The sequence below is a fragment of the Epargyreus clarus genome, unplaced genomic scaffold (genome assembly GCF_041222505.1).
Source record: "Epargyreus clarus isolate Ecla_fem2 unplaced genomic scaffold, WU_Ecla_fem_2.2 ptg000027l, whole genome shotgun sequence".
Lineage (NCBI taxonomy): Eukaryota > Metazoa > Arthropoda > Insecta > Lepidoptera > Hesperiidae > Epargyreus > Epargyreus clarus.
Window position 1 is genome coordinate 8,136,590 of NW_027332234.1, and position 72,089 is coordinate 8,208,678.

At 36.5% G+C, this 72,089-nt stretch overlaps 1 protein-coding gene across 3 annotated transcripts; it reads left to right on the forward strand.

The window, feature by feature from the left end:
• Window positions 1-6,217: 6,217 nt before the first annotated feature.
• Window positions 6,218-48,293, forward strand: LOC140754018 (monocarboxylate transporter 3). 3 transcript variants are annotated; one of them, XM_073088916.1, is made up of 11 exons: window positions 6,218-6,337; window positions 16,566-16,729; window positions 20,328-20,478; window positions 26,353-26,471; window positions 37,687-37,854; window positions 39,723-39,882; window positions 43,760-43,901; window positions 44,288-44,419; window positions 44,832-45,006; window positions 45,476-45,628; window positions 45,988-48,293. In XM_073088916.1, exons 2-11 carry the CDS (start codon window positions 16,612-16,614, stop codon window positions 46,512-46,514), a joined length of 1,845 nt encoding a protein of 614 aa, XP_072945017.1. In that variant the 5' UTR covers window positions 6,218-6,337; window positions 16,566-16,611; the 3' UTR covers window positions 46,515-48,293. The 3 variants fall into 3 exon arrangements, with proteins under 3 accessions (XP_072945017.1, XP_072945016.1, XP_072945018.1); XM_073088915.1 differs by lacking the exon at window positions 6,218-6,337 and adding an exon at window positions 6,393-6,512; XM_073088917.1 differs by lacking the exon at window positions 6,218-6,337 and having other exon boundaries at window positions 16,479-16,729.
• Window positions 48,294-72,089: the final 23,796 nt, after the last annotated feature.

Consider the following 72,089-nt stretch of genomic DNA (forward strand, 5'->3'; position numbering starts at 1 on the left):
ATTCAATTAATTTCATTACAATTGGTCCTCGAGCGATTCAGTTGAGGACTAAATTGAGAAGGCTTAAGGTGTTACAAGGCAGAAATAGATAAAGTGGTGCTTTCAGAGTCGCACCACAAAGGGTTCTGCCACATTTATGCCTACCTGTATATCTTATCTATCTATCTATCAATCAATCTATTTATCTATCTACCTATATATCTATCTACACTTCTATCTATCTACGCAGTAAGTAATACGTCCACGTCCAGATACGTGTACCGTGAAATAGCTCTATGGCTCCCTTTGAGTAATGGCCGCAATAAATTAGCGAGTGTCCAGATGTCTTGGACCGAGACCTGAAGGCTCCAAACCAATTAATTATCTCACTGTATACTCGCTAATTCCTTCCAGAGATTAGCGGGGGCTAATATTTCTTCGCCCCGACTGACCTAAGCCTGAGATAATCATTTTACACACTCGCATTGTTGAACAACTAAATTACGTTCAACGTGACACAATAATTCTATTTGTAAATTAATTTTCGTGTTACAGCGAAGCGGACAGCGGGTATATTTACAACACACCGTTTTAACAGTCTTTAAATTTTGACATAACACGTTTTACATATTTTACCTACTACCATTTTTTTAGTATATATCATATACCTATTACGTTATCGACGTACTTGTACATACGGTAACTGTGTATACGCTGGCTGTGTATTAATGACATTTCACAGGAGGTAATTGGTATTAGTACCGGTCGACTCACTTAAGTTTTGTCAATCAATTCATGATCATCTTGACATTCTACTCATACAATAAATGCAGTAAAACATACGGATGTATTATAAAAATGGCACAAAGCGAAACCCAATAAAAGTCAAGGCTTAACATCTCGATGCGTCAGCGATAGAGGTGCAACGATATATTGAAATATTGGAATGAAGATGTCGTTAATTATATCGATATACTTAAAAACAACCGGTACGATAAAATAGTCTTATTTTTAACGAGCTTTTGCCCGCGGCTTCGCTCGCGTTACGAAGTAATATTTTCATCCACTATTTTATCCCCTTGAGGGTAGAATTGATCAAAATACTCTCTTAGCGGATGCCTACGTCATGACATCTACCTGCATGCCAAATTTCAGCCCGATCCGTCCAGTGGTTTGGGCTGTACGTTGATAGATCACTACGTCAGTCAGTCACCTTTGAGTTATATATATTTAGATCGTCTTTGATTACCTATATAGCCTTATTTTTAAATGCCTTTTTAATGGGTTGAGAAGCCGAGTACAATATCCACTACATGAATAAAGCATTGATAATATTTTCAGTAAAAGAGTATGGTTACATCAAAAGATAAACATTAATTTAATATAATTATATTCAGCGGAACGTGTGAGTATTCAGCTCCGTGCCTTATCATTCAACATATTTCGTTCCTCACGACATTACTAAAGGATGTATACGAAAGCACGAGATAAAAGACAGATGGGGAGTGTATGTGTGTGAATGTAGTAAGAATTTTAATAAAACAAAAAATCATAGAATGCATCAGGGCTTTTCGACTTTTTTAATGGCGCCGCCCCTTTTAACCTGTATTTTATATTTTTTATGAAATCCGTACATTTTATTTAATTACAAAATCAGGTAATAAATAACATTGAGGATTTCTTTTTTATTTGTTTATTTTTACCGGGGCTTCACGATCCCCTGCGACCTACTTATATAAGCTTTATGACCCCCCAGGGGCGCACACTGAAATTTACAGACAAAGTCTCACGTGTCGCAACGTTTTTGCATCGTGCAACGTATGCTGCATTGAATATACAAATGTTGATAATAATATACAAACATAACGAGATTCGCATTTGAACTAGGTTCATTTCTTTTTCAGATTACAATACACAAACTTTTTTTTTATAATATAAGAGTAGCAGACAAGCATGCAGTCCACCTAATGGTAAGTGGCTACTGCCGCCCATGGACATCTGTAATCAACCCCAGATAGGATTAGATATTCCTACCTGAGGTCGGCCACAGATGCGCCGCTACCCCTGAGGACTAAGCTGGAACGCCGCGGAAGTCTGTCTCCCTTACCACACCCTTCAAACCGGAACACAACAGCGCCTAACACTGCTGTTATTAGGTAGAAATAGGTGTGGCGGTGGTGCCGCCGGAGTCGAACCACAAAGGGTTCTACCACCTTCAAAATAATAATTAATATAATATAGCGGAATAAACAAGATAAAACAGAATAAAGTAAAGGTATTTTCATGGAAAAAAGACAAACTACCTTATATTGAATAATAGGTAGCACCACACATAGACCAACATGCAAAAATCCCTAACCTGACATGTATTGTACATACACACAATTATAAAGTTCCAAATTAACTAATGCATCATTGAACGTCGTGTAATTACCGCAAATTCAGCTAGATAGAAGTGTGAATGTTGGATTGAGAGAGCAATCGAGGCAACAATGCCTGATTCAATGCATTTATCTCAACATGCTATTTGCACTTATGTGTGACTTTAGTTCCATCGTAGTCGAAGCACGATGAACTTAACCACAAATGTACGTTGCTTTGTTCATCTTTATATAAATACAAGTGTGTATTTTTAATATCAAAAAATAGTTTTTACTACATTTACTGCTTTTGCTAAATGCATGTGAAAGTAAACACGGTACTTATACCAAAAAATCAATTAATGTTTGTGTGTCTGTTTGTTCCGGCTAATCTCGAAAACGGCTATACAGATTTTGACGGAACTTTCGTTGGTAGTTAGCTGATTTTATAAGTAGTAAGTTGGCTACTTCTATGTTAGGACAAAAATTAGGGTTACGATTAAAAAACATGTAATCTAGAAAGTACATATTTACACTAGAGACGAAACCGCAAGTCACACAATTTCTAACATACAGATGCAACAGAGTATATATAAAGAGGATAACACGAGTTATATTGTAACCTGTCTTCTCCCAAATAACATCTTTACGCAATGGAACAAAGACAAATGTTAATTGCACGTTTATTTTACTGTGCGCCTATTAAACCGGCCCCCGTCAAGAACAGGTGTTTCGCGCAATATCCCGGCAATGTATTGCCATTAAGGCTTATTTCACGCTAAAAGCTTGTACCGACGGCTTTATACGACATTATGGTACATTGATATGTATACAAATTAATGTATGTCTGTCTGTCTGTTTGTACCTAATTAATTAGTACAATTCCATATTATGTTAGTGTTGCTGTCTACACTCCGGCGAAGGCTTCTAACATTGTATTTGTATCTCATGGGTGGACATAGCTTATTAAGGTCCAACAGTGCGAAATGGCAAACCTCAGCGAATGATAAGAACCGAACTTTGTCGAAAAAAAATCCAAGATTCTCCTTTTTGAAGAAGTGGTGTCTCCACTTTTCTCTTTATGCCCCCTTATCTTATAATATGTCCATGATCCTACAAAAGGTGATTCGCACATACGCACACAAATTATAATTAAATTCAAAATAAAAAAAAAATACAAATTATTTCACTTTAGTTCACATAACTCGTGTAGTTACTTTTAAAGCCGATAGGTAGCGCTGTTCTTGAACTTTACATTCTTGGCCGAAAATGGCCGAGTCCACTTAAAAATAAAACGCTTCCTTTATATAATTATTCGGTAATAATTTCACGGACTTTGCCGATTATTAAAAAGTTTTCACGGGTGCTGACGTCTTTTCAACTTAGTTATCTTAGGCGATGACTTTTACGGAGAATTACTTGAAAGATGGAGTAATTTGAGTTTGCGTCAAAAGTACGGAGTTTTACGCTCTTTATTTGTCCCACAAAAATCTCTACGTGTAAAAATTGGTTCGCTTCACGACTTCAAAGTATTTATTTAGAGGTTTTCTTTTCAAAGGAATAAATTTTACTTCTAACTTTGATATGAGATTCAAAAGCTCAGAAGCTTTTACGCAAACAAGTGACTTTTAATGTGTTTTGTTATCATTAATTTGGTTTTTGGAACTATTATGATAAAAGTCGAATTTAAATATTTATGGCCGGGGCAAAAACTCAATAAACGTTTAATAAAGTATTTATAAACATTTAATCTTCATACTAAATCAAACATATTTCTAGTTTATAAATACGTTTTGAAGGTATACTCTTTGTGGTTCGACTCCGGCGGCACCACCGCCACACCTTTTAATGCCTCATAACAGCAGTGTTAAATGCTGCTGTGTTCTGGTTTGAAGGGTGTGGTAAGGAAAACATACTTTACCGAGCCGTTCCAGCTAAGTCCTCAAAGCTGGCGGCGCGTCCTTGACCGACCTCAGGTAGGAATATCTAATCCTATCCCGGGTTGATTACAGATGTCGGTCGGATGGTCGGCAGTAGCCACTTACCATCAGGTGGACTGCATGCTCGTCTGCTACTTCAAAACGTCCCCTTTTAATTTTAAATGTACATATGTACATAATACATTCTAATTTAGTCTAGAATGCAACGCATAGATCGTCCTATAATCATTCTTCTATTACATTTAGGTAATCTACTTCATTAGCCAATAAATAACAGGACCACATGCTCATTTTCTTGTAACACATAAAAACGATATTATTCCCGACCCACTAACCCTGTCTCCTTAATTCACTTTGTGGCACGTTGCATTGAATGCAAATTACACTTCAGCTGACATCCAACACTTGACTAGAGCACGTACGTGGAGAGCGACTGTGAACATTGAATTTTAATCTCTAACCTGACAAGCTTTCTACTAAAGATTTTACTAAATGGAACATGTGGTGTTAATAAATCATTCAGATTAGCTACCCACAACTCTATTTCATTTACGATTGTTATCTAAGTAATTAATGTTTTGTACGTAATTACAAAAAGGTTTTACTTATAAAGTGAGTTATATGTTCGATATCTTGGTATGTATGTAAATCATACGCCACCGCCCAGTTTCAATGCCAAATGGTGTAAAAAAGTAATTTAGCAGGCAACCCGTGTCAAATGTTTTTAAATCGCCCATAGAGCCCAACAAGGTTAAACTTCTGCTATCTAATAACAAACGCCGTTAACGTTGTATTACCGTAAAGCACGAAAATGCACATGCAATTTAGTCAAAATTAGCCTTTAAGTAATTATTAACTATTAAATTACAAGATACAATACAAAATAAGTATTCCTTAAAAGAAGACCATAACCGTCTACTGATAGACCTATTAAAAAATCAAGACGTAATTAAAATAACCAATTATTTCCTTCTTTCCAGATAAAGGAACAAAATGAAAGTCAGGTTCCTACAACTAAGTGTTCAATAGCGAGCGCTGTAACGGAGGATGCGGTGAGGTGCGTCGTGGAGAGAGAATGCGGAGACGGCGCGCCTGACGCCGCCGCCCCGCCGCCAGGGAACCGGATGCGTCGCGGCAGCGTGTACAGCGTGAGCGAAGGCGTGGAGCGGTGCGCCTGTGCTAGGTAACACATCTGTGTACTAGTACTATAACCACTAGCGCAGCATGCAGTGAGGTGACGTGGAGAGAGAATGCGGAGACGGCGCGCCTGACGCAGCCGCCCCGCCGCCAGGGAACCGGATGCGTCGCGGCAGCGTGTACAGCGTGAGCGAAGGCGTGGAGCGGTACGCCTGTGCTAGGTAACACAACGGTGTACTAGTACTATAATCACTAGACTAGCATGCAGTGAGGTGACGTGGAGAGAGAATGCGGAGACGGCGCGCCTGACGCCGCCGCCCCGCCGCCTGGGAACCGGATGCGTCGCGGCAGCGTGTACAGCGTGAGCGAAGGCGTGGAGCGGTGCGCCTGTGCTAGGTAACACAACGGTGTACTAGTACTATAATCACTAGACTAGCATGCAGTGAGGTGACGTGGAGAGAGAATGCGGAGACGGCGCGCCTGACGCCGCCGCCCCGCCGCCTGGGAACCGGATGCGTCGCGGCAGCGTGTACAGCGTGAGCGAAGGCGTGGAGCGGTGCGCCTGTGCTAGGTAACACAACGGTGTACTAGTACTATAATCACTAGACTAGCATGCAGTGAGGTGACGTGGAGAGAGAATGCGGAGACGGCGCGCCTGACGCCGCCGCCCCGCCGCCTGGGAACCGGATGCGTCGCGGCAGCGTGTACAGCGTGAGCGAAGGCGTGGAGCGGTGCGCCTGTGCTAGGTAACACAACGGTGTACTAGTACTATAATCACTAGACTAGCATGCAGTGAGGTGACGTGGAGAGAGAATGCGGAGACGGCGCGCCTGACGCCGCCGCCCCGCCGCCTGGGAACCGGATGCGTCGCGGCAGCGTGTACAGCGTGAGCGAAGGCGTGGAGCGGTGCGCCTGTGCTAGGTAACACAACGGTGTACTAGTACTATAATCACTAGACTAGCATGCAGTGAGGTGACGTGGAGAGAGAATGCGGAGACGGCGCGCCTGACGCCGCCGCCCCGCCGCCAGGGAACCGGATTTTTCGCGGCAGCGTGTACAGCGTGAGCGAAGGCGTGGAGCGGTGCGCCTGTGCTAGGTGACATATCTGTGTACGGGTACTATTCTTATTAATCTAGAGTACAGTAAGGTGTATCATAGAGGGAATGCAAAGCCGGCATGCCTAACGCCGCCGCCCCTGTTGCATTGTTCGTATTGTAGATAAGTACTATAACAACTTGTTAGAAGTTTGACAAAAAATAACAGAAACTATGTGACAAGCGCCACCAGCGCGTCGGTGTATTCACCTCGTATACATTGCAATAATATGTCTAGTATGATGAAGAACGTGAACAGTGCGCCCATTTCAAAGAAAGGAAAGAGGCTGCACGGCTCTACCTCGCTGGCTGGTAGTCGCTATAACGACGTTGTTTTATTATTATTTTACTTAATAAAAAATCTGATGTTAAAAATATCTTCAGTTACTCGAAATACTACATTATCTATAGTACCTACATTCTCCAAACGAGCGTCCTTATCGCCCACTTGTACTCACTTCGTCAACTTCGATCAATTCAGATTGCTTCTAAAATTAGAGATGAATGGAAAATACGGCCTACCTAAATAATTCCTTTGTATTATTACATAAGCACATGACAACAGTGTAGCTATTCCTGGATCAAGTGGAATAATCCATGTCCAAATAATTTTGCTATCACTGATTATGGCCTGTTATTAATGGTAATAATATAATCAATATATGATGTACTTTTTTCAAATATCGTACACAAATACATTTGACAAATTTCTATCTTTATTAGCCTAAAATCAGATAGATTCATTTTTAATAACAAGGGCACGTCTCTAGATGAAAACTGACGAATTATCCAAGATTGTCATTATAAATCAGAAAAAAATTGAAGACAAAAATACTAGTACTCTTATATAAACTTTTGTAGAAAAATTTCGAGCGAAAAACTTATCGGTCGGCCATTTTTCTGTCCAACTGAAGTGGGTCCTCGACTCAAGAAGGATTAGGACGATTAAATTTTACAAGTCCGTACATTTTTATCCGTAAGTCATTGCAAATGATCGTGTTTAGATTTTCCATCTGTGTAATGGTGTACGCAATCGCTTCTTGATTTATATGGGAGTTTATTTAGTACACTGACCGTCTTCCTATTGGTACAGAGACAGATTCGTTAACGATTCCCGGGTTTGGACCACGTAAGTTCATTTTTAAATTAGAAATTCAGAGCCTTTACAATATAAATTACTACATATTTTTTATCGGTCTATTTTCCTAGATATATAATTAGAACTTATCCTAGTGCGTGTATATTTTTAATTCTTTAACCTAACGATTAAGCAAACGTGGTCTTGATGGAAAGTAGTCAACGCCGCCTATGGACATTTGCAACACCAGAGAAGTCGCCAATGCATCGCATCGCATTGCTTTTTGCGCCTTTTTTGGAGAGCCCCTCGAATACCTCAAGAGGAAGCTCATTCCATATCTTAGGAGTGGAGGACCGCCACGAGTACAGCTGATGTGGATGGAACTTCATCCTTCGGCGAGTGGTGCAATGGAGGAACGGTGACGTAGGCACCAGGTCAAACAGTTGCTCAGAACACTCACCATTGTAAAGCCGGTATAGTGATATTAGAGCCTTATATCGTGCAAGCGGGAAGCAAATTGATCACACATGTTGGGGAACGCGTGCAAACGTAGACCCGTGTGACAAGAAGACGTAACGCTGTTTGTCCACTGCAACCGTCACCGAGCCAATACCGATAATTAATGACGGCGCCGAAGTAGCGTACATACATTTACTATAGCAGTTTGTCCACCGCACGTCCGGAACCCGAGCACCGTCATCCCGGCCGCCGATATTTCGAGTAAATCAGCGTGACCGATAGATCGGCACCGAGACTTTTTCGGGCCAATGTGCCGGCAATATAAAACACGTTGAAACTTTTCCATACACTGTCGTCACACGCCGATATCGATCGAACAAAATAAACCGCCGATTTCGGTCGCAGTGGACTCGCCGTCACGGCATAATTAAAATCGGCCCGAAATAATCTCGTTCTCGGTATCGGCTCAGTAACGGTGCAGTGGACAAACAGCCTAAAGTCCACGACAGACATCAGCTATAAAGGAATTTATGAATGACGAACACTATTTAAAATACCTTAACATAACATACTAAAAAACATAAACACAATAAATTCCTTTTCGCGATTAATAAGTAATCCATATTTAAAAAATCTCCCGTGACAGTCTCTCACAAACACCTCGCAAGACTTATTCGGAGTTCGTTATTATGGTGAAAGAAAATGTTCTTATAAAAGTTATTGTATATCCGTGCCAAATAAACTTCCACTAACGGACGCCATGCCTTTCTTTGTCTAGTGAGATTAAGAGGATTATGTTTTACGAGGAATGCGCAAATAAAGTTTTCTTATACCGAATGAGAACCTTCTCGTAAAGAAAGGTTCTTGACCTTGAATTGGGTTATCTCATGTACAGTCGGCTTCAAAAATAGATGAACATATTAAGGTTTCAATAATCTTAATATATATAACTCAAAGGTGACCGACTGACATAATGATCTATCAACGCACAGCCCTAACCACTGGACCGATCGGGATGAAATTTGGCATGCTGGTAGATGTCATGACGTAGGCATCCGCTAAGGGGATAAAATAGGGGATGAAAATATTACTTCGTAACGCGAGCGAAGCCGCGGACTAAAGCTTGTACCTACATATATACGTTCATAAGTAAACACACTTAGCACCATAATTAGATGAACGTCGTAAAATTTCAAAAGTAGATAAACTAGAGTGTTAAAAGAAACTGAACAATGACACATTTTCTTTTAAAAATCCTTTTCCTTTAATTTGTCACATAACATTACTTCCCAGAATTTGATCCTTATAAGCGACACTATCAGATAGTGGAAAAATATAGAGGGTGTATTTTTTTTCCAAAATGAACTCGTTCGATTCTCGGCTAAGGATAATAAATACTTCTTATATTGAAAAAACGAATGATTCAGTTTTAGTTTTCATCAAAATCGGCCTCGTAACTACTTTCAGCATTTTTCGCTAATCCTTATAGTTTCGGATTTGGCCCTGAAGGCATATTTGAAAAATTCACCCTGTATATGTATTTTTGAAATGTTCATCTGCTTATCCACTTCTAGAGTTAACTGTACAAAATAAAAATAAAACCGGTATTTTAGTTGAGGACTCTGAATATAAATACTTCTTATAATAATAGTGATAAACGTTGCTACCGAATCGGGTTTAAGGGGTGATTTTGTAAAGAAATTTATCGAAAGCATTCAGTCCTCAGTGATAGCAACGCTTCACTTGACTTTGAGTAAAGTTGTCAATATAACCAGTGGACATATCTTTCTATCAACTGTAACGAGAACCGAAGTTTTGTTTAACGAACTGAGAGTAAAATAAAATATCTAGTTTACCGTTTTTATATTAAAGAAATAGCAATCGAGAATGTAGTATCTCATGAACATCTAAAATCAACCCCAATTAGAACTGAAGTCCTACCTGAGGTCGAGTGCAGGTGCTCGTGAGGACAGGAATGCCTCATATGAGCATATCTCCCTTACTATTGCACATACATAAACACTCTTTATATTCCTACTACACATATAGTACATAAGTATATCATATACCTATAGCTCATATTGGTCACGCTGTTTACGCCGTTATCCACCGAAATATATGGAGCGCCGAAATCAGAAATATGTACTAAATCAAAATTTATTTCAATTATTTTTTACTTTGTAGTGACATAGAAGTCGATTGTATTTTATTTTATTTTGAGGTTATTATCGCATACTTGCTTTACGTCATTAGAATTATTTAAATATGTCTTACCACATCATCAAAACACTACAACTTTAAAGCAAAAATAGTGAGTGAAGTGAACGAAGACTTCTCCGTCTCGAATAACTTATTCATACACATCCATTCACACTTTCATATAATATTATAATACGATGTCACGTTATTTCACGGATACGACACAAACGCGAACAAATTGCAGCTTCTTTAAATTTGTTCCGGGGAATAAAACGTGAGATACTGCGGACTATCTCTTTAGATTTAACGGATAAGACTTGACTTAAACTGTAGATTTATAAACTGCATTTCGGATTAAGACTCTTCAGTTTTAAACCTATCTTTGAGTGTCATTTTGCATTGAATAGTGTAACAATTTCTTCGTAATATGAATATGAAGCAATAAATAGTTTTTTTTAGTAAAAATAGCAAACAAATGCAGTCCGCCTGATAGTAAATGTTTGTAGGTGATAAAACCGTTTGTGGTTCGACTCCGGGCGGCACCAACACCTAATTCTGCCTATTACCAGCAGTGTTAAGTGCAGCTGTATTCTGGTTTTAATAATCAGCCCCAGATAGGACAAGAGTCCTACCTGAAGTCGACCACAGATGCGTTGCTATTCTTCATCATTAAGTTGAAACGTAGCATATGAGTAAGTGTTTCTTACCTCACTTCAAACCAGAACTTAACACGGCTATTATAAGACACAAATAGATACAGCAATGCTACCCCCGAAGTCACCCCACAAAGAACTATCTTCAAAACTTTCAAATGAAAAAATAAAAGTTATCCGATCATAATCATTATGAGGTAAATTAAATACATAATTAGAAGCTCATATACGTAAACTTCATCAAACGTTGCTAGGGTTGTAGCACTAATTACCCCGTGCCACCCCCGAAGTTACCCCACAAAGAGCTACCTTTAAAACTATCAAATGAAAAAATAAAAGTTATCCGATCATAAACATAATGAGGTAAATTAAATACGTAATTAGAAGCTCATATACGTAAACTTCATCAAACGTTGCTAGGGTTGTAGCACTAATTACCCCGTGCTACCCCCGAAGTTACCCCACAAAGAGCTACCTTTAAAACTATCAAATGAAAAAATAAAAGTTATCCGATCATAAACATAATGAGGTAAATTAAATACGTAATTAGAAGCTCATATACGTAAACTTCATCAAACGTTGCTAGGGTTGTAGCACTAATTACCCCGTGCTACCCCCGAAGTTACCCCACAAAGAGCTACCTTTAAAACTATCAAATGAAAAAATAAAAGTTATCCGATCATAAACATAATGAGGTAAATTAAATACGTAATTAGAAGCTCATATACGCAAACTTCATCAAACGTTGGGTTGTAGCACTAATTACCCCGTTTGTGCGTGTTAGGCAATTACCAGGCGTTTATGAACGCTACGCGAGTTAATTAAGTACACTCATAACAATTGTATTGCTACATCTATGTCAAAGTTAGGGTATTGTAACATCGTAAGCGAATGAGAAACGATTTAGCGAAAATATTTATTTGTTTGTTCGAATTGTCAGTTTTACTAAGTCACTCGTATGTTGAAATTCAAAATTTGACTAATTTGAATTTGTTGCGCACACGTCATCCAGAGACGTAAGTAAATACATAAGATCAATAACCTGCGTTATGTATTTCGGATTAAAACGAAAATGGCAACACGCCTGATTCAAATGCAATTTCGAGAGTGTATTTGCAGTCCTTCTAACTTTATAGATATGAAGTATTAGATAATAAAAAGTGCTAAGTCTATTATAATGCCATCCCCATACCAGAAATCAGCTTCGTAGATAAAATAGATTCATGCAAATGATTCCACATCTCGAATAGAATTCTTATATAATGTGAAATGTACCCAGAGTAGAAATTTTATCATTTTTCATTCTTTCACGGTCAGGTACAAAATTTATGTTAGTTTATTTCAGCAAAGTTGACTTAGAAATATAGCTTCAATTAATTGTTAATATGGAACATGGTCCTATCTGTTGTAAATGTCGCCTGAAATGTATTAATAATTAGCAACTGCAACAGTGAATGCACTGCATTCAATTAAACTGAGTTACGTATTACCATTATAATAGATATTATAGTACTACTGCTATTATAATACACAGTGAGTATATTATATTCTCGTGTGAATTCGCCCACATAATTTGACATTTACAACTTAGGGTGCGTGTGCATGGGACGGGCATCTGTTCAGTACGACTTTTACGTTTTTACAAAAATTACTGTGTTTGTATTTGTTTACGTATTTCCCATACATATCCAATCAGTTCTGATACAGTCCGATAAGGGCGCTGATTGGAAATGTATGTAATAATGTAATGATTGGAAGGGTACAGTACGGTCTGAGACGCGCCGGGACGTCCGTCGCGTGCAACACGCTGTAATCGGTATGTATTTTTTTTTACGAGGGGGAAACCTTCATAAGGTACCCGACGTTATGGGAGTGACGCCGGGTTATGTGGGACTTTTACCGCACTAAAAGCCCCTCGGTGGCCGTCCTCAGCGCTGCGTAGAGGACTCCGGGATCTCCAAAGGAACGCAACCGGAGTCCTCTTAGCGCATTGCCCCGTCGGGCTCCGCCCAGGTGAGCTTATCGCTCACCGCACCGTCTGGTGCGTACGACGGCATGCGACCACACATACCGCCGTCCTTCCCGGGGCCGTTGACCGGGCGGTTCGAACTCCCACTCTTACCACCCACGATTCCAGAAGCCCCCTTTTAGTCGCCTATTACGAGAGGCAGGGGATACCGTAGCCCTATTCTTGTCCCGGAACTACAGGGATACTAGTACCCTACCACTCGCAAAGAAGAGTGCTACATGTACCTATGGGTTAATGATATTCGCAAGTAAAAATTTTTACAACCAAACAAATACACTTGAATTTTATTTATCTACATATAACGGACGAATGCCCTGTATTCACCCCGTGTGTTTGATTGAAATCGAACGGAAGGTAATGAATTGGACAGTAATGAAATATCGATACTCACATATCACGTTACCGCACCATCCACAACGGGTTATGATATGACCTGAATAATGTGACATATACTATCTCCCAATTATTTTTGCTTTAAGTTTCAAAAAGATTAAGTATGTCGTTAAATCTACACTATGAAAAGTGTTATACAAAATCGTTAGATGCTTAAACTATAAAAAGATGTTCTAAAAAAGGAGACCTATTTTTTTAAAGCGTTTTTTTCTCTGTTTATAATAAGTAAAATATTTAAACTTTTTTTACATTATTATACATTACGTATAAGACGGTTCTTAACGAAATGGAATTACTTTTAGAAAACTCCTTCCGAATCAGTTGTAGGTAACTTAAAAAAAGTCCAAAGAAATTATGATAAGAAAATTCTCAAAGACTGTTTGATGATTTGAAGTTGTGACGTAAGCACTTATATATGTTCGAATTGCATTTAAAAACAGTAAAATCCTAGACCAAAATACTTTAGTTAAATCAACGTACATTTCTATTGCATTTAACAAAGACCACGGCTTCCTAAATAGTGTTTCGGTGCTCTCAAAGACACTTTGTGCCGTACACGGATTAATTGCATCGCTTTCGTTGGCACGACAACCCTAGACGTATTGAGTGCATTGTTGTGGCTTTTACTGGAATGACAATTAAAATCTAGAACTGAAAACTAGACTTAGATTTTTAGTAAGGTTGAATGTATCGCTGTTCCTGAGTTAGATAGTCGCATCATATGTGCGAGTAGGTATGTTATAAGTCAGCCAACAGTAACCATATTACTGAAATAATATAGAAATAGGTATGGCAGTCTCACCTCCTCCATTGAACTCATGAATCATACTAGTTCTACCAACTTTCAATGTGTCAACTATCATAAAGTTTAGAATTTTAATATGTTACTTTAGCGTTAAAAGGGATCATTGCTCTTTCCCTTGATTTTGTCGAAGGTAACTCATCTTCACAGTAATTTATCCTCAATTGCATATTAATTGATATTAAACTGCATTTTTGTCTACAAATTTTATTTTAATTGTATTTTAAATATATAAAACATAAAAAATCATTTATTTATAATTTTGCACATTATATAAATTTACACATCATTAAATTTTCCCAGCACTTGCCCAGCCCGGGCATACAAATCATTTGCAATCAAACAAGCAAACAAAATACAAGACTTTAAAGATTAAATTAATTATTTATTAAATATTATTAGATTAATTTATTTATTTATTAAAGATTCTGAGTGCCATTTACTAACTAGCTTACCCTAATACACCTGAAATTACGTGTTATAAGATATAACAGGATTGCTAACATAATTAACACTCATTAAGCATAATGAGCGCGTAATTAGGAAAAGTATGATTTAATTAAGATATTATTAAGGATGAATAATTGTGACGCTTCATTACTGAATTTGTATATAGAAAGAAAGAAAGAAAGAAATAACTTTATTACGTAATGCATTGTACACACACATGACAACGAAAAATTATCTTAATTAATTTCAAAATAGTGGCATATGGGTAAATCGAAAACTTAAGATACATAATATAGCAACAGAAACGAATAAAAAAAGGAAAAAAAATACAACAGTTAAATAGATGCGTTCCTGCATATCCCTATGCTATAGATAGCATTTTCGAGTTTAGGGTGTATTTATTAACTGATGGTTATGATTATTTTTTTAATACAGTTATTAATCCTTATATATATTTTCTTGGGGTGATAGACAATGCCGTTAATTACTCTTAGAACTGCGAACATCGATATTTTATTTTTAAATGTTGATAGATTGAAGAAATTAATAATTAATGTGAAAAGTCCAATAAATCTATTCTAACATAATCATGTTGCACTTTAAACGAATAAGGAGATCTTTATGAAGTTTGCGAAATGTGGCTGACTGTATCAAAATGGTCTAAAAATATGAATTGCGTATAAATCATCCTATCCTATCCTACAAGTATGATACAACCGAAAGTTTGTAAGGATGAATGGACATTTGTAATTCTTTAACCTACTACTTCGTGTTCATACATCAGAATAAAATTGATAAGGAAATTACAATCTTCAACAATTTCAACAAAATAACATTTTGAATTGACTTATAGCAACTAACATTTACATAGTGTACGAAACGAAGAGCAAAAGATATATTAGTTAAAAAATTTAATCCTGCACCTTCCTATGATGTACTTCATTAATCAACATATACCCACAGCCTTCAAGCTTCGACTTTCAACAAATTTATCAAAGACTATTTAAATTAAGTTTGAAAAACTAGAAGTCTTCATTAAATTATTTGACTCATAGCTCAAAGTGTAGCTCATTCCGCTACAAAAGTAACTTGCAACAACAACTCTAACTTCGTGCCTCGTGTACTGATGATTTAATCCCGGGAGGATTAAGTTTTAATTGAGTGCTTACCCACAAGTCAATCTTCAGGGAGCCTGAATTACTTCTCTTCTTTACTTTGCCGATGAGAGTTGGTAATCTTTATTCTTTAGAAATTATTTCTGTAAGTACTGAGCAATGTTCTTGTTAATTCTTTATTTCACTTCATATTATATCAGTCTCAGTTATGTCAGTGTTTCTCAAAGACCCGTTGTTGGCGCTGGATGCTAGGAAATTGGCACTAAAGAGCTCAGAGAATACTGAGGGTGCTAAAGTGATTTAAATGCGACGACTAATTTGTGTTTTTCTAACAAGCTAAAGTCTTCAATCTAGCTACTATCTTCATCTAGCTTCATCAGTTACTTTTCTCTTATTCCCTTTCGTCTTATGCGACATTTGCTCAAACTGACTGAAATTTTCGCGTATAAAAACTGTTGGTGGCGCCACAAAATAATTGATTTTCAATGTAGATGAAGTAAATTTGAGAACCTGTGGTCTATATAGACATAGATAAAGAAGTAAATCCTTAGCATTACTCGTGTAGCATTGTTGATTATATCAGAATGTATTAATGAATCTTATTTCATATAGGCAGAAATAAAAGTGTTAATAACTATGTCTATGCAAGTGTCAATGCATAAACCATGCGTAGTTCTGTATAAACCACTTGTACTTTCTTTATTTAAAGTTTCTATCTATTGCTTTAAATTCTCCTGTATATGTATGTACCTAGTCCTGACTAACTTGTCCGTCTATTGTGCCTTCTTTATCTTTTTTCATTTCTTTTGTTCTTTCATTCATTCTTGTGCACTTTGTTCTTTCTTTCTTATTTTAAATTCCCCTGTTTCGTGTACAGGTAGCGCGGGCGCGGGTGCGGGTGCGGCTGCAGCCATGCCCGGCTGATGGACGCGGGCTGGTGGTCGCCGTCGCCGTCGGCCTCGCCGCCGCCGCCGCCCCGCGCCCCGCCGCGCTGCCGCTGCCGACCGCTCTCCACCAGTTATAACTGCTTGCCACATTATGGTAAGTAGGGTAATCTTGATATCGTCATTGCTAAGTCTAACAAGCAAAAGCGAACTTTGTATGTTACATTTTTTAGTCTTTCCAGTTTCTATAAATATATGAATTATGGCGTAATTCTATTTGCACGATAAATAGTGTCTATAATTTAAAATATTGCGGATGAGACATTGGCATTGGCATTTTATACCAATTTGCGACCCGTAAGGACAGTCTCTAGAAACACCCGAGGGCAACAAAAAGAGGGTCGCGGACCGTGAGCCGATCTAGCTTTTACAGTTAATCTTTAACAAAATATTAATAACAATGAACATAGGTCATGTATGTTGTTAATACTTTTCAAAATTGTATGTTAAGGATATATATCGATAATTTTGACTTTCGATAGAATAGGTAATCGATAAAACCAGTGAATCATGGGAAAGCTGCCGTTGGATCGATAGGTAATGTCGCTACAATATAAAGTAAAAACAAAGTGCCAAATGATCGCGAAACCCTCAATCCTAGTGCAATTTCTTAATTATATTTCTTAGTTTCAATACTTAGTTAATCATCAAGTACCATTGCCTTCATACCAAATTGTGCCGTTTACTGCCTTCAATTAATACTGCTAAATACCTATGAACGGTGCACACAGTACTGAACCAATAATTGCGCAGCTCTTACGTGCCTCGAAATCAAACACTGCACTATAGCTTACAAATACAGGAGATGAAGCTAATATACTATGTTCCTTGTTGTTTCCTGATCAAGAGATAAATTAAGTTGGAGAAACTATGCGTGGATTTCTTATATTATAGAAGTAGCATACGAAACATGAATTACAGATACTTTAAGAAAGATCTTCGATTATGCTTCGATTAAGTCAAGTACATATTGAAATTAATTATCATTTGCTTTACTGGAAAAAATCGTGAGGAAACCTACATGCCTAATTTCTCTAAAAAAAGGTTGAGAGGAAGGTTCCACCAGTGGAACAGTACTGGGTTAACAATGAAGCTAATCGATGTATGCAATCCATTCACGTAACCAAAATCATACAAATAGATTTTTAAATCCGTTCCTACATACCCAATATTGTATATATAACAAAACTATTTTATTACTTTCCCCAATTCTTTCACAGAAACATTCAATACTAATAAAAAGTTCCTTAGAGAAAAGTCAGTGGCCTTGAAACTTCCTCGGAAAAAGGTTTATATAATGTTCACGATTCACTCAAACAACTATATGTATGGAAATTGGGCAAAAACTTCGCAACGTATCCAGAATATATTGGAGGTATTTGCTCAAAAACTCACACGAGATAGCAAGATTGATTGTTTGTGGCTAACTGACAGGAATACTTTGTTGATTTATCGCTACAAAATACGATTTAACATTGATTGTGACGTGTGAAATCTATTCATGATCGATGTATTAAATATAAATACGTACCTTACGTATAAAGTGTGAGAATAAAAATACTAAGTATCGTATTCTTTTGTATTATTACTAGTATGCCTATAGGTACCCACTATTTGTATTAATTTCGCTGTCACCGACATAAAGATGGTTACAAGAACACGTACCTATTATTTTGTGCTAGTTAATTGTTTTATGCGCCAGGATTTTTCATCGTCAACCCATGACTGTTCCACTGCTGGGAACAGGTCTCCTCTCAAAGCGAGAGTGGTTTAGGCCATAGTCCACCGCGCTGGCCAAATCCGAACTGGCAGACGGGATTTTTTCCTTTCAGTTTTATTACCTTATATGATCACAGTTCAAATAACTCAGTAAACAGGATTTTTCATTTCAGTTAGAATTATAAGATCTTATATTATTACAGTTTAAATAAAACCCCTAATTGACGTTTAACAGAACCATTTATTCCACATCAGATGTTATTCCCGCAAAATTCATCTCATTAAAATCTACTACCAACAAGTATTACAGAAATAGTTGTACATTAAATGAATTGCATTTTCTACAAATGCGCTAATACCACAGACGTAAGCGCTCGCTCATTTTATTTCAACCCCGACGCGCTTAGAGCTTTATAATGAAAGCTGTTTGTCACCCCGCCATTACACCCTAACCATTTTAACAATTTTATAAATTACGCTCATTTTTTCGTCCAGTATTTTTCCATTTACCAGACCAAATTAAATAAACACAGTTATGCTAAAAGCATGCATTTGGACCTACAACTGAAAGCTCCTGGAATTTTGCGATACTTTTTCTTAAGTTTCTTTAATTCCGTCTGCGTTCCTTTGATTTTCCTGTGGTATATGTTACGTTTGTCATATATTTTATCAGTAGCACTAAACGTCAGGAAAAACTCTTTATAACGTTCTAAAAAGTGTCTTTTGCGAAATCAAAATTACCTATTAGTTAACTATTTACTGCATAACGCATCTATGTATATACGAGTAGATGGGTAGATGAGTAGCCAATGGGCGGTGAGCCTAAGTTTTAGCTTACAAATTCGCTTTTAGATACGGCCTGTCCTCCCTTGAATTTTGCTGTATTCATCGCTCCTGGCCACTGATAACATTTTTTTTTTATAATATAGTAGTAGCAGACGAGCATACAGTCCACCTGATGGTAAGTGCCTACTGCCGCCCATGGACATCTGTAATAAACCCCAGATAGGATTAGATATTCCTACCTGAGGTCGGCCACAAATGCGCCGCTACCCCTGAGGACTAAGCTGGATCGCCTCGGAAAAGTCTGTCTCCCTTACCACACCCTTCAAACTGGAACATAGCAGCGCCTAACACTGCTGTTATTAGGTAGAAATAGGTGTGGCGGTGGTGCCGCTGGAGTCGAACCACGAAGGGTTCTACCACCTTCAACCCAAATATACTAGTCAAATAACATTTGCCAATTACACCATTTCGTACAACATACAACAATTGGGACACTGGCAGGATAAATCCTAAACCACATTACAAACTGTAGTACATGAAATTAAACACACGACTTACACGTGGTTTTTGGTACATTATTAATTACTCTTGCGCGCTGGCCGCCTGTTCAGATCTCATCCCATTTGATTAATATTTCAGTGTAATACTAACCAAACCTTTCTGAGTGGTAAGTTGATACAGCCGCATTCAAATCCGCTTTGCGGCTTACATCATTACATTAAGTCGGTGTATCTCAGTAACTTAGCAAGTACGTTGAACATAAAAGCCAAAGTCTGCTGTTCTTGTTGTATGGCCGCGATTTTCTCAAAAACTACTGATCTGATTTGGATGAGATTTTCATTACGTCACAAAGACTTTCGTTTTTCGACGTTTCCTTTCCTTCCTTCCTTATAGCACGTACTCATAGTTTTGGCGAAGTAGAGCTACAGTATTCGTTACTACATATAAGTTATAGTAAGCGTAAGATGACTGCCATCTATATAATATATGTATGTAGTATAGTTATATTATATAGATGGCAATCATAAAATACCTTAATAAGAACAAATAGGAGGGAAAACGCTGAAACATTTTGTGCAGTGTACACATTGATTGCGTTCCTGGAATTTGGTATATGTGTGCTAAAAAATAATTTCCATGAACTTTTCCCATATATTCCCTGTATATAACTTTTTTAATCGCTCCACCAGATGGCTGGCCAGACTTGGAAGACGAATCAACCGGGGGAGCGTTGCGCGAGAGAGAGCTGCGATCCTTGCACCGCACCGTACCAGCGCTGCGGAGACGGGAGCTGGACACGCGCGCCATCAAGCACCACTTCTACCCTGAAGGAGGGTGGGGGTATGTATACATCTGTACAGGTTATGGGAGGGGTAGTCGCGGTTAGGTTACTGAGAATAATACCTGTAATTATAGTAGTGTTTGTGTAAAGTAAATTTCGATGTGCGATATATTATAATGTTGAATGTTGTGATTCTTTTCACCTTGCTTTCAATTCTTCACCTTCTGTAACTTGATAGTTTAGTGCACTGTAAAGTAAATTGAGGGATAAATGTCGTGAAGTTCAATACAACCATTTGCTGTAAGACATAAATTTGTTGTTTTCCCTTCTACAATTCAGAGCAACCTTGCAACCTAAGCTTATTTTTGCACGTGTTTTCTATAAGTTCTTATAACTGTTGTTTCGTAATAATAAAGTTTGTAATTAGTATATGTAAGATCTACATGAAACAGTATTTCTTTCCTTATTTTACAGGTCAATACAAAACAAACTTAGCCTCTTTTTTACACATGTATGTGCTAACCACAAAAGAGAAGCGAATTAGACTTAGACAAATTAATGTACCGATAGCGCGCGTCAACATTGGCCCTCGAAAAATCAATATTAACGGTAAAATTTATATTCAACATATGTTTTAATTTACATTACTTCTACCTAAATGTTGCACACATAGATTAGTAAAGATACTTCGCTGCCATGAAATTGAACGAAGCCCCAAAAGGCTTATTTTAGTAAGTTCTTTTTTTGAATTCTTGACAAATACAAACATTTTTAGAGAAAAATTATGAATAAATAACAAATTTACGTAATAATTACGTAATTTACGTAATAAATAAATAATTATTTCAAATATTTTAGGGACATTTTAGCACGGAGACGTGGCAAAACTTTTTTATGCAACTATTTCATTTCTCCAAACTGGGTACATTTTCTTGTTAGGAGTGAGTAATCTTTACTAATCTATGGTTGTACATAACAATAACGTTACAGGTAAAAAAATATTTTCCATAAATAAATATAACTTATTCAATTGAGCCAATGCAAGCCAATTTAAAAATATGTTAATTTTCATTCATATTTACAACCAACGTTTATTTAGAATAAAATAACAAAAAAGTAATCTCGTTTTACGTGCGTTGTATGATGATACACACATATACGTTCTTATTTCCTTTTTACAGTAATCGTAAAAAAGAAATAATAAATGCGAGCATCTGTTCACGAGGCGCCTACAAATAGAAACAACCACTCCTTGTCCTGAAGTTAAACGCAGTACCCTTAGTATGAGTTATTACGTTTTGATAAATATGTCTGTTTATCTATTTGTTTACGTATTTGCCCATACATTTCCAATCAGTTCTGATACAGTCCGCTAGGGGCGCTGATTAGAAAAGTAGTGGCAAATACGTAAACAATTACAAAAACAGTCATTTTTGTAAAAACGTAAAAACTCATACTAAAGATATACTGTTCACGAGACGCCTCCGAATAAAAACAAACTCCTTGTCCTGAAGTTAAACGCAGGCTACAAGTTGTACGAGCTTTGAAAGTTGCTGTCTTAGTTATGACAACGTGACTAGCGGCAAATTTCCGAGAATATTCCCAAGTATTACTATTACTTTCTTAGATGAGTAAAATACATAGATTGATCACTCGTAACAATAAAGTGTTAGCAGTTTTGAGAATTGAAATTGTTGCAAAATTAAATGCTGCCATGACTCCATTCTAAAATGTGCCTAAAATGTTTGAAATGCTTTATTCACATTTATTAAATTACGACGTATTAGTTATTTCTATGTAGATTTCCTCTATTTTTTTTTATTTGTCAAGATTACAAACAATAAATGATAAAATCATTCTTTTGTTTGTGTCTATATTCAATGTCAAGGCGGTGAAGTATCTATTTTACTTATCTAAGATTTTTACAGTAATAGTAAAAAAGAAATAATAAACGTGAGCATCTATCTATTCACGATCCCACGAATAAAAAAAAACCACTCCTTGTCGTGAAGTTAAACGCTGACAAGTTGCACGGGCTTTGAAAGTTGCTGTCTTAGTTATGACAACGTGACTAGCGGCGAATATCCGAGAATATTTCCAAGAACATTTCTTCTGCAAGTATTACTATTACTTTCTTGGATGAGTAAAATACATAGATTGATCACTCCTAAAAAGAAATTGTAACCAGTTTTGTGAATTAATTGTTACGTAAATAAAGCGTTACCACGTCTTCGTCCTAAAATGTTTGAAATGCTTATTTATTCATTACGTAAATTACGTAGCATTTTTTATAAGTAAATTTTGTCTAAAAATATTTTTTATTTGTCAAGAACTCAAACAATAAATGATAAATTCACTTTTTTGTGGCTTCATTCAATTTCAAGGCAGCGAAGTCTCCTTCTATTTCACTTATCAAAGATTACTTTTTAACTAACAAAACTCAATTAGTAGTAAAAGTATGGTCTTCTGTTTTATATCAAGTAAGTTTTTATCTGGGGCTACGCTCGTTTGAATTTTCTCTCTCAATATTTGAACACTTATAATGGAATATTAAGTTTAGCAGACTAAAAACCGCTTCGAAGAACAGGTGTAAAAATAAGAATGAAAATCACTAAGTATTTTTGGTTTGTAGAAATATCCTTAATTATTTAAAACAAATATTTAAGATAATATATTTTTAAATACACTAAAATTAAAGAATTCTAACTAATTATTTATTAAAATGGAGTATGAAATACATAGATTCACTATTTCGTCAGAAACATTGCATTTCTTAAACATGTTTTTATCACACAAATATTACCACAGGAATCAAATTTGTAAAGCAGGGATCTGTGACACAATATAGGTTTATACATACTATCTATATATTATTTACTTATCGGTAGTCTTCACCGCTACACTAGCTACTGATTGCACTAAGATGAGCACATTCGATATATTGTGATTCAAGTTAATGTAACTCTGCTAATTCAATATTTGTACAACAGTTATTTATCGTTGCCATACCCTCACATAAATTACCGAACAGCTGCCACATTTACCCAAACCTTACACGTCACAGCACACGAAAACCATTTAAGTCGCTACATGATAAGTGACGTCATGAAGGCATGGAGAATACAAATGGCCTGATGATACGACACACGGACGCGAGTGTCAGATTTCCCCAGCGGTTCACATAAGATGAAGATCATTATCCAAGCGAACAACTTTATGTGGGTGGAAGATAAATAAGCCCAGATTTATACGTGAAAGTTCGAGCCAGAGAATTAAGACCTTGGGACGCGAAAACAACATACGTGGACATATAAAAACAACTTCTTAGTTACGAGTATATCGTATTTTTCTTAGATTATTTTAATACAAATATTATTTATTTAAAATTACAAATTTTCTTCACTTACTTACTACGTGTGTATATGTGTGTGTGTGTGCGTGTGCGCGTGTGCGTGAGTCTGTGCGGGCGCGTGTATTTAAAAAGGTGTTTGCTTTGTTGTATATAACATTGAATTTAGAATGTCGTCACTAAGGTAATTACGCATAGTCATATAAACCAAACATGTATGCAAAATTTCAGCCCAATCGCCCAATCATATACGTAGACTGACATAACATTCAGACTCCTAGCGTTTAGCACAGAAATGAATTCCATATATCGTCTATATAATAGACATTCAGTATGGAAGATTATTCAATATTCAATTCCTAAAAGATTATCTCTACGTCTCACAGTGCTCATACACACTAATCTCCGCAACCAGTCGATTGATTTCAAAAGATTTTTTTAAGTACATGGTTGAATCCAGGTTGAAAGATACTTTTGAATTAAACAAGTGACGCTGTTCTCAAGGTGTTACAAAATATGTCTTGTATACCAACCAAACCTAGTATTTTATAATTCCAATCCACAAAAGATTATAAAACTCAATAAGTGCAGTAACATAAAATAATAACACAAAAGCACAACACTATTTCTATTATCTTCAAACGAATAAAATGCAAGCGATTTACCCGGTGTTCAGTGTTACAATTTGTTAGTTGTAGCAGCCAGGTTGAACAAAGTGCAACGGTTACCGTTAACTTTAATGCATTAATGCTATGAGCAAGATCTTGCTAACGGCAGAACGAAGATAATAAAATAAAAAGAAATGATAAACTTAAATAAGAAATTCGTGACAAAACAGTAGTAACCGAAGAAGTGGTGACATTGAAAATCTCATTGTTGATAAATTCTTTAGCCATCGGTAGAGTCCAAGCGTACTAATGCTCGTTTTTATTAATCAATCCAGTCAAGTCTTACTTACAAAACATCGGAATTTGACAATATGTATTACGAATAAACTGTCAAAATATGGATCTTTGGTAGGAAAAACATTAGATAGATTGATTAATAAAAACGGATATTAGTACCTTTGTAATTTGATGACGGCTAAAGAATTTATAAACGATGAGATTTTCAAATTATTGTAAATTGTAAATTATAATAATCTTTGTTTTTGCTTGCGATAAAAGAAATATCTTAAATCTGAATCTACTCTGTTTCTATTATCTTCAAACTAATAAAATGCAAGCGATATCCCCGGTGTTCAGTGTTACATTTTGTTAGTTGTAGCAGCCAGGTTGAACAAAGTGCGACGGCTATCGTTAACTTTAATGCATTAATGTTATGAGCAAGATCTTGCTAACGGCAGAACGAAAATAATAAAATAAATAGAAATGATGAAACTAAATAAGAAATTTTATTAATCAATCCAGTCAAGTCTTACTTACAAAACATCGGAATTTGACAATATGTATTACGAATAAACTGTCAAAATATGGATCTTTGGTAGGAAAGACATAAGATAGATTGATTAATAAAAACGGGCATTAGTACCTGTGTAATTTACTGACGGCTAAAGAATTTATAAACGATGAGATTTTCAAATTATTGTAAATTGTAAAAGATTTTCAAATTATTGTAAATTGTAAATTATAAATTGTAAATTGTAATAATCTTTGTTCTTGCTTGCGAGAAAAAAAATCTTAAATATGAATCTACTCTGCTTCTATTATCTTCAAAGGAATAAAATGCAAGCGATATTCCCGGTGTTCAGTGTTACAATTTGTTAGTTGTTGCAGCCAGGTTGAACAAAGTGCAACGGCTACCGTTAACTTTAATGCATCAATGTTATGAGCTAGATCTTGCTAACGGTAGAATGAAGATAGTATACTCGTATAATAAGAAATGCGACGCAAACATTATTAACAGATGATTATTAGATATACCTTTACATTATTAATAATTACTGTAATTTTACACCAGTAAAAAGCTGTAACTGATAATTTTATGCACGTTGTTAATATTCAATCTACCCAAATTTTGCCTACCGATTTTACCTTAAAAGATTAAAATTTGACAATCTACTAACGACAACAAAATTTATAAACCATGAGCTTTTCAACGTAACCACCACTTTTTAAATTGTAATATTCTTTGTTATTGCAAGCGAAGAAAACTAATCTTGAAGTAATTACAAATACGTTATTGTTCAAAGATGTAAAAGAACATAATCGTAAATTGCATTTAGTTTTCAAAGTATTGTTTATGGACATCATAACAATTATTAATTTTATATCTTAGAAACTTAACATAATGCTTTATCTTGCAACTATCTATAGTTATGGGTCGCGAAATAAATACTGTTTTCATCTTATACAGAGACATTCAACTTAAGGTAATAAAAATATTCAGATTCAAGATACACACATATATTCGATTAATTCGATTAATACACTAAATATATTCGAAAAATATAAATCTTAAATCTGAATCTATTCGGAAATGTATATACATAAAGAATATTCTTTTCAACAAAATTGAAAATTACTACTAAGATCACCTTTACAAAAGTTCAAGGAACAAAACAAAATAAAGTACCATGTTGCAGTTGGATCGTGTGCGGAGCGGCGTTCCTCGCGCACTTGCTGTCTACAGGGCTACAGCTCGCCTACGGCGCGCTACACGTCTACGCGCTACGACACCTCGGCCCCGCCGCGGACCATGCCGGTACGACGCTTATAAATAACAATGGAACAAGTTACCTATGTCTATACACAGCGCTGACTCCCTTGATTCATTTAAAACCCAGCTATTAAAATATTATCCAAAATTATGATTTTCCATCTCGTTTTCATCTTTTCCATATGTACCGTGTCATTGATTTGTATGTGTTTTTTGATCATTTTCTGTTGCTTGTATTTATTCGATTCTAACATATAATCGCTTTAACATTAATACTGCATGTATTATATCCTTCATAACCTATTCCTTCTCTGATTCGCGCACACTATCCTTGCTTTCTTCGGTTGACTCTATTTTCATTTTAATGCATAGGTTGTGTGGAGGAGATCGCTACTTAGCGATAAGAGCGTACTTGCATACCGCTTGACCTGTGTTAATATTGCTTATTGCTAGATGGGGATATTTGAGTTGTGTTTGAAGATATTTGGTGTAAGTTCTAACGAAATTGCAAAGTCAGTTCATCATTGACTATTTAAGGGTCTGATAATGTGGCTCGGAGACAAAATATGTAACTCCTCAACCGATGGGAATAATTGAGTCGTGTTTGAAGATATTTGGTGTAGGAGGTTCTAATGAAATTGCAAATCATTGACTATTTAGTTAGGTTAGGTTGGAACACATAAGACAATATAAAACTAAGCGGGCAGGGCGCGGCAGCGCCCTGCGAGCGGGCGGTTCCAATCAATGTAAATTCAGACCGTACCTTAATTCATGATCACGTTTATACAATTTTATATTGTATTAATATAAATGTTATTATGTCATCACTAAAAAGGGTAAAAAAATTTTTAACAAAAAATACAACCGACTTCTATGTCACTACATAGTAAAAAATAATTCAAATAAATGTTGGTTTAGTACATATTTCTGAAGTCGGCGCTCAATATATTTCGTTCGAATTATTTTTTACTTTGTAGTGACATAGAAGTCGGTTGTATTTTTTGTTATTTTTTTACAAACACGCGAAAAGAAGTACCTATAACTTCAATAACGGTTTTTTTTAAAGAAAGTTTATTTACTTATAGTACTCTAATCGGGTTGTTGAATAGCTAAAAATGCTGAAACAGGTGTGTAAATAGAAAGGCGATTTATAACAGTCTTAAGGGTTGATCTAAAAAAACAAACAGTGACTCAGATGCTTCATACATAATGATACTTGATACACTTATGATAATTTTCTTAGTGCTCCAAATTAACGGATATTAAATTAAAGTTCCATACCCGATTAAACGACCCTAAAGGTTGATTTTCCAAAAACGGTGAAAAATGTGTTCTATTATTTTGAATCAAAAAGCTAAATTCCAATTTTCATAGACTTTGCTTCAAAATCTGCCGATTTCTAAACGAAGTGTCTTCTAAAGCCAAATGCAAATTTTTACAGTTTTTGCTTCCAAATTAACGGATTTTAATATAAAATTCCAACCCCTACTTAACCAACTTAAGGGTTCATTTTGCAAATATCGTAAAATAGATATTTAATTACTTTCTATCGAAATCCTATCAAATACCAATTTTCATATAGATTTGCATCAAAACTGGGGGACTTTAATACAAACTTTCAACTCTTATTTATTCACGGAAACGCGGTCGAACAGGATAAAAAGTATCCTATGTCCGTCTCCTGGTTCTAAGCTACCTCTCCACCAATTTTCAGCCAAATTGGTTCAGCCGTTGTTGAGTTATAAAATGCTTCACGAAAACGCGGTCGAATGGGATAAAAAGTATCCTATGTCCTTTTCCTGCTTCTAAGCTACCTCTCGATTAATTTTCAGTCAAATTGGTTCAGCCGTTCTTGAGTTATAAAATGACTTCACGGAAACGCGGTCGAACGGGATAAAAAGTATCCTATGTCCGTTTCCTGGTTCTAATCTACCTCTTTACCAATTTTCAGCTAAATCGGTTCAACCGTTCTTGAGTTATAAAATGACTTCAAGGAAACGCGGTCGAATGGGATAAAAAGTATCCTATGTCCGTCTCCTGGTTCTAAGCTACCTCTCCACCAATTTTCAGCCAAATCGGTTCAGCCGTTCTTGAGTTATAAGTGGAGTAACTAACACGACTTTCTTTTATATATATAGATAAGGTTTTCTACAAACGTAGTTCCATAATAGGAATGTTCTTGTACATAAACATACATAGATAGAGTTTCTAGATGACTGGCGTTTACCTAGATTTTCCGGTTAAGCATGTCCAGATTCCCGAAAAAACAAAAAAATCTGAAAAATATTGCGCACATTAAGAAAGAAAAGAGTGAATTTTTCAAACGGAATTAATAGTTACGTGTTACTTCCCAGAATTTGATTTCAAAATGAACTCATTCGATTCCCGGCTAAGGAAACAGATATTTTAAAAAACGAATGATGCAGTTTAAGTTTTTGTCAAAATCGGCCTCGTAACTACTTACAGCATTTTTCGCTAATCCTTATAGTTTGGAATTTGGCCCTGAAGGCCTATTTGAAAAATTATCCCTGTATATTTGTGTTTTATATACACATAACACAACAACAAAAGTTCCTGTTGTCGCCGAAGCACATAAAACGCATTTTATTTCTCTAAATTATACGTATTTCTTTGAATCTATATATCTATGATGACCGCTATTTAAAGTTGATGGCACGTATTATGGACTTCGTACATAAATCTAATTCGAATGAAGCTTTGCATACACGGATAACCATCGCATAACAATCTTCAGGAAGAGCTTTCGTCTTATTCGGAAGTATGTTACTTTTTTTACACATAAAGAACTGGAAGTATCTACTCCGAAATCAACACTACGTTTCAGTTTAGACTTTTCTATTTAAAGTTTTATTAATATGACACTTTTAACACTTTGATACTTCTCATTTATACGTCGTCTGTATTAATTAAAAGTACTCTTTAATTTTACTTAAAATATGTTGGCGCAATTACTTCAAAAATATACATGCTGTCTTTTGATATATACATAAAATTGAATATTCTTCGCTATCGGCGCTGTGAACCTTAAAATATTATTTGTAATAGAATCAACAAACAAACTTGAACTTGGAGAGGAATTTAATTTTTAGTACTACAATTTATTATGTAAAATATTCGTATTCGTATGTAACTTGAAATAAAACTGAAACCTACTAAATTTCAACCAAATGCGTCAAATACTACACCTAAGATGAATATATATATACCTATTAATCATCATTTACGTATTAATGTCCCACTGCTGGGCACGGGTCTCCACTCAAAGTAACGACTTAGGCTGTCCACCGTGTTGTCCAAAAATATTGATTAATAGATATCGCACAACTTTGTGACTTATAAAAAAACTCTTGAGGCGTGTAGATTTTCTCACAATGTTTTCCCTCATATGTCTAGCAGTGAAAGTTAATTTGTAATACTCACATAGCTTTAAAAATCAGAAGTGATTCGAACCTCGGACATCGCAAACGAGAGGCCGTTTTTCAATCACTAGACTATCACTGCAGTGACAATAAACCGGCCATATTATCCCAGCAACTACACAGTTAATATGAGACAGAAACAACCCAGTGTAACCACAAAAAGCCCTACATTTCAAATTAAAATATTAACTAAATGAACCTTTCCCCAGTCTGTGTACTTGGCACGAAAACTCGCTCCTAAGGGGTCACAAAAACAAGCAAGCCGAAACCGCTGAAACCGAACACCCGACACACAGAAATATGATCCCCTAGAGCGTGTCAACAGTTCAGACTCCTCTCTTATAATATATTAATACACGCATGGCAACACTGAAAATTCTATCTTACAAAATAACGGTAAAATGAATGGGTATTTTATGTATGCGAGGAACTACAGTAGGGAATTGCAAAATATGGTAGGTACGTTTTTATTTTGCATATCTAGGTGGGTTTTTAGGGATCCGTAACCAAAGGGTAAAAATGGAACCCAATTACTAAGACTCCGCTGTTTATCCGTCTGTACATCTGTCATAGAACTCCATCTCCTGAACTGTAATAGATAGACAATTAAAATTTTTACAGAGTAGGTATAAAGGTAGCCGCTATAACGACAAATAGTAAAAATAAAAAAGATGAAAGTAAATGGGGGCCGCCATACAAGAAACTGCTATATCTCGTCGTTTTTCGCTTTATCCATTGAACCCTAATATGAAGACAGTCACAATGTACTTACTTCACTGGCTGTTATAATAACAAATACTAAAATTAAAAAAATATGAAAATGTTGGTGGTACGGAACCCTCCGTGTGCGAGTTCGACTTGCACTTGGCAAATTATTTTTTAATGTCGAAGTAGCAAACAAACTGTCCCTGTAGTTCCGGGACTAGAATAGGGCTACGGTATCCCCTGCCTGTCGTAACAGGCGACTAAAAGGGGGCTTCCGGGGTTGCGAGCGGCAAGTGTGGGAGCTCGATCGTCCAGTAAGCGACCCCGAGAAGGACGGCGGTATGTGTGGTCGCAATCTGTCGTGCACACCAGACGGTGTGGCGAGCTCTGAAGCTCATCTGGGCGTAGCCCGATGTGGCAACGCGTTCAAAGGACTCCGGTTGCGTTCCGTAGAAGATCCCGGAGTCCTCTACGCAGCGCTGAGGACGGCCACCGGGGGCGGTTTAAGTGCGGTAACTCCCACATAACCCTGTGTCGCTCCCACGAAACCGGGTACCTTTTGAAGGTTTCTCCCTTGTCAACAAAATAAAGGTCACTGCCGCCCATAGATATCGGTAAACAACTTCATATAGCACCCCTCTTCTACTTACTCTACTAATTGACCCCATATATATGCATTGCCACTCTTGAGGACTAAGATAGTAGCCTCATATGTTCGTCAATCGGCATTCACACCCCACTGAAACTGCTTCACCATAAAAATATATGTGGCAGAGGTACCTCTCGGTTAAACCATTTGAATAAATTATAGCTCACAAAATATTTTTCCGATACTTAGATGCCGTAAAAAAAATAATAAGTACACAAATAGAAATAATGAGGGAACATAATTATACATTCGACATTAAAGATGGATACAAAAATAATAATTTTCATGACGGCAAAGTTCTAAAAGCTATGCTGGTTATTTATAAAACTCTTAAACAATATTCACTAATATGAGTTATTATAATAAACGATAGTTTATTCATTTTTCCTTCAACACTATCTCGATTCAGTATAATGTACCTACCTATGTATTTTGTTAAAACTTTTCGGAAAAGATTGTTAAATGTTAACAAAAGGAAACGATCGTCTAGGGGCCTGAATATACAATCAACTTTTACTAACTTTCTCTAGAGATTCGATACCGTTTGAATCGAACAAGAAAAACATACTTAAACAGTTGAAAATCGCCTGTCTTCGTGATCTCAAGTATCTTGCAAAATAGAAAATGGTAGTCAAATGAAAAATTATAAACTTATAGGTTTTGTGGTAATGCCGCGATGAGTATAATCCGGATAAAATACATTATCTCCGTCCAAAAAAATACTTGTAGTAACAAAGACCGGACATTGGCAGGAATAGTGTTATCCACTACTTATTACCCAATGGTAATAAATTGGTCTGATATATATGTCAAACGTTAGTCAATCTGAAATAATGTCAGTGTGAAGGATAAAGTTTTTGTGTGAAAATCTCGTTTATGACCACCCTATAGCCCAGTCATGTGTGTGTGTGTGTGACAGCTGACAAAATAATAGGTATTATTTTATTCTGAATCGTAACGATACGCGTTCAATTTAATTGCTCTGTATAAAGACACCCAAATTTAAATGTAAACGCTAACGCCTACCAATAAATAAAGCGAGCGTGAAAACGACAATAGCTCTTATGTGACGTGACTGAGTGTTTAATTTGCGAAGAAATCCATTGTGAACGCGGCGGGGGAATTGGCAGTCGGAAAGTAATCTATCAACAACACCCAGTGGAAATAAACAAACAAAGCTCAACTGTGGAAAGATTTCTGCGATCGTTCAAATAGTTCAAATTGCACCCGATTCGGTTACAATGAACGCTTGTTACGGTGTTGTTTTATGTACTTACAGTTAGATAACGTTGTTTGAATAAACAAGATAATAATGTGTGCCACATAAATACAGCGAACACAGAAATAAGATACAAATATTTGTCTGTCGTGCAAGCATTTATCTCCGTCGGGAATTGAAGTAGGAAGCCTGGTGTAGTAAAATTATTAAAGGGTATATTCACTAAACCTTGATCTCATACTTAGTCATCTGATTTCAGAATATAACTTTACTAAGTAGCTGTCGTAGCTGATATACGCAAGTCATCAAAATCGGAAAGATTTTAAATACAAAGGGAAAAAAGGATAATTATCTTGACCTTCGAAAATGACAGTTATTTCTAAATTACGAACCAAAACTTCAATTTTATAAATTAAACATTTCAATAACTCTGTCATAATAGCAAACGATTATGAACTGAAATAATTTACCCGGCTGTCGTGCCAACAAATAAAGTGTCATGTTTTGATAAGCGAAATTCGAAATTGGGTATTGAGTAAATAAAGTTTCTAGTCACCATTATTTGCGGACGGCATGATTTATTGAATTAATTTTCCAAGATTCACGGCCCGGTCTGAATATTAAGAGGCAGAAGTAATTTCGGTTATGAGAACGCTCTTTGTTGTCAGCGGTGTGGGCGGGTCTTATAACTCTGTCATGTTCTGCCCTTGAATTAGGATTTAGACGGTAACGAGTTAAGAGACGTTTAGTTATCCGAAGACAGAAGCTACGTGGTAGCCAAGTTAAGTAGAAATAGGCGTAATCGTAGTCGTTTCAGTAAACGACGTACACGTAATAGACAGAGACACATGTATAGTTTGTTATACTATTTTTAGCGTTTGACCACTCGCCATTTCTTGTTTAAAGGTTCAAGTAAGGAATGTTTATATAAATTTACTCTTAATGTTAAGGATTTTGCCAAGACTCTCAATTTACTTTCCAAAACGCTCGTTGTTGTCAGCGGTGTGGGCGGGCCTTATAGCTTTATCATGTTCTGCCTTTGAATTGGGATTTAGACGTTAACGAGTTAAGCGACGTTTAGTAATCCGAAGACAGCGGTTACGTGGTAGCCAGGCTAATTGGAATAGACGTAATTGTTATTGTGGTATAAAACCACAGCCGTTTTAGTAAACGACGTAAAAGTAATAGATAAGAAGTAAATAATAATAATAAACGCTTTCTACACTCACAGCCACACACTAGCATACCCTGTGTCGTGGGTGCCATTGACACACACATAGACAAATACACAAACACCCAGACCCAGAAACAGAAATCTAAATTCATCATTTAGTTATCTGTCTGGCCGGGGATCGAACCCGGGACGCGTTAGACCGGTATGGTGGCCGCTCCGCCACGCGGGTCATCAACTTTCTTAAACTGAGTATTTTTTGTAGATACTGACTATTCAACGTTTCCTTAAATTATCAAATTAAGGAATATTCTATAACAGTTACAGTACAATCTTATAGAGTGACCTAACTACTTATACTTCTATTTCGCGCGTCGAAGCAAAAGCAACCTGAATCCCTCTAGTCTAGTACCTACTCTTCTGTAAGGTATACAAATTCGCTCCTTTGTCCGAAGCAACATTTATGCTTGTCTGATTATATACTTCCTTATTTAGTTATTTCTTTTAAAAACAGTTAAATACCTAATGAGACATCATTTTTAAATTACCTTTTATTCCAGATTATGTATTACAGCAATAATTGAGAACACATGATTGAATCTAGATTACGTACCACTTTGCAATATGTTTCCATCTCAATAATATTATATTACTGTACCTACCCATTTCCTTCTAATCGTGTTAGCGGTTAGGGAACTAAAACTTTTCCTTTACGCTAGCTACTTCCAATCAACACCTCTACATTTGTATCTGAGAACTAATATAATGGATGCAAGTTTAATAACTTCCTTCAAGTTTTGCAAACTTTCTCCTTATTTCACACGCGTGGCTCTTAATTTTAATATTATCATTTTTTATATAATCCTTATCCTTACTAATCCTCACTAATATTATAAATCCGAAAGTAACTCTGTCTGTCTGTCTGTCTCTTCTTCACGTCTAACCACGCTACCACGCCTAAACCACTGAACTAATTTTAATGAAATTTTGTACAAATATAGTCTGAGACCCGAGAAAGGACATAGGATAGTTTTTATCCCAGACCAATCGATCGATTTCGGATCAATCGATTTTGGAGCAATCGATTATTTTAATCGATATTAGTTAGGATTCAATCGTAAACTATGCATTTGATAAAGTGATGATCTTTAGCAAAGTTGTTGTCCATGAGATCACGAAGGTTTCAGAGTTGGTACGACCAATTTTCGCCAGATGGCGGCACTGTCATTCCAATGAAGGTACAAATTTTCAGTTTTATGTATGTTAGTATGTCATATTATTATTTTTTTAAACGCGGGCGAAGCTGCGGGCAAAAACTAGTATTTAATATAATCATTGTAAGATCATTTTTAAATGAAGATTTATTATTACTTTTCCAAAAATTCTAAGATTTACAGCTTGTCAATTATCTTCTCCTAAGACAAGCTATTACATCAAAAATGTAGGTTAATTATTATTTTTTCGGAAATTCTAAGATCTATAGTTTGTCTATACTCTTCTCCATAACACAGACTACATGTCAGCCAAAATTTTATGAAAATCGAATCGAGTTAAGTCGTGAAAACGGAACAAACGAACGGACATTTACATTAGACGGTTAACAACAAAACCTGTTACCGTACAGTGCATTAACAATTCTCGCAACGGTAATGTGTGATGATATTTATAAGGCTTAACGAGCTTTCGCGGTAATTGTATTAAGTGAAACCGTGGAGCTGGCTCGGTTCCCCAAATTACCAGTGTCTAGCATTCAGTCTAACTGCCTATTCACATGCACCATCGGGATCAAATTGGATTTTTTTTTACAATATAAGAGTAGCAGACGAGCTTGCAGTCCACCTGATGGTAAGTGGCTACTGCCGCCCATGGACATCTGTTATCAACCCCAGATAGGATTAGCTATTCCTACCTGAGGTCGGCCACAGATGCGCCACTCCCCCTGAGGACTAAGCTCGGAAAAGCTCGCCTCGGAAAAGTCTGTCTCCCTTACCAGACCCTTCAAACCCGAACACAGCAGCGCCTAACACTGCTGTTATTAGGTAGAAATAGGTGTGGTGGTGGTGCCGCCGGAGTCGAACCACAAAGGGTTCTACCACCTTCAAATCGGATCCGGGTGGTTTGTCTCTTCGCCGGCAATAAAATTGTTTTTCGCCAACACATTTACATAATTGGAAAGATGTATGGTAGACAGGATATTAGTATAGTATATCTGAAAACATTGACATATAGATAATTTTTATTTTCGATGATATCAAAGTATGATCGTCGGGCAGAGGCTCACAGTACAACGTCGTTGGCCCGGTTGGCAACGCCATTTAAGCTATATGCATAGAATAGTAAAGATACTTCGCCGCCTTGAAATTGAATGAAGCCACAAACGGCTTATTAGTAAGTTCTTTTTTAATTCTTGACAAATAAAAACATTTTTAGAGAAAATTTACGAATAAATAAGTAATACTGCGTAATTTATGTAATAAATAAATAATTATTTCAAATATTTAGGGAGGTTTTAGCACGGAGACGTGGCATAACTTTTTTACGCAACTATTTAAATTCTCAAAACTGGGTACATTTTCTTGTTAGGAGTGAGTAATCTTTACTAATCTATGGCTATATGATAAATACTGCTTGCCACAAGCACACCACAGTATAGTCGCAGCATCTTCTTATGCGGCCTCTTATAATCAATGTAGTAGGTAGTACATTATGACTGCAATGTAATCAATATTGTCCACACCCTTAATGGCAAAATCCGTGTGAAATAAGGTATGCATTTTCATACTTTGCCTCCGCCCATGTTGCGGCACTGGTGTCGTTGTAGTGTGATTATGGTACGTGTGGATAGGCACTAATTGTTTCGCGAGATATCTTACTGTACACGGTGAGAGCAATTAATGTTTTAGCTGTAACGAAAAAATACCCAGGAAATATATGAGCGGGCGGTACGTGAAATAAAATGGGATTTTACTGTGAATTTCTGCATCTGCTAATTAGATTTGCCTTTTATATAGAGTCCACGTATCACAAATTATGAGAATTTGCAGTATAAACATATTAAAAGAATACAATTCATGACTGAGATTTTAACTCTTTGCTTTGAAGCATTGTTTTGTTTAGTCCCAATTGTCTTTTATACGATTGAAGTAGGAAACAATCATGAAGTCCACCTGTTGGCAAGTGGTAATTGCCAAGGGTGGCAATAATCTGTAATAAACTTCATATAGAACGGAATTTGTCCCTGAAACTGATCACAGATATGTGGTTTCTCCCGAGGACAAACGGTCACTTGATTTGAAAGTCAGACGGCATCCACATTCTTCCACCGAAACACAAGAGCTTCTTCACGGTAAAAATATAGGTCACCGTGGTTTTACCTCCCCGATCGAACCGTCCTCGAGTGAGTATCACCACCTTCCACCATAACTTCCTTTCAAAAAATAATTTAAAGCATTATGAGATATAAAGACTATATTGCCAATAAACAAGCAAAATACGGGTTAATCTCGAAGAAATATTTGAGACACAGCCCTGTTTGTCAAAATATCATTAAGGCGTAATATTTGCGTGTCAATCGATGTGCTAAATTTGGCACGCTTGGGTATTGAGGTGTGAACTGGGAAGTGTGTGCCGTGTGTGGGCGGGCGGGATTTGTTAAAGTGACACGTGCCGCGGGGGTATTTCATAGCGAGAACAATTCATTGGATTTTAACAAAATACTTTTATCATCACATTACACACATTATTTCTCTGTATTATTATTGTTAGCTAATAACAAAGATTTACCATAAGAGACCTGAGGTCTGTGGTTTCAGTGTATATAATTAGAAAATAGATGGACCAACCAATTACATAGCAAACTATAACTATAAAAGCATGCCTATTTTTTGACAAAATATTTGTATTTACCCAAACGATTTGCTAAATTTGCCACCATTGAGTATTAAAATGTGACTTGTGAGGTATGGCCCTAGTGCGAGCGGGCGCCGCGGACGCTCTTGTTTCGGGCATATCACTACTCATAATATGCTTTTACCACACCTTGTTATTGAAGTGTAAATAATGAAGTATATCCTCAGTGTGGGCGGGAGCGATCTGCGTGGGAGTGTCGCGGGCCGCGGGCGCTCTGGTCGCGGGCCGCAAGCGCTCGCCACGACTCGCGGCGCTGCTCGGCGGCCTCTTGCTACCCCTCGCCTGTCTCTTCACGTCCTTCGCTACGCAGCTCCATCAGACACTGCTTAGCTATGGTAAGATTTATTTTTTCATAATATAGGAGTAGCAGACGAGCATGCAGTCCACCTGATAGTAAGTGGCTACTGTCGCCCATCGGCGACATGTCGGACATCTGTAATCAACCCCAGATAGGATTAGATATTCCTACCTGATTTCGGCCACAGATGCGCCGCTACTCCTGAGGTCTAAGCTGGAACGCCTCGGAAAACTATGTCTCCCTTACCACACCCTTCAAACCCGATACTAGACACAAAGACACAGATAGACATCTAATCTCCAAGTGTCTAAATCTATGTTCAGTGAATTATTGAGCTCCAAATAATATTATGATAAGCTAACATGGCAACAAGTTTGCTTATTATAACTTTTAGTTATCTTGTTTTCGAACAAAGAGATTATAAAAATATAAAGGGCAAACTTTATATTTTATATCTACTTGAATATCTTCGCTTTCAAACGAGAACGCCTATTTCTTGTATAACTTCCTCAAGTGTTTTAATGGTCTATAAACAATAAAGAGTATGATTATAATGTAGCTACGTAATCTACTATTTTTGTGTCTCAACCATAGACTTATATTTTTTTCGCTTGACATCCTATATCTATGGTCTCAACTATATTACACATCTAATAGCAATGACTATAACATTTATGTAAGTGTATACGGTTCAAAAGAGGCCAAACTTGGGAACGAATAAATTTACATAAATACAATTCGCGGAAAATTCTTTCACAGAATGAAATGGCCAGTCGCTTGAAATAACATACGAGTATGATAGTAGAAATTTTCAAACTGCATCCGATAACACTAGACTGCCGCCGGAATTTACATTTTACATAACAATCGTTTTATAACACTGCCCCCAACGCATATGGCCGATTATGGAAAAAATAACAATAGTACTAACATCTACGCTGTTGAAATTGTTCACTATATAAATTCTATGCAATTTGTTGGTTGTCAGCAAAGACAAGTATATTGTAGTAAAAATAGAATGAGCATGGTGTAAAAGGGTCATTCACGAGTTATTACCAATTGGTAATAAATTTAACCTTCCAAAATAAATTCGTCCCTATCAATTTTAAAAATAAAATATTTTATATTCAAGAATATCGTGTTATTTGAAGTTACAGAAGTAAACATTTTTGGAGCTTTTATTTTCCTTACGTATATAAATTGTATTTCTCATCTCATACATTGAAGAGACAATTAACTATATTATTTGCAGGAAAAATCTCACAAAGTGATTGGAAATACGATTTTGCTTTCAAAGTACCGTCAAACTTCACCGAGTAAGTTATACATTACCAGTATGGCGTACCAAAACCGAATGAGGTTTCAAATGGAGTACATATTGCGTTAGTTGCTAAACTATGTGAATTGCTTCAAACTTAGTACATGGCGTCGGTGCCAATGTCCAATGGCTACTGCTATGTAATAGATTTGCAAGTTAATTAACAGTCTATCTTTGAAAATGAATTGGTGTATAAATGGTGTAAGTAATAATTGGAGTATAATGAAGGTGGTAGAACCCTTTATGGTTAGACTTCAGAGGCGCTATCACCTTTCTGCCTATTAACATTAGTGTTAAGCTCTGCTGTGTCCCGCTTTGAAGGGTGTGATGACGAAGTTACGAGTATACTTATCCGAGGCGATCTACCTTAGTACTCAGGGGTTGCTACCCGCTATCTGTGGCAATCTTATCTGGGATTGATGATTATTGATAGGTGTTTAAACAAAAAGCAGTCTTATATTTTAATATCGTAAAAAGAAAGTCATAGTTATAAAAATGACCAGCTTCCTAAGAAACAAATTCCTGAACTAAAACTAGCTACAAATCCGGTTATAATAACAGGTTAATAAAACTAAATTTACCACCAGGTGTAGTCCTCGGCGTCGGCTGTGGTTTAGTACGCGAAGCAGCCGGTCTGGTGCTTGGAGCGTACTTCAGAAGACGGCGGCAGTTTGTGGAGCTCGTGGCCCACGCTGGCGGCGGCGTGGGCATCGCGCTCTTCAGTGTTGCTTATAAAGAGGCAGTTGGGTAAGAAAAAAATATGGGTAGTATTTAAACGAGTGACTGCAAATAAAAGTTTTGAATGTCAAAAATAATTAATTTACGTTATAGTATTACTAAGTGAGCGACTGACTGCGAGTGACGAGAAATCAACAGTAGGACTACCATGAGTTTACAAAAGTATTACTCGCTAGCGACTGCGTAAAATAAATGTATGAAAAATTGTACAGCGCCTCTGGTGGTTACTCGTAGAACTAAAATCCGTAGTGACGTAACTCGATACGTAAAAAACCTATCGAAATCAAATCGCTAGCGAATGTCATTATGATCTATTGCCATACAAATTCGGTCCCATGAGTCATTAATTTGACTGACGTTGTCAAGAAATACCGTAACGATAGTAGTTATGTTATTCACTAGCAAAATGACAATAGTTTTCTATTTACCATTTCTATAGTGGCGTTTCTATGCCAACTCATGGTAATGCTACAGAACAGCAACTTACAAACATTAATGTGAGTTACTTAAAATACGAAATGAGAAGCTTCGTTACATTTGAGCGACGTAATATTTGTCTAAGTGTAAACATTACGTCCTGCGTTTTATTCAATATTTAGCAAATGTTATTTTTTTTTTAAACTTAGCAGCATTTTATTTTGAATGAAGCGTTTCGAATACAAAAACCACTTTGAAAAATATTATAATAAGTAGAATATTGTGTGCTCTTGTCATTGATCATGAATAAAGGTAAGGTCTCTGAATTCATACAGATTGGGCCCACCCGCTCGCAGGGCGCTGCAGCGCCCTGCTCGCTTAGTTTTATATTGTCTTATATGTTCCAACCTAACCTAACCAATTCAATTAGAAGAACTTGATCTATCTTAATACTAAAGTTGCCTCTCTATATTTCCAGTCGCTCACTTAGTAATGTAGTCGCACAAGTTATTAAAACAGTATACCGTTACGTATACATTATCAGTCCGTAAGTGTTTTTATTCGACCGTTTTATAATTCCCCAAAAAATATTACGTATTGACATCTCAATAACACATTAGACATATAGACATAAATAACTAAGAATTCAGTATATATAGTGTTATATTAGTATGTTTACTATTTTTGAATAAAAAAATTAAATAAAGACGATAAAGTTTTTTTTATTATTCTGTACTGTTTTTTTATGTAAGTATATATAACAACAAATAACATAAAATATCTTATATACCTAAATAGTTTAATCAAAAGCATAAAAGTTTCTCATAAACAACTAAAAGATTTACATCCAAAGTGGATTTAAAAAAGAAATACAGTAGAAGTGCAGACACATTTAAAATTATATAATTGAATACAGACTAAAAGGTGTTAAGAAAGTTTTTTTAACTCAGCTCCGAGCACGTAGCGAATGGATAGCCAAAGAAAGAAATGCGATAGTGTAGCCTGTTCCGTGACCTGTTTTATGCTCGGATTATCTGACAAGGGCCTTGCATTGCATGACAAGGCGGCTTAAACTAGTATTTTTTCCTCCTATTCATTGGACTGAATGTTGGTTTTAGAATAATGAGGAATGAAAGCATTGGGTGATTCAATTTAAGCAAGGAATGTTTATAGCGTACAAACTCGAAGATCGAATATATTGTGACGTCTCTTGTTCCTCAATCCCGTTTTCGTATTATCAATTGAGAGCAAATATTCACAATTGAAGTAATTTCGTAATGCACTCCGTGCTTCATGATCTAGTAATTAAAAAGAAAAGTTGTATATTATAATTTATTTCATGGCCCCTATGTACACGGATAGCCATTAACAGTCATTTCATTATAATTAGAATAATAAAATGTATAAGTGATTTCTGCCAGAAAACCTAAAATTTAATGACTGAAGTTCCGTTAGTGACTTAGGTAAAGTTGAAATGCCGCAAAAATATAATTATTTAATTGGATTCAAGCTAAAAAGTGTTAAGAAAGTTTTTTTAACTCAGCTCCGAGCACGTAGCGAGTGGATAGCCAAAGAAAGAAACGCGATAGTGTAGCCTGTTCCGTGACCTGTTTTATGCTCGGATTATCTGACAAGGGCCTTGCATTGCATGACAAGGCGGCTTAAACTAGTATTTTTTCCTCCTATTCATTGGACTGAATGCTGGTTTTAAAAGCTAGGATTTGTTGAATTAATTCAGACAAAGGATGCATGTGCAATTGTGCATAGCATGTGCATGTGCATATTCAATTATTGTCTGGCATCTCTCATAATATAACTCGTATTCTCGTATTATCTACAGGAACTGTTATATATTATTTATAACATGACCAGTGACTATTTAGAGACGAATTATTTTACCACCCTAATAAAGGGCGCTTAAAGGGAAATAAAAAACATTTTGTAATATCAAGTACAACTCCCTAATTTCATTATAATATTTAATTTTAGAAATAATTGCTTATTGGAATTAATACGTTATTTCTTTAAGCATTCGCGAGTAAAAGAAAAAGATGATCTCTATAATTCTTTATTTAAATTTTATTTTGTTTATAATGGAATACAATTTGTGTTGTCTGTAAGGACGGTGCATTTACAAAAGGAACAGCTTGTAGTAAGTGTCGTCTAAAAAAATAAAACTCTATGTCTTGTGACCCGTTTTACTGAGATAATCCTTGGACGGGATCTTGCACTAACAGGGCGTAAAGAAGAAAAACCATTTATTTTCCTAGTCCGTTAATTGTAATTGAATAGTTTTGACCTTAAACAAGAGAGCTGTTGGGCTATTTAAAGAGCAAATTAAATGCATTTACAAGCTAGTCAAAGAAAGAACAGTGATAATGTAGACAACTGTTCCATTTAATTAATTTAGCTCTTAGTTTGTGCTTAGTCTTTTAAACTGTTACAAATAAGAAAACAAACGTTTCATTTCTTTCCTTGTATATCTATTACAAAAGAAATATTCCTCTTGTTATGTAAGTTTTGCACGGTAATATGTTTGTGTGTGTAAGCTCCGACTTACAACTAGTTTACTCCCATACACACTGTTTACAAGCTTAAGGCTCTTGACCAGCCTTGACTGTTCAACCAATAAATTTCTACAACCAATCAAACATTTTTCTTTTCATAAAATTTCCATACCACATACTCGTATTAATTTAGGAGTAATCACCAAAAAAATAAACATGAACAAGATACGCGCGAAGACATAACCCTTCCTTAGCAGTCGGGTAAAAATTGTACTGTATAAATAAATGCTTTCTACACTCACAGCCCCACACTAGGATTCGCTGTGTCGTGGGTACCATGGACACATACATAGACGAATACACAAATACCCAGACCCAGAAACAGAATTCTAAATTAATTATTTAGATATCTGTCTGGTCGGGGATCGAACCCGGGACCTTTTTTTTTTTTTTTTTTATATGTTTGAGCCTAACGAAAAAGCAGACGTGCTACCTGATGGAAAGTAGTCAACGTCGCCTATGAACATTTGCAACACCATAGGAGTCGCCAATGCATCGCCGGCTTTGAAGGAGAGCTCTTTTTGCACCTTTTTTGAAGAGCCCCATGTCATAGCGCTCTGGGAATACCTCAGGAGGAAGTTCATTCCACATCTTGCACGTTCGTGGCAAGAATGTCCGTGCAAACCGAACTGTGGAGGACCGCCACGGGTCCAGTTGGTGTGGATGGAACTTCATCCTTCGGCGAGTTGTGCGATGGAGGAATGGTGACGTAGGCATCAGGTCAAATAGTTCCTCGGAGCACTCACCATTGTAAAGCCGGTAGAACACACAGAGGGAACCTATGTCCCTCCGCAAGCTTTCGCGCGTAAGACCGGTATGGTGACCGCTCCGCCACGCGGGTGATATTAACTCTCATAATCGGTGAGAGAATAATCTTGTACATAATAGAATATCTTTTACAGCAAGCTTGGTTGGCGATTAGGACTGCAGGCAATAACAGGAATATTAGTACTAGCGTTCTTCCTCAGCGCCGTGTATCGAAGCGCCTCGCTGTACCACCCACAACGCCGTGCTATATTACACTTGAAGAACCAACGACGAAAAGTAAGACATTATACATAATACGAGTATCGAAAATAAAATATTTTCTTTACAAAACGTCAATAACTTACCACCGCCTCAAAGTGTTGTATATGGCGAAGAAGCGACAAAAGAAACTGCATACCTACTGCTTTTCTATAATCGTTTCTTTTACAATGATTACTCTAATGAACAATGTAGTAGTACTTTAGGCAACACACTTTTATCATTGAAGTAATCGCTCGTATTTTAATTTGGCTTTTTATGATTAAACATTAAAAGTACTTTAATGAAACGCGAACAACGTAATAATCGCTGAAATATATTCAAAACCATTTCCCTTCCAGGCTTTTAAAATTCGTAATTAATGTGCGCCAGTAGGTTTCACCGCTGACAATTCATTTTTGCAGGTAAAAGAGAAGAAAGGCCTAAAAAGACCCCCGCTCATTGATTTAAGCCCTCTTCAGTCTCGGCCGGCGAAAGTTTTGTTGTTATCAGCCGGTCTCGCCGCATTCGGACTTTATACTCCGGTGTTTTTTTTGGTAAGCCCAAAGACTCATTAATGAAGTTTGGTTTTATGTGCTTCTTTCATCATCATCATCATCATTATCACCATCAACCTATTACTGTCCCACTGCTGGGCACAGGTCTTCTCTCAGATTGAGAAGGAAGACCTTAGCCCACCGCACTGGCCAAGTACGATTTGGTAGACTTCACATACATTTGTAAACTTTTTTTTAAGATTTCTCAGGTGTACAGGTTTCCGCACGATGTTTTCCTTCATCGTTTAAGCAAGTGATAATTAATTTATAATACGTACATGACTGAAAAATCAGAGGTGCGTGCCTGGTATTGGAACCTTGGACCCCTCGATCGAGAGGCCAAGTTTCTTAACCATTAGACTGTCACTGCTTTTTGCCACGTGCTTCTTTATCACGTTTAAATTTGTTGCAGGCTTTACAAGGTTTTCAAGAGGGATTGGAGGAGAGTGCGCTGGTGCTGCTCCAAACGTTTCTTGGGTTTGCGGCTGTACTCGGCTGCGCTGGTTTCGGGCTTGTGTTAGTCCGCCCATCGGCACAATGCCTCGTGTCCAAGCAATATTTGTGCCAAACTGCCATGCTAGGAATAGGTATACTTTTATACTACCATTTTTATTTGGTTTTAAGTAATAAGTTGTATATGCCAAACAGCTGACTGCTCATCTAATGTCAGTTTATCTTAAAACATTAAACCAAATCAACTCAATTAAAGTTTTACCACAACTGGACATAACTTAAAGGAAAGCGGTACAACCCTTTGTGGTTCGACCCTAGGTCTTTATAGGCACCACATCTATTTCTGCCTTACACTGAAGTGTTAAGCTCTACTGTGTTCCACTAATTCCATGTTTGACAGTAGCTACTTACCACCAGGCGGACTACAATTGTTACTACAATATTATAAAAATAAGATATGACGGTATTTTTGCCTTACTACTGGCTTCCACCCAGAACAAAAGCGTAAACACACAAACACAAAGCGTAAGGCACAATAAATTCACCTATCTCAAACAGTAAATTGAGGCTCAACTTGTTCAATACAATATACATTTTTTTCAGGAATATCAATGCTAGCATTAAGCAGCGTTGAAGGCTATCATGGATACGTCCTATTCGCATGGATGTACGGTTTATGTTTGGGAGGATTTTTGTACTCAATGAAAATGCTTACGATGGAGCGCGTTCGAGGTCGACATTTCACCAAAGTTTGGAGTAAGCAATGTTATTTAACAATTTTCGTTCTTACCTACAGTATTGCCAACCGTACCTATAATATATAAATGTATTATATTTTCACCGGTAATTCAGTCGTGGAGCTCTTCTATGAAATTGCATGAGCTGTGGTTTCCAATATTTAGGAATAGTTCGACGAAATAAAATAAGTTCGTCAGAAAACTTGTTGGTTTTAGCTATATTATAATGAGTCTCGGTGAAGAAAGGTCTTCGAAGAAATTTCTGTATTACATTGTTACAATATGTTTGTAAGAAATGCTATTTTTATTAAAAATATAAAGTGGCAACCCTACTTGCCTACGCAAACTTTTACATCTAACATATAATTTCTTAAACAGGTTTCGTTCAAGGAGCCGAGGCGATACCTGTGATAGTTGGGGTGCCAGTGACGGGGTATATCAACCAGCAAATACCGAGAGCGGGTTTCTACTTTTCAACCGCGGCAACCTTAGCGGGTGCCTTAATGTTGTTCTTCGTTGGGTTCTCGAAGCGGGAACCCGAGCCGCCGCCGCCCGCGCCCGCACCGACGATATCCGAAGCGTGTCCTTGTATGACGCCTCCTCGCTGCGAGCCCACGTGGTGCGCGTGCAGCGCGGGCGGCGCGACCGCATACTGCGCATGGCCCGGACCCACATGCCACACTAGACTACCAAAATCCTTATCTTACGCAGCACCTCTCGACCGAACGTGTTGTGTTGCCTCACACTGTCCTGAATGCTACAGACGTGTGGTTCCGCTCCGGCCATCACGCAGCGTCCCCGAAGGTCTCGCGAGGCGGGGTACGTGGAGTCGCGCTGGCTCCTGCAGAGCCCCTTGCCACCGCCGAGAACATCACCTCATCGAACAAATCACTACCTCTGTATGATATTCATACACGAACTTTATGAAATGCGTGTGTGTGCGATCGTACTAGTCATTTTACAAACTCGAGTGAATATGCTGGTGTGAAATGAATGTGTAAATATTTCGTTCTCGGTAGAAATAATTTCTAACGAAGGTCAGTGATACCTTAGACGGAGAAGCAATAAGGTTGTTTGGAGTTTTTTTACGTGGCCAAATACGTTGAGGTTTATACAAAGTTATGTAATAAGAATTGTTTAAAAATCTCATCTTTAACAGTCAAAGTTTATTCTAACACATTTAATAACAAATTTAGTTACTTATTGGGAATATTCTAGCGTTTATCAATTAGTCTATTAGTTATTCTGTAACCCTTTTTCTTTGAATAATTTTATTTATAAAGACGAAGCAATTTTGGAATAAAATGTTTAAAGTTAAATATAAAATGTCTGAAGAAAGGTACCTTATCAAAAGTACAATAAATAAATATAACGTTAAAACACCAAAAACACAACGCCCTTTGCAGACCTTTGAGCAAACTCCACTTGCACGTATGAAGTTTATTTTTCCCTAATTAAGGTTCCATTCATTCTGTTTGCATCTCAAAATACCCTTTGAATGGATGCAAACTAAATTAAACATACGCTCAGGCGCAATTAATAAGCAAAATAATTCATTATTGCGTTGCAAATACCTATTCATAACGAGGCAAAATGGTATTTTGCATATGGACGATATAAAATATATTAATCAGATTTCAATAAATTTAAATTACAGTCAAGTTTGTCGATAAACAAATTCAATTTATCGAAAATAAAGGTACAATTTCGTTTAAATTTGTTACGTAATTTTATACGTAATCGTTATAAATGTCTGTCGATATTTCGAATTTTATTTGATCTATTTATTTCGATCTATAAAATAATACTTACCTTTATTTTATAAGAATAGTACTTACCTATCTTAAGTATATATAACATGTTTTAAAACAAATGTGTACATTATACATTTGTTTTAAAACATGTTATTAATTTTATTCTTTTTTTAAATATAATATTTTGAAATAAGTATTTTTACATTGGTTTATAAGAATTTATTTTTAAATATTATCGATTTTATTATTATTATTAACCGTGTTAAACGTGATAGAATAAACAGTTGAAAAATAATTTCCTAATAAAAATACGACTTTCAATGAAACTGGCCGAAAAGATTATTTTGAATTACGAATTTATTTTTCTTTATATATTTTTTTGTAATTTAGGAGACGCTTAGAGTCTAAACGTAGCACGTGATGTTAATACATTACTACTACATTATAAGTAGGGTACTGATTGTAATATAAATTAGCCTGTTTTCCTAATTCTTGGAGTACTTGTGGGACCTTTGTCATTGTAGCTCTTACTAGTATTTTATAAAACGGTAACATAAATTTAAAGCCGAAACTTCTTCTTAACTACCTGTTCGACTAATCTGAATTTATACTATTTACCTTACCTTTACTAATAATGTTGAGAGAGCATTAATATTAGAAGATTTATGTAAATTTACAATATGTATCAAATAGAAATAAAGAAAGAAGATGAATATCTTCTTTTCTTTATTGCCAGAAAAAGTCAATTTTAGCGATTTGTTAACATTTACATTACAGCTTAAATTTATTTTTAAGGATTATATTATTGTGTTATTGTTATAAAACATTTTATTGTACGTTAAAATATGAGTTTTCACTTAAACAGTTTGTTATGTTGTTTTTGTACAAGAACAAGTTAAACTTTTCGTAAAATTAAAGAAAAATATTGTGAAAACCATTTTTATCTTTTATTAAACCTTATACCTTCACTTACCTGTAACGTTAGTCTCTCAATCAGTCAATTAGTCTCAATTTAGTCTTCAAGGGTAACTATCTATACATCTATACATATAAATAAAATTGGAGTGTATGTTTTTAATATTGAAATAACCGCTTTTTACTACATGCATATGAATATACATAGGGTACATAAACCAAAATATTTTTTTTTACAATATTTTGGCTGTCTGTCTGTCTATTTGTTCTGTAACTTAGGCTACTCATATTTTAGAACTAGCTGTGCCCCTGATTCTTTTTAACGCGGGTGAAACCGCGGGGCACAGCTAGTCTATAATAATTTTCACGTTTTCCACCTTCATTACAAAAGTTATATTATTGTCAAACCTATAAAATTATAACATAAGAAAAGAAAAGAAAAACATTCCTCATCTCTTTGAATAAAACATCTCTTTAATATACCTCTTAATATTATTTAGTACCCAAGAAATGGACGCCTAAAATTTAATGGCGTCGTAAAGTGAGTTTCAATATAAAACTAATTACACCGATGTTGTCACTTAATGTTCCCCAAAACTCTAAATGATGGGTCCTTAAAGCTTATTTTTATTACTCATAGTGCCGTGGTTGGAACTTCATTTTTATAAGTCCTTTCTATTAATATTTTACCTCTTTTTATAGATGAAAAGCTAGAAAGTTTCCTACATATTCATTTTCAAAATATCCGAATGGAGGTAGATAAATTAAGAGATATTATAATACAAGATGAAGATCATTAAGTTATGACTAAATTAGAAGTAATTCTAGAACTAAATTGGAAGTAAGTAGTAATAGATAAATTGATAGATATTATAATACGAGATGAAGATCACCTCATAACTAAATTAGAAGTAATTCTAGAACTAAATTGGAAGTAAGTAGTAATAGATAAATTGACAAATATTATAATACGAGATGAAGATCACCTCATAACTAAATTAGAAGCTATTTAATTATGAGGGGTTACAACGGACCTCTGCACCACTTTCGAGTAAGACTCGAGTAATATCCGTAGATACTTACCAATGCCCATTGGAGGAAGTGGGGATATACAATCAGTACCCTTACCATGAGTTTTTACGTTTTGACAAATAATACTGTTTTGGTATTTGTTTACGTATTGGCCCATACAATTTCCAAGTTCTGACACAATCCGCTAGGGGCGCTGATTGGAAATTGTATGGGCCAATACGTAAACAAATACCAAAACAGTCATATTTGTCAAAACGTAAAACTCATGGTAAGGGTACAGGTGGACTACATTCTAAAAGTCTGCTACTTTATATCCAAGAAAATATTATTGAATTCTTTTCTTCGCATTTATTTTTTTATAAACAAACAAAAAATACAGCACTGGCGATTATAAAACATGTAACATTTATAGGAATCTACACACACTCCAAGAGGATATTCCTGAACGGAAATTCCGGCCGTAAAATTCTAAGAGCCTGGAATCGACTAGCTAATAAAATAATTCTCTTCGCCCACACAGAACCTAGACCAAAGCTCAAAACTCAGTACATTACAACAATTGAATTTAGACCGCGTCTGTGTTAAAAAGAAACAATTCTTGATTGCTTGAAAAATTTTGATTGGCTGAGCCCAGACATATATTCACATAAATTGATATTTATAAAAAACGTGTAACCTCATCTAATCTTATTTAACGTAACTGTATAATGTAACTGTCATACAATAACACAAAACAAATAGCAATGACGTTCAAATCATATAACAAACATCTACAATGTACAGTGTACACACGCTCCCAGAGGATATTCCGAAACGGAAATTCCGGCCGTAAAACTCCAAGTGCCTGGAAGCCCCTAGTTGATAAAATATCGATCCCTTTTACCCACAAGAAACCCGGATCAGAGCAGAAAACTCAGAGATTAGAACATAACTACAATTTAATTCAGAGCGCATCTGGGTTAAAAAAAAACATACATTTTTGATTGATGAAAACTTTTGATTGACTGAGCCCATACATTTGTTCACATTAAGTTTTCGGTTTACTCTTTATAAAAAATAAGTATAGTTTTAGTATATACTCGTAGTTATAGTATAAGTATAGTTTTTCTTGTCATGCACACAAAAACAAATACAGTAATGATTATGGAATTACAAAACTTAGAAACGTACAAACGCTGTGAAAAGATATTCCAAAACGGATATTCCGGTCTTAAAAGTCGAAGTGCCTGAACAGCTTCCAGATAAAATATCGATCCCTTTTGCACACAAGGAACCCGGATCAGGGCAGAAACCCAGAGATCAGAACATTACAACAATTGAATTCAGACCGCGTCTGTCCCAGAAAGGATAGAAACAGTGTGCAAAGGGAATCGTAATAAATTATATTAAGGCCATTTCACACCGTGGGATCGTGAACCAAAATAGTATTCCATTGTAAAATAAAGGGCATCTAACAGACAAATGCTATCCCTAAAGCTAATTAGAAGATTTTTAATACTAATTCACCTTTTTAAAAAATAATGAGTGAAACGCTTTTGCAAATACGTATATATGACACTGTATCTTTCTATACATGGGCACTCACGACATTCGTCATCAGTACATCACGAAGAAACTAATCGGTTAGCACATATAATATGATTTTAATCCCATCTTAACTAAAAGTAGATAACGAAAGTAGAAGTATAAAATTTACCTATTGTTATTTCACAGCTTATGATTACACGAATAATATTATGCCACTAAAATGGAAGGTAATCCAGCGGACAGATCTTCGTCAAATTGCCGGCAAATAGGTGACTTGCAATAAATTTCTCTTATCCCGGAAATGAGACCAAATAGGTGACTTGCAATCATTCCATCATGCCCGGAAAACGTGCTTGTAAATACGTATAAACACATACTAACCTACATAAGACCAAAATGAAGCGAGGAATGGTCAAATTAGGGAGCGAACGAGTGATATGCTAGACACGTTCCACGATAATCGCTCCTAATGTTCTGTGTTAAAAGAAAACACTTCCTCGGCAAGCAAAAATAGCCTTGCTCATAATTTATTATTTCTAAGAGAGAACTCACGGAGCGGTTTTTGAAGCTTCCGCGCGCGGACAATGAATAGTATTTTAAAACTTTCGAAACCACCTTTTTATGATATAGGAGAAGCAGACGAGCATGCAGTCGACCTGATGGTAAGTGGCTACTGCCGCCCATGGACATCTGTAAACAACCCCCGATAGGATTAGATATTCCTACCTGAGGTCGGCCACAGATGCGCCGCTACCCCTGAGGACTAAGCTGGATCGGCTGGAGAAGCTCGGCAAAGTATGTCTCCCTTACCACACCCTTCAAAACGGAATATAGCAGCGACTAACACTGCTATTATTAGGCAGAAATAGGTGTGGCGGTGGTGCTGCCGGAGTCAAACCACAAAGAGTTCTACCACCTTCAATACCTATACAACTGAGGCTAACCACTCTTACGAACTAAAGGTTAACCGCGGGGCTGCTAATTAATCACTCGGCTAGCATCTCTTCCCTTCATTTTGTGGCGCTTAAGTGCGTAAAATCACATCCGGTTGCATAGAATACTGGAAAATCGCTAACCGCACAGTTAGCCGCCGCCGCGATTAACTGCTATTGCGTAGGAGAGTGTAGGCAGTAATAGCCTAGTGGTAAAGAAACTCGGCCTCTCGATCGAGGGGTCCGAGGTTCAAATCCCAGGCACCTCTGATTTTTCAAAGTTATTTGCGTATTAGAAATTTATTATCACTTACTAAACGGTGAAAGAAAACATCGTGAGGAAACCTGCATATCTGGGAGATTTATAAAAAAAATGTGAGCCGTCACGGGACGCCTGGCAGATGTGAAACATCGACATTATTTTGTAAAAGTAATATGCAGAAAAGAACATATTGTGATAGGAACTAAATATGTCATAATGATAAAATAAAATATTACGATTTTTTTCCAGATAACGATGACTATTTATTGAATTCGATTGCGCACGCGTCGCCACACCGTACACACTACTGCATATAAACTGTATATATATACGGCATGCGTCGCCACGCCAGAAATCGGTTTTACGTGCGGCTATAGATGTTTCACATCAAAAAATCTCAAAGGTATATGAAGTCTACCAATACGCACAGACTGCCCAGCAGTGGGACAGTAATGGGTTGATGATGATGATGCGTAGGAGAGGTTAGAATTCACGGAGCGTTTTTCTATTGCTTCCGCGCGCGAATGCGGAACCCTCGCATGTAGTAAATGGAAATGTGTAGGAAAAATAATTTCCATTTCCATCGACATTGATAGTCTGCTGTTTGCGCTTTAAGTAGATTAATTTAAGATTAAAACTACTTCGCAACAATCCGCTACAAATATGTATGATGGTATATATTTTAAACTATGCAGTATGTAACACCCTCCCTCCCTCAAAAGATACGTGCAGATGCAAAATATTAAAAACTAGCTGACCCGGCAAACTTTGTACCGCCTCAAAATCTATTTATCAAATATAATTAATATAAAATATAGACTATGTTACTCGTAGATAATGTAGCTTTAGAATCGTGAAATATTTTTTAAATTCGGTCCAGTATTTTATAAGCCTATTCATTACAAACAAACATACAAACAAAGTTTTCCTGTTTATAATATTAGTGTTGATATACACCACCATACATAACACCACCAACACGTGTTTCGCTCCAAAACGGAGCATCATCAGGGTAAGTTGACTCTACGACGCTTAATCGTTAAGCCTAATCCAATTAACTATATTTAAGTAGATCTCTTTCCGTCCTACAGGTTTATCCACGGCGGGAAGCTAACCGCGTAAAACTGCGGTCTCGTTAGTTATGAGATAAAACAACTATTCCGGTATTATTGTAATTATTAATTACATTGCGGAATGTTTTCATAATATCATCAGATCAATTTGCACTATGATAGTAATAATTAATATATACTTATTTTAGATGAAACTAATGAATAGGTAAATAAATTGTGGTTGAATTTCCAATAACCTGTAATATGGTAACTGTACTGTACTGTTATTCTCATTGCAGGGTAATATTGGGTGTCAGAAATAAATTATTTGACTTTATACGAGTACCTATGATTACTACCATAATGCATAGCATAATAGTACATTACGATACGCGTGGCCAAAGTAGCCTATTTTTGCACGGCGTGAAGTTAGCGCCCGAGCGCAGCGAGGGTGCTAAACGCCGTGCAGATAATAGGCTACTTTTGTCACAAGTATCGTATACTATTTTATAGCTCGTGTGACATAAACCCGCTTATACTTGTGAAGAAATATGAAAAAATATGATAATTATTTTTAATTACAATAAAAAAGTGACACAACCAAAACCATTGAAATTTAGAAAATTTAGTAATTATTCTGCTCTTGTGATAAAGACAAATCTAACACCACACATATGTCGAAATCTATCAAGCCATTTAGGCTACATACAGGCGTCTAGACCAATGACTTATGATGGGAACTCCACCTAAACGTATTAAAGAAACATATGATAAGCAATCACATAATGTACTAATACTAGTGATACAGTAGAAAATAGATACTCTCCGTAGTCCGCCGTCACATCTCAACATTTTTGGTGTTCACGGATTCGTCTCCTTCTAACCTTTCACCAGATAGCTCATTTTCTATTGTCAGATAAATATTTTTCAAATTAATCCAATTCTTAGTTTTTGCACATTTTAGAATCAGTTTTTCGCCTATTTCTTGGCCCCCCCTCGTTAGATTTCTTCCATTTTTGTATTAATAGCTCCGTTGTAATAACACCTATCCGCCGACACCACTCGCGTCTCTGTAGGAGTGGTGGTTCTCCCGGAATTCCTGGTTTTATACCCGAAAAATCGGAAAAATTTGCCCGCCCACTCACCCTTTATCGTAACACCTTAGGTGGACGAGATTCGGGTCCGACACCTGAGATTCGGGTCCGACACCTGAGATTTTTCGATTCGCGGAATTGACTTCTATTCGCTTTCAACTTTCTTCTCCGACCTATCATTTGTCTAATTTCTGTTTCTGATTCACATAATACACACTTATTCCGTTAATCTCCAAAATGGCGAGTACTTCCTGAAGTATGGCGAGTACTTCCGGAAGTCGTGGCAGGTGATACGTTTTTCGACGCACAGGCCTCGAATGACGTAGAGCGGCTGAAACAGATTCAGCATTTGTCCAGACGTATCGTTTTCGCCATCACTGCGGGAAAGAGCGTCACCTCCGAGAATAAAAAACTCGTTGTCGAGTTCGCAAAGGAGATCGAGACGCTCTCCCGGGAAACGATGGTGTCTCTGGATCAAAGCAGTATGCTGGGTGAAGTGAAAGCCGCCATTGAGAACACAATCAAGGCGGAAATAACCAGATTAGCCGCACCTGCACCAGCACCAAAAAAGGGAGCGCGTACTTCGTACGCACAAGTGGCCTCCTCGAGGGTTATCAGCCCACCTATTGATACCCAAACTATCCCCCCCAACTCATTGCCTAAAACTAAGCCCTCGCTGATAATATATCCGACCTCAGAGGGGAAGAATAGGAAAGAGGTGACGGAGAAGTGGCGCAGTGGCATAAGTTTTAAGGAGACATCCTATGCGCCAGCTGGCATCCAAGCGGTCGGCAAAAATCAATTGAGGGTCGAGTTCGATACTGCAGAGCAGCGCGATGAGACCCTCAAAAGATTAGAATCAGCCAAAGACATCCGAGCGGAACCATCACGGAAATTGAAGCCTATGGTAATACTAAAAGGTATAACCAAGCAGACCACAACAAATGAGGTAGTCAAACTCATAGTCCAACAAAATCCGGAAGTGGGACTGTTGAGGCCCAGCGCCGAGGACCTGCAATTCAAGTTCGAGCGGCGCAACAAAAATGACAACTTGTATAATGCAGTGTTCCTGACCTCCTCCCACGTCTGGAAGAAAATAATAGAATTGGGAAGACTCAACGTGGACCATCAAAAGGTCCACGTCGAAGAATTCGTGCCCCTACTGCAGTGCCATAAGTGCCTGCAGTTCGGGCACTTGAAAAAGCATTGCTCCAGGGAAGAGACACTTTGCACACACTGTGGTGTAGAGGGTCATACCATGGACAACTGCGCATCTAAGAACAATGCTGAAGCAGCGACTTGCCACAACTGCGCCAGCAAAAATAGCAAATCGAAGACCACAGCGGATACCAAACACTCTGCCTTCTCCAATAGATGCCCGATCAAGGAGGCCATGCGATACAGAGTCATAGAGCGTATCGATTATGGCTTATAGCAATCACAGTCAGCCATCCATTGGAATCGCCATCAAATTAAAACATCTATGAACAATGAGCAGTCTTGTAAAAATCTTAAAATTATCCAATGCAACTTGGGCAGATGCTATGTTAGTGAAAAAGAATTTGTCAAATACGTCACCGACAATGATTATGACGTTGTCTTCATAACAGAGCCATATGTCGGTAAATACAATACCATGAAAAACATTCACGGGTATGACCTATTTCAGTACACTACAAATACGCGAGTAAAGGCGGTGGTAGCAATTAAGACTGGAATAGGCGCCGCCCTAGGTATAGCAAGCCACTCTACTTCCAACATAAGCACTGCCCAAATTACATATAAATCCAGAAAAATATATCTCATATCTGTATATATCGAACCAAAGACAGACGATAATAATACACTCAATCAACTAGATCTCTTATTACAAAATATAGATAACAAAGACGTCATTGTCTGCGGCGATTTTAATGGGTGGCATCCGGTCTGGGGCTCGCACATTGCCAATAAAAGAGGCCGTGAGGTACTGGAAATAGTAACGTCGCACAATCTCGCCCTCTGCAATGTGGGAAATAATCCTACCTTCGAGTCCTCTTCTTCAGGCAACCTTAGAACTTCAGTAATTGATCTCACCATTGCATCCGACTCAATTGCATCAAAAATTAACCACTGGAAGATAAATTACGACGCTTGTCCAACATCGGAACATCATGCCATTGATTTTGCATTTAACATAAACAAAGACAAACTAAAACATAAAAAGACGCTCACCACTTACCGATATATAACCTGCAACGCTGACTGGAACCAAGTGAAGGAGTCGATAACCTGCGAAATGAGCAACTCCTCCCTCCGCATTCCTGAAATTAAAAACTTAAACAAAACAGAATTAGACAAATATATAAAAACTTTTACTACAAACATACAAAAAGCATGCCAAAAAAACCTTAAAATCTAAGAAAAATAAGTTAAAGAACATACCTTGGTGGAACGATGAGCTGGAGCAACTGAAGAAGAAAGTCGTTTTCTTCCATCACCGCATACAGGACCTGAAAAGGAAAAACAAACCATTAAATAATATCCTAATAGAAAGACAAAACAATTAAAGACGAATATAAACTTATGTTATCCAAAGCCTCCACTGAGCACTTTAGGACCTTCTGTAGCAGACAAGGCAAGGAGGACGTATGGTCTCTCACTAACAGGTTGCTAAAGTGCTCACCTCAACCTACACCTCCAACTACCTTAAACATTGGAAATAATCATTTCACTAAGTCAAGCGAGGAATCAGCAAATGCTCTGCTCGATAAATTCTATCCAACAGACACACCCGACTGGCTGGAATCCCAAAAATGTCTAAGAACTAAAGCTTCTGAAATCCCTACAACACCGAATGAAGTCGATTTCACAATGGAGGAGGTCATGGACTGTATATTATCGATGAATCCAAACAAGGCCCCCGGTCCCGACCATCTGACAGCGGATATTTGCTCTAAATTCACCGAAGCTTTCCCTGATGTCATCCCTCAGATCATGAACCAATGTCTACATCTCGCACATTTCCCAACACCTTGGAAGAAAGCTTTCGTCAAAACCCTACCTAAACCTAATAAATCTGATTATAATGAGATCTCCGCTTTCCGCCCCATAGGATTACTTGATATTTTCGGTAAAGTGCTAGAAAAGCTAATAGCAAAAAGACTAGTATACCACTTAAATGTAACTAATAATCTACATAACAACCAATTCGGCTTTCGTGAGCAAAGGTCCACTACCGACGCACTTGCTCAAGCCGTAACGTTAATCAAAAATGCCAAAAAGGATGGGAAAATGGTCATTGCGATATCCTTAGATATCAAGGGAGCGTTTGACCATGCCTGGTGGCCAGCGCTGTTAAACAGACTTCACGACGTCAAATGCCCTGCAAATCTATATAGACTCATCCAAAGCTACCTCAACAACAGGTCCGTGGCCCTGAACTATGCAGATGCTACGGTTCATAGAGATTTGTCGCGCGGCTGCGTACAGGGGTCTGTTTTAGGACCTCTGTTCTGGAATTTAATAGTGGACGAGCTTCTGTGCGTAGACCTTCCTCCTACTTGTCACCTTCAGGCTTTTGCCGACGACCTGTTGTTGATAACCTCAGCGAACAACATCACTGAGCTGGAGAGCGATACCAACATTGCCCTAAAAACTGTTACTGAGTGGGGTCGAAAAGTTAAGTTGGAATTCGCGTCCAGTAAAACTCAAGCCATAGCCTTTACCGTAAAAGCAACAAAATGCAAAATTATAGTCAATAACAATCAGATCCCTTTTTCAAATGAAATAAAATACCTCGGAATTATAATAGATAAAAACCTAAAATTTATAAAACATGTTAACAATTCTATAACTAAAGCTCAAAATATATATAATAAACTCAGTTTATTCGTAAGACCCACTTGGGGCGTTCATCCAGACAACATTAGCATAATCTATAACAACGTCATAGAACCCATAATAACATACGCTGCGGAAATATGGTCAACTGCTACCAAATATCAATCAGTCAGAAACAAACTTAAATCATTACAGAGAAGCTTCGCCATCAAAAAGATCAGTGGTTTCAGAACCATCTCCGCAGCTGCCGCTATAGCCCTAGCAGACTTCACCCCCATAGACCTTAAAATCAACGAATTAGCCGAAACTCAACTCACCAAAAGAACAGGAAACACAAAATTTCTACCGCAAGATCTTACATACGACCGACCAGCTCACCCTTCTAATCTTCTACATCCGTCTCAAAGATTCCACATCCCATTCGATAGCGTCAGCAATCAGGGCGAACTTGATGAGAAGGTGCCGTTGGACACTACAAGAGTGTACACCGATGGTAGCAAGCATGATGGTCTCGTTGGCGCTGCTTTCGTGGCGTATCACCCAGATGGTAACATAAAAACCAGAAAGCTGAAATTGCATAGCTGTTGCTCTGTATTTCAAGCGGAATTGTTGGCCATCCTAAGAGCACTCGAGTACTGCGCCACGAAGGGCGTCGCCAGCGTTACCATCCTTTCCGACTCTAAGTCTGCCCTGTTGGAAATACAAAATCGCAACTCGACTAACTCCTTCGTCGTAGAAATTCACAACTTGATACACAATATCCAACTCATAGGCTCAATTGAATTTGTCTGGGTTAGATCCCACATTGGGCTCATTGGTAATGAGGCGGCTGACCAAGCTGCAAAAGCGGCAGCCAGCTTGCACTCTTCCCCTGATCTCTCAAAGTTCCCCATAAGTTTCGCAAAATATAACTTAAAACTAGAAACCGACCGACTGACTGACGACAGATACCGCGCTGAAACCAAGGGCGCACATACGCGTCTTTGGTGCCCCAGCATCAATATAATCAGAGAATTGTACCAATTTACAGGACCAACCTTTCAATTAACGCAAATATTGTCTGGACATGGGTATCACCTCGAATATCTACATCGTTTTAAAATTACCTCCAGCGATAAATGCCCTTGCGACGAATCCACAACTCAATCAATAGACCATCTACTAAAACATTGCCCCATCTTTGGTAGCGAAAGGATGCACCATGAATACATTTGCAACAACTTAAACATAGAAGCATACGATCTCTCCAGCCTCATGAAGAAAGAATCAGCCATCACATCATTCATTAATTTTAGCAACAAAGTAGTTAATAATTTGAAAAAAATCAACGACACTTAAATAAATTTTGATTTGTATCCCTCTCTGATTATTGATTGATTATTCTCAGTTATTGTCTTGTGTCTATTGAGATCACTCTTACTTTACTTTTATATATTTTTACTCTTTATTTCATTGTATTGGAAAAAAAAAAAAAAAAAAAATTACCATTGTTAATCAATTGTCGTCTCATATGATTCAACATTATATTTTGATTATAATCTCAAACTTACCAAATAATATATTGTAATATTTAGTAGTATATTGCGATAAAATATTTATTTCTTAGTATATTGAAAACTGTACCTCTAAAATAAAAATCGGTTATAAAACACAATTTAAATGTAAAATTCTAATTTAAAACCCTGTTTGGAGCAGCCCGTATCCATAAGCGAGGGCTTTAAAACAGATTGTAGCTTTGAAAATCCGCTTCTTCCAAGCGGTATATAAAAAAAAAAAAAAAAAATACAGTAGAAAATCGATTATCCGGACCTCAGTTATAAATATTCGCGATTATTCGGATTGAGAAACGTGAACAAGTAACTTTGTAATAACCCTTACAGATCATCCACATTTTGTGTGACATGTGCATTTAAATTCCGGAAAGTCGTCAAATCGCAACAAAATAGTTACTATAAAAAACAAAAACCCGATTGCTAAAAATATAACCTATGTTATCGCCACAATTTAGACGAATCCAACGACACATCATGTATCAAAATTAGTGAAGTCGTTTGAGTTTGCCAAAGAATGAAAAATACATACGTAACAAACATATAGTCGAAAAACATCACCTTCCTAAATCGGTTTAAATAGCTTTTCTTCATAAACTCAATTATCCAAATTTTCGATAAATCGAATGCCACAAATACGACAACAAATAGGTCGCTTAGTCGAGATTCTACTGGAGTAGTATTATGGCTAATTTTGATAATGATTCCTAATTTAAATATCTCCTACTATGGTGTGTAGCGAAAATACACAGTCAAAACAAACAATAAAATTCGTAAAGCCCAATAGTTAGTCTTATAGTGATGCTATTGCTTAGTATGTACACAATGGCAAAAACATTTATAAATACGTCCAAAATAAAATATTAAAAGAATTATAGCTTTAAACAAAATACTCATTACTCACTTTTAATTTTTAAATGGCATTTAAAAGTATGAAACGTTCATAGCTATGTTTATTTTTTACAACTGTGAGGGTAGTGTATTAATATTCGTACAGTGTAAAAATCGGCTACTTTGGACACAGAAATGCGTGGCTAAAATGCGGGTTTAGGTCACAGAGTGCTATAAAAAGTATTAAAGGATCTAGTATATAAGCAACAAACGGCCTTGCATTTGAAGGTAAGTGACCACAGCCACCTATAAACATATTACGTAAGTATTAGATACGAATAAGTTTTTTTTATAATATTGTAGTAGCAGACGAGCACACAGACCACCTGATGGTGGCTACCGCCGCCTATAGACATCTGCAATCAACTCCAGAGTAGATTACTTTCCTATCTGAGGTCGCCCACAGATGCGCCGCTACCCCTGTGGACTAGGTTGGATTGCCTTGGAAAAGTATGTCTCCCTTAGGTACTACACTCTGCTGTTATTAGGCAGAAATAGGTGTGGCGGTGGTGGTGCCGGTGTCAAACTAGAGAAGGTTCTTCAACCTTCATAAGGATGGCGGCTTTATGGTGGAGGTGCCTCCGGAGTCAAAATCTAAAGGGAAAAATTCAATTCATTCTAACAATCACACGATCACTATAACACTATTTCTCGTTCTATTCTTACACCATAGGATATATAAAAGCAATATATATCATAACGATAAACTAAGCTTATCTCATTGTTTTAACCATCGCCCACTTAGTGCCACAATAAATTATATAACAGAGATATTTATGAGGGATTACGGAACCGCTGAATTTAACTGCATTCCCTCCTCAGAATATATTATCCACATATTTCATAAACTACACGTTCAATTACATTTTATTAACATAATTTGGCGACAAAAGTTTTGGAATGTTTATAAATGGACATAGTGGTTGTAGTGTATTGTAAGTACGCTCATAATTAGACCCTAAACATAGATACGAGTACTGGTGTGGCGTGCGGTAGTTATGTATGGGTGCAGGCGAGGGTGTTTGATTGTGATTTCGAGATGGTTACTAAAACTATTTATTTAATTTTTACAATTGATACTACATTTTAAACTAAAATCTATATTATTCTACGTGAAACTCGTACGATGTTGGTAACGAGAATGACGCTCTGTCCGTGGGAACGCTACACGACACCACACATTACCGGAGTTAGCACTATTTTATATATATAAAAACTAATCAGTCGGTCCGAATATAACACGGTAGTGGTGCGTATCTGGCGACATCGAGTTAGCTGTCAGTTGATCTGGCACGTCACTCTTAGTGTGGACGCCGTGCGGGTAGGACGGTAGTGGACCGATTTGCATTATATTTGTACTAAACGAACCAGTACAGTGGTTATGTATTAGATCTGTTAATTTATAGATCTTTTAAGTTATTTTAAGATTCACATTGGAAAAGCTCTAATGGAGTATAACTCCAGTCTAGTTGTGGGGAGAGATCCATATCAGTAGTGAGATATAAAAGGGTTGCTGACATTAAGAATCATAAATAATTTCGGAGTAAAAAGTATATATATCTCTCCCTGGAGGTTAAATGGAAATCTCGTCAAATATATCTAACCTTTAAAAATATTTCATGTTAGCACACAATGACTTTGAAACCGAGTCTTATATATAATATTATATAATATTATATAATTATTATATAATTTTTTAATTCATTATGTACAACATGTACACAGGAGAATTTAAAATTACGATTACTTTTAAATTGGAAACAAACGGGCTACTTCCATTTGTTTTTAAAAATAAATTTACTCGTACCTACATCGGTATAAAAATAATAACCGTCTTAATAATCCAAAACAAATCGAAGTATTTCTGTAACAATACATATATTCCGCCTCTTTATTTCTAAACCTTAAAGAATACATATATTCAAAGGGGTGCATAAATCAAAAAATAAAGTACCCCGTTGAATAATTTGAAAAGCAAAAATATTACCGAAGAGCTTCTCGGGTTGCGTAAATCCTTTACATTCACAAATTTATTCCAAACCTTATATTCACTCTTTGAGCTGGAAAATTGGTAGCGAAAATGCAATATTATTTTATGATATCATCCCAATTGTGACAGAGAGGTTTAAAAGTAGATATTTTTGAATTTTTTGATAGTGCAACGTTAAAGTGAACTTTATTTGTTTATTTATTTATTTATATATTTATTGTAAAAGTAACACAAAGTTATATTACAACAGGGCAGACTTAATGCCTAATGGCATTCTCTACCAGTCAACCCTTGGTGAATGGAGAAAATTTGCGGCAGGTGTTAAATAAATAAACAATATAATACATTAAGGATAAATAAATAATAAACATATTTTATACATACAAACATACATACATACATAAATATGTTTAAAATATAATAAATAAATATACATATAAGTGATAAGAAAAAAAAGATGCTTTATTTGTCAGATGAGGTGCTCAGATGCTCTCGGACAAGTTTTTTGAAAATGGCCTTTCAATATTTCCATATACTATCGCAGCCTAATGCATGCAAATTATAAGTATTAATCGTTTGTAAGTTATGAAAACCCTGTGTGGTTCGATTCTGGCCCCACCGCCACAGCTATTTCTGCCTAATAACAGCAGTTTTAAGCGCTGCTGTGTTCTGGTTTGAAGGTTGTGGTAACGGGGACATTTTTCCGAGGATTACTTCCAGGGTGGCAGGGCATCTGTGGCCCGACCTCAAGTAGGAGTATAATCTTATCTGGGGTTAATAACCATGGACGGCAGTAGGCACTTATCACCAAATGGACTGTATGTTCGTCTGCTTTCTATTTAAAAAAGAAAGCAGGTTATTGTACCTTTTTTGTTCTTTAAATAGATCCAGATTCCTAACGATTATTTAATATGACTTTGTATATATAAATATAATATAAATGTTAAAATGAAAGAACCCATTATTTTTACGGACATAAAATGATATAATTTTTAACTCCCATGAATTAATAAAATGCACAGCGTTTGCACATTCCCACCACGCATACGTTTCTGTGTCTCATTTGCATTTTAAAACGAATGCTTGAACACCCCGTGACCCACTGAACATACTGGAACGAACCGAATTAACGGATTTATGATTTCTAATTAAAACCCGCTTTAATTTGAACAGTAAAACACTGTTTCACGTGACGAATGTCTTCGGATAATGGGCTCATCTTAATTGGGACGACACGACACAATAAGACACCGGCGCCACAAACTTATTATGTAACTACACAGACTCCACAAGTGTGTTTACTTTGCGTATAAAAAAAACAGATCAATTAAATATATACATATATAAATAGGAAATAGTACCTACAGTTATATCGTTCAACAAGATCAAAAATCAAATCAAAACAATTTTTTTTTTTCAATTCAAAATAGGTTCTTTACAGAGCACTTTTTGAACGTCATTACAAGTACCACCACTTCACAAGGTTTCGTTATGGGAAAGAAGCGGCGAAAGAAACTCCATAACACACATCTTTTAAAAAAAATATTTTTACAATGTTAAACTTAACCTCATGGTATATGTGGAGCTGGAACTACCTTAAACCACACCAAATCTCCATAGAGTCACTAAAAAGATAATCCAAAGATATTTCTTTGCTTAGTATCAATAAACGCTATGAACATTTTTGGTCCTAAAATCGATTCAATCAATTATTTATCGTAGTTCCTTACTTTGAGTTAATAGGTTCGGATGGGGAATCACTAAAACTTTTGTGATGTCACAGTTTCACACATACGATATATGCGCAATTTAATTAGATTTCTATCTACGGCGGGCACTGACAAAAGTTCTGACGATGTCGGTGCCGTGTCGTACCGTTGACGTTTCAGTAAAGAAAGGCCAAGGAACGTAACGTGAAGTAAGGAACGTTCTCAATAGAACCCTAACAAGTTTTCGAGTAAACTACGCCTAGTTCCTTCGTTATTTACGTGATTACTGTTAGGAATGTTTACCTTTAGTGTTAACAAATACTCTGATACAAATGTTTAGAGGAATACAGTTGTATAAAGTAGCTTTAATTAACATGATGGTTAATTACAATAAAATCCTAAAGTATAAGATAGAAATAAACATCAATATGTTGTAGGACATATTACATATTATATCAATGACTATATTTATAACATTTGATTTTGTGTGCCACACATAGAGATAGATTAAGGGCCTATTCACATAAAGTTTTTTACCCGCATGCGGTTCTGTTCCGTATTCGTGTTATTGAATGCTATCGTTATATAGATAATTTTTCTGTCATGTAAGCCTCATGTGAGACACGAACAGTCTGCAGCATTTAAAAAAAATACCATTTGTAATAAAAAGCGCCGTATTGTTTTATGGCATATTACAAATATAAAGGGACCTATGAGATACATCAATAATAACGATTCAAAGTACATTAAAAAAAACCTGATAATTATTATAAAAACTCAACAATCCAACGACACCTCATATATAAAAACCGTCAATCCGTTTGGGGTGCAGGTGTAAAGAATGTCACACACATACGCTCGAACAAACATTACCCTCTGCCGTAGCGTAATTAGATATAGGGTGATGGATTGTATTAAGATTAGGATGTTTGTTATTTATATAGAAACAAATCGAAAAGCTTACGTGAACCCAGCTCAGTATGTAGGCTCAGCTAACTAAAAATAAACATCTTATATAAACGAATGACGTCAACCGTTTAAATCGAATATTATAATTTTGGTGGAACGAGCAGGTTAGCACGTCTAGACATAAATCTCTTTTTAATGGACGACAAAAAAGTGATAGAATTATTTTCGCAAGCTTCGCCATTCACAATCTATTATCAACTGTTTTAATTTTTAACCTTTTGCTAATATAATGCTACTAGATGACCCGGTGAACTTCGTACCACCTAATTATGAGTACCTCGTGGTTTCACTCGTGTAATTTATGTATTATGTCCATAAACTACTGGTAAATATTAGGAAATGGCCACAGGAGAACAGGAAAATAAAAAATACCATTAAATAAAATTCACTCTACCTCTCTGCACTCTGTTATTTTTTTACCGACTTCAAAAAGGAGGTGGTTATCAATTCGGCCGGTATCTTTTTTTATGTATGTACACGAATTACTCCGCCGTTAGTGAACCGATTTTAATAATTATTTTTTTATTGTGTTATTTTTTATTGTACGTTCTAATGAAATTACAAAGTCAGTTCATCATTGACTATTTAAGGGTCTGATAATGTGGCTCGGAGACAAAATATGTAACTCCTCAACCGATGGGGATATTTGAGTTGTGTTTGAAGATATTTAGTGTAAGTTCTAACGAAATTGCAAAGTCACTTCATCATTGACTACTTAAGGGTCTGATAATGTGGCTCGGAGACAAAATATGTAACTCCTCAACCGATGGGGATATTTGAGTTGTGTTTGAAGATATTTAGTGTAAGTTCTAACGAAATTGCAAAGTCACTTCATCATTGACTACTTAAGGGTCTGATAATGTGGCTCGGAGACAAAATATGTAACTCCTCAACCGATGGGGATATTTGAGTTGTGTTTGAAGATATTTAGTGTAAGTTCTAACGAAATTGCAGTCACTTCATCATTGACTACTTAAGGGTCTGATAATGTGGCTCGGAGACAAAATATGTAACTCCTCAACCGATGGGGATATTTGAGTTGTGTTTGAAGATATTTAGTGTAAGTTCTAACGAAATTACAAAGTCACTTCATCATTGACTACTTAAGGGTCTGATAATGTGGCTCGGAGACAAAATATGTAACTCCTCAACCGATGGGGATATTTGAGTTGTGTTTGAAGATATTTAGTGTAAGTTCTAACGAAATTGCAAAGTCACTTCATCATTGACTACTTAAGGGTCTGATAATGTGGCTCGGAGACAAAATATGTAACTCCTCAACCGATGGGAATAATTGAGTCGTGTTTGAAGATATTTGGTGTAGGAGGTTCTAATGAAATTGCAAATCATTGACTATTTAGTTAGGTTAGGTTGGAACACATAAGACAATATAAAACTAAGCGGGCAGGGTGCGGCAGCGCCCTGCGAGCGGGCGGTTCCAATCAATGTAAATTCAGTCCTTACCTTAATTCATGATCACGTTTATACAATTTTATATTGTATTAACATAAATGTTATTATGTCATCACTAAAAAGGGTAAAAAATTTTTTAACAAAAAATACAACCGACTTCTATGTCACTACATAGTAAAAAATAATTCAAATAAATGTTGGTTTAGTACATATTTCTGAAGTCGGCGCTCAATATATTTCGTTCGAATTATTTTTTACTTTGTTTTGATCTAAAAAAACAAACAGTGACTCAGATGCTTCATTATGTCTTATGATAATTTTCTTAGTGCTCCAAATTAACGGATATTAAATTAAAGTTCCATACCCGATTAAACGACCCTAAGGGTTGATTTTCCAAAAACGGTGAAAAATGTGTTCTATTATTTTGAATCAAAAAGCTAAATTCCAATTTTCATAGACTTTGCTTCAAAATCTTCTAAAGCCAAATGCAAATTTTAACAGTCTTTGCTTCCAAATTAACGGATTTTAAAATAAAATTCCAACCCCTACTTAACCATCTTAAGGGTTGATTTTGCAAATATCGTAAAATAGATATTTAATTACTTTCTATCGAAATCCCAAATACCAATTTTCATATAGATTTGCATCAAAACTGGGGGACTTTAATACAAACTTTCAACTCTTATTTATTCACGGAAACGCGGTCGAACAGGATAAAAAGTATCCTATGTCCGTCTCCTGGTTCTAATCTACCTCTTTACGAATTTTCAGCTAAATCGGTTCAACCGTTCTTGAGTTATAAAATGACTTCAAGGAAACGCGGTCGAACGGGATAAAAAGTATCCTATGTCCGTCTCCTGGTTCTAAGCTACCTCTCCACCAAATTTCAGCCAACTCGGTTCAGTCATTCTTGAGTTATAAATGGTGTAACTAACACGACTTTCTTTTATATATATATAGATTTATCGTCAGCCATTTACAGATAAGTATATTCCTTGTTATAGGTTACATCTCAATATATATTTAAACTCTAAATAAAATCTAAATTTAAATTGTAGAGTTTATTAGTCTATAAAAGCCAAGTCCGTGTAGGTAAACTTAACTTCTGGAGTTCAACAACTAAGGTCGTATGTGTCTTACTTGTCTTGTCTTTTGATAGCACTAATATTGCTACTATACCTAATGCGGAAATAAATATGTACGTAGCTTTAACCCTTTTCCGTGATCTATAAACGTGATTCGATGCTTTATTGATCACCAAAAAGCATTTTAGCCATGAATTTATCGTATTAATGAGATGTCATTTAAAAATCTTAATGGTGATTCTTTCACTGTAAATATAAACACACTTCATATAAAATACATTAACATTTCTATGGGTTCTTGCGGAGTAACAGAAGTAAATTCTAGTATATAAACCTCGTAAATACGGACTTTTCCGCTAGCATCCCTTAAAATGTTTTATTGCCTTTCTGGAGCCATTAAAGAACAATTTATGATAAGAACACCCATAAAATACACGGCCATCAATAGAATACGAAACCACTCACAAACATGGCGGCGATAAAATTCATAAAACAAATTTAAATCAATGGAAAGTCCAGCAAATTACGTGAATGTAATATCGATGTCGGATTGTCCGAATAAATGTTGGTACTTATTCGTTTTATGTCCTTTGATTTATGTTATAATTTTGACCCGTAATTTAATTTGAAATATATTCAAGTTACAACTATATGGTAAACTAAAAAGTTTACATTTAAACGTAAAAAAGTTTAGTTTTTTACGTTAAAATGTAAAATTTAAATATGTAAGAACCACTATTGCCATACTGAAATCACAAAATTGGAAAAATTATATTAAGTGTGTACTTCCGTCAAAACAACCGTCTATTTAACTTGAAACCTATTTACAATTAGTAAATAATGTAAAATGATAACGATTTACTATTAGAGATGTGAAACTCGAAATTTTACTTGAGATAATTGATTACCTGTGTCAGCATAGAGAGCACCTCGAATTTTTCCAAGTTATAAACTTAATGAAAATTAACTATTACTTGTCTTAAAGAAAAAGGCTACATCCATAATGACATATGCGCAAGAGTTCTATATGAGGATTGTCTAAAGAAGTCAAACGTACAAAAATATGGACCATATGTATTCAATAATTAATATTAAGAACAAAACCATAGAAAATACGTAGTTGTCTAACATAATGCATATCATAAATATCCCAATCCGTAAACCATAAAACCATCGCGTACAAAAAGGATAAACGTAAATAAAATAAAATGATTGGCAATTTAAAATATACGCACAAAAAATTCTTTTGAAGTTATTCACATTGCATTCATAACTGTTAAACGATCCGGGCATGAAAATGGATTAAAAGAGAATAAAATGGTATCGTTCAATTGAACTGACTGGTTTATATGAGCTTTAGTCCAACGGTTAATGATGAAAATGTGACAACAATATTTTGTCGGCAAACGTAGAATATATTTTATAGATACAGTGCATTTGTTCTCTAACATTACAGAGATATGTTCTTCGTATATCTTAGTAGTACTTATTAAGTACTACTTATACGAAGTACTACTTATAAGTACTTAGTTAAATTGTATCAGTAGTAGTAACGTAGAATTCAAGAAATTGCCGCCGCGAAAGAACGACCTCCATTTAAAATTTTGCCGTCCCCTAAACTTGCCGCCCGAGCGCATATTGTGTTCAAGATATCACTAACGCCCGTATTGACTATTTAGTAATTAATAATCAATGTTAACCAATTTATTTCTACGAAAATTCGATATATAACAAATTTTAGTCTACCTATATTGTCAAATATCGTACTGTAATTGGCAACAATTAGTAAAGATTGAATGTAGGTTATTTTAATGGGCGTAAGTTACCTTTGCACAATCTTTAGAAAAACAAACTTAACGAATTAAACCAAAGGATAAATTAGGATTTTATTCCCGATAAGGCATACATTGGCTTAAGTTATTAAATTAATTGAAGGTCTACCTATAATATATCTCTCAGCGTAAAATGACAAGGTCATAGAAAAAATCGTTTATTCAAAATCATGATACTTGCTATAAAGTATCAAAATATGCTTTTAATGTAAATGATATACACATACATAACCGTAAATAATAAGTATCACAGTATTATTTCGTTACTTTCTTGCAATAATGAAACTACTAAGTAGAGATGGAGTCGTCCTTATGAAATTGAAATGAAAGATTAAATCTTACTAGAAAACTCTTATTGTGCGTTGTACGTTTTCTTCGACCTATTGTTAAGTGTACATTTCATTTACGGGGCTTTTTCTCTTTTAAGTATCCACTAAAACTAGCGTAGGTATGTGCACGGAACGGGCGTCCGAACCGCACCGCCTAGGACGCACCGTGAGCTTTCACCGCATGCTCGCAAATGCGGTTAATCGCAAATCGCATAATCGTAATCCGCGCACAACGCGATTTGTATTGAGTGCGCTCAACCCATTGAGTGCGCTCAGCCCTTAGTATGAACACAGTATAAGGATATATAATCCTTATACTGTGGTATGAGTTTTTACGTCTTTACAAAAATGGCTGTTTTTGTACTAAGGGTTCTGATTTTGAGGCTCGAGCGAGTGAGCGAGCGCCCCTGTGTGTGAACGCACCATGTAGGTCCACCGCACGTGTAGAAATGCTGTTCATAATCTTTTTCGATACAAACACACAAATATGTATACCTTTTTTTTTGTTTACGAGGGGGAAACCTTCAAAAGGTACCCGATGCCGTGGGAGCGACACAGGGTTATGTGGGATTCTTACCGCACTAAAACCCCCCCGGTGGCCGTCCTCTACGTTGCCAAAAGGACTCCGGGATCTCCTACGGAACGCAACCGGAGTCCTCTGAACGCGTGCCCCTTCGGGCTCCACTCAGGTGAGCTCCAGGACTCGCCACACCGTCTGGTGTTTACGACGGTATGCGACCACACACACCGCCGTCCTTCCCGGAGTTGCTTACCGGACGGCTCGACCTCCCAATCTTGCCGCCCGCAACCCCAGAAGCCCCCGTTTAGTCGCCTCTTACGACAGGCAGGGGATACCGTAGCCCTATTCTAGTCCCGGGACTACAGGGACAACACAAATATACCTACAAAAGTCTTAGCGGGCGCCCTAAATGCTTTTAAAATGTCATTCCTAAAAGTCTTTGAACTTCTAACTCAACCTTAGAACAAAGTTAAATTGCTATGCAAATGAGAATACTACAACATCGATCATTGAACTTACGTCGTCATCGTGGTTCTTATTTGCAGTATTAACTTCTTTTGGAGACAGTACCTCTTAAGAGTTTGAAGGTGGTACCACTCCAGAGACACCACCGCCAACACATCCACATGAATGGTGTAGTAAGGAAGACATAGATAGATCCATGGCGTTCCAACTTAGTCCTGAGGAGCGGCCGACCTCAGGTAAGACTCTAAAATGTAGATTTGATTACAGATTTCCATGGGCGGCAGTGAAAACTTACCATCAGATGGACAGCATGTTCGATTCCTGCATCTTTAGGTATGTTACTATATAAAAACCAAATAGTAGTAATAATAGTAATTAAAGACATATCGGCCTTACCCGTCTGTTCGTCCCTTGTCTCATCTGAAACTACCATTAACTACGAGATATTTGCCTTCTTAATGCCCGTGACAAAACTCATTTATCATCCATTACGACTAAATCTAAATGTTTGTGCTCCTTTACATAAATGTACAGATACGAGTAGATACAGTTTTCTTTTCTTTATAAGTAAAGTACAGTTACCATTAGATGGACTGACTGCTTGTTTACTACTACGATCTTAAAATACATTAAACCTTTTTAGTTTTAGTATTTGATGTTATAGCGACCATACTTATAGACACTGTAAAAAAATCAAGTGTCCATCTATTAAGGTTCAAGATATACTAGCCCTATGGCAAACCGACAAACAGTAGAGGCTTATTAATAGGATTAGTTTTTAGCTTTTGGGTACAGAATCCTAAAAGTTTTTTTTTTTTTTTTTATAATATAAGAGTAGCAGACGAGCATGCGGTCCACCTGATGGTAAGTGGCTACTGCCGCCCATGGACATCTGTAATCAACCCCAAATAGGATTAGATGTTCCTACCTGAGGTCGGTCACAGATGCGCCGCTACCCCTGAGGACTAAGCTGGAACGACTCGGAAAAGTATGTGTCCCTTACCACACCCTTCAAACCGGAACACAGCAGCGCCTAACAATGCTGTTATTAGGTAGAAATAGGTGTGGCGGGTGTGCCGCCGGAGTCAAACCACAAAGGGTTCTACCACCTTCAAAAAGTTGTATATATACTACATTATTTAACAAAACAGTGCGCTAATCACTGCTGTCACTTGGCAAAATTAGTTTGACCCATGGTGCCTTCGGATTCGAACTATGACTTAGTTCAAAACATGTCTACAACAAGATTTTATCCAATCGATGATGTTTTGTCAACATGCGTTACGTAGGGGACGTCCGTGATCTATCCGTAGTGTCCGTACCGTAATCTACTTGAC

Excerpts from the sequence above, each read along its gene's own strand:
- LOC140754018 (XM_073088916.1), top strand. The coding sequence starts at position 16,612 with ATGGACGCGGGCTGGTGGTCGCCGTCGCCGTCGGCCTCGCCGCCGCCG. Across the intron at positions 26,472-37,686 it reads CCCCGCCGCGGACCATGCCG|TGTGGGCGGGAGCGATCTGC; the intron begins GTACGACGCTTA and ends GTATATCCTCAG. Across the intron at positions 39,883-43,759 it reads GCTTATAAAGAGGCAGTTGG|CAAGCTTGGTTGGCGATTAG; the intron begins GTAAGAAAAAAA and ends TATCTTTTACAG.